At 41.5% G+C, this 71,845-nt stretch overlaps 2 protein-coding genes across 5 annotated transcripts in view; one reads left to right on the top strand and one right to left on the bottom strand.

Moving 5' to 3' along the window:
• The window catches only part of MAP3K19 (mitogen-activated protein kinase kinase kinase 19), a 16,544-nt gene extending 7,357 nt beyond the window's left edge, over positions 1–9,187 (bottom strand). The window contains exons 1-4 of the mRNA XM_075070253.1: positions 8,875–9,187; positions 5,023–5,266; positions 1,621–1,679; positions 1–191 (exon numbers count right to left, since the gene is read on the bottom strand). The exon at positions 1–191 is cut by the window's left edge and continues 2,293 nt beyond it. The gene's annotated coding sequence lies outside the window, so the exon portion shown is untranslated. The remainder of the gene's footprint in view (positions 192–1,620; positions 1,680–5,022; positions 5,267–8,874) is intronic.
• Positions 9,188–11,415: 2,228 nt separating this feature from the next.
• On the top strand, positions 11,416–64,129 carry RAB3GAP1 (RAB3 GTPase activating protein catalytic subunit 1). Of its 4 annotated transcripts, XM_032782470.2 has the most exons (25): positions 11,419–11,665; positions 11,751–11,806; positions 14,132–14,207; positions 16,288–16,420; positions 24,202–24,280; positions 26,146–26,265; positions 27,922–28,087; positions 29,443–29,542; positions 39,699–39,780; positions 41,520–41,588; positions 42,550–42,623; positions 43,427–43,519; positions 46,464–46,633; positions 47,133–47,228; positions 47,791–47,963; positions 48,962–49,016; positions 49,418–49,801; positions 52,120–52,257; positions 53,368–53,595; positions 56,390–56,486; positions 56,566–56,669; positions 56,808–56,923; positions 58,298–58,400; positions 61,138–61,158; positions 62,222–64,129. In XM_032782470.2, the coding sequence occupies exons 1-25, from the start codon at positions 11,618–11,620 to the stop codon at positions 62,462–62,464; spliced, it is 3,024 nt and encodes a 1,007-aa protein (XP_032638361.1). In that variant the 5' UTR covers positions 11,419–11,617; the 3' UTR covers positions 62,465–64,129. The 4 variants fall into 4 exon arrangements, 3 of the variants coding, with proteins under 3 accessions (XP_032638367.1, XP_032638361.1, XP_032638375.1); XR_004373974.2 differs by lacking the exon at positions 61,138–61,158 and having other exon boundaries at positions 11,416–11,665; positions 56,390–56,473; XM_032782476.2 differs by lacking the exon at positions 61,138–61,158 and having other exon boundaries at positions 11,418–11,665.
• The last annotated feature ends 7,716 nt before the right edge of the window (positions 64,130–71,845 follow it).

Here is a 71,845-nt window from a genome sequence, read left to right as displayed (position 1 = left end):
TTAGCCTGCCTTTGCTACGGTTTGGCTTATTGAGGCTGGTAAAGTTTCATACATGGTTTTGTAGGTATAGGTACAGAATTTGTAATACTCAAAATATTGTTGCTATCAGTGTTTGCATTGACTTCATTGTCCTGTAAAGGAGTAAGTTGAACTGTTCTTATAGGTTGAAATGTCACTGATGCCAGGCGAAACTGTAAGTTCCAGAACAAACTATTAGTAATATGCTTTGTATTTGGGAGATCAAATACAAAATTTTGAGGCAGTAATCAATAGTTTTAAGCAAGAAAATATGCCCAACTGTATTTTTTGGCAAATTCTCAGTATTTAACTCATTTTCAGGTCCAGTATCAACACATAAAATGCAAAGATGGTTGATAGCTATAATGACCCATTTGATCTGTGTATCTCATCCTCTATTTCTATGCATTTAGCACTAGGGAAAGAGGAATTATTTGATATGAGGCACATGTCACTTTTTTTTTTTTTGAGATATGTAGTAAGCCCTTTTACACAAGCTTATAAAAATCATCATAAGATGTTACCTGTTAACTGTCTTTGATCTATGATTTGTGTGTTTTCTGTAAAAATTCAAATGGTAACCAGTGTTTTGATATCCTAGAACTTATGTCATTTGCTATGCACTTTCTCAATGAGAGAACAAGCCTTACAGTTAAATTTGTCTTTATTCTGGTTCCAAGAATGTATTGTAACTAGTGAATTTTCAAGTAATGCTAATAGTCATGATGCCATGGAATATAAATCTAATTTAAGCAGTAAAAAAAAAAGCTTTCAACCACAAAACTATAAAAGTGTGATATCTTAATTGTAGCTGTTTTATCCATGCAGAAAATTCTTTCCAGATTCAACAGATTTGTTACTATAACCTTAAACAGCTGAAACAGTGCAGCTTATCCAGGTGTTAAGTCTAGCCTCACCAGTTTCCATAAACCATACTATATTGACACATGATTAATTGACACAATGGTAAATATGCCAGAAGCTGCAAGACCTTTGCCTATTCTAGGGCTTCCACCAGTGCAGTACAATGGTGGTAGTACTAGATGGATTTTTTTTTTTTTTTACATGTTCCTTGTGTAGACAGGGCCTGTTTAAACTAAAGCAATTCTTTTTTCTTCTGTTACGAGTTTGGCCTCACTTACAATGAGTGGTCAAACTGTTGTTACGCAGGTTGCTCACACTGTGTGTACAAATAATGTTTGTTTTTTTCCTGTAGGTAGAACTACTTTATATCAATTATTCTGCAGTGCTTAGGGAATTATGTGAGTATATTCCTATTTGGACTATTTACATTAATTCTATGAAGAGGATTTGGCACAGAGTATATTTCAAAGTGTATGTGGGGTAACACATGGGGGGAAATGAGCTCAAAGAACATGCTGTGTGTTGATATGCAAATGTACAAACAAACACAATTCCACAGAAACAATTAGTGGTCACTTGCATGCACTATGTGCTCATTTGTATACGATAATTTCAAAATAGTGCTTCTGTCTGTCCCATTGGAGCAAACCAAGCTTTGAGTGTGCTGGTGTGGGGAACAAGTTCTATACCTTAAAATTCAGAATTTTGGCAGGCTCTTTCTTCTTTTAGTCTGCACACCTTTTATCTGGATTGTTTGATTTTATCCCAACTCTTGTGCCTCTAGAGGTCAGTATAACCTAAGGGATGAAATAAAATTAAAAGTTAAACCACACTGAGTCTGAACAAATTATCTCCTTAAATATCTTCCCTAATTTGAATTGCCCCTTTTCAAAGCACTTTTTATTTTTATTCTTTTATGCCTTGTGAAATTATTCAGTATAAAACTTGTTTCCAGGTTCCTTACTGTTTCCCAGCATCAATTTATAAACAGTCTTGGTATGTTGAGCACTATGAAAAGAGGTCTGTATGAAGAGAGACTGAAAAACCTGGAACTGCTTAATTTACAGAGCAGAAGAATAATAGAAGAGATAGTATACGTATACAAAATAATGAGTTGTAAGTAATGCTATTCCTTACCTTTTCTCATCATAAACCAAAATAAGCAGAGTGTGAAGGAAATTGAAAGACAAGTTCAAAATGATAAACAGAAATACTTTTAACACAATGCATAGTTAACTGTGGAACTCATTGCCACTAAATATAATTTAAGGCCAAGACCTTTGCAGGCTTCAAAAAGGATTGGATATTTACAAGAAAAATGGAGAACAGCCACAGTGATATTCAATAGGGCTAAAATAATATTTAGAAAGGATATAAATCTTTAAATTTCAAGGCATTAAAACCATCACTAATTGACAAGGGTTAGGAAGAAACTTTTCCCTATGGAGAGCTTATTCCATAATTCCCCATTATAAGATCTCTTGCAGCTTCCTCTGAAATATCTGTTATTGGAGTAGATGGAGCACAGGTCTGAGTCAGTATGACAATTCCTATGTGGTGACTGCTATTAATGCATACACATAAACAGGAAATTCTCGTTTTCTTGGATACAGTGTACTTTATTTGCCTAAGGCATTTGAAGCTGCATGGAACGTCAATGATATGATTCCTATTTAATAAGTAAAGTGTGGCTATGATTAGAAAAGTAAGTAAAAAAAAAAAAAAATTTATACTAGTCCCTGTTCACAATTTATCATGAATTTCCACATTAAATCCACATAATAGTTGGCAAGACTCTTTTTCTACTTGCTAGCACTACACGCTCAACCAGTTATCTGAAAATCAACATGTATTCTTCATGGTTTGCTTGCTTTCAATTTTAAAATGCTATAAAAACTAGAAAAAGTGCTGATTCTAGAAAAAACACCAGAAAAATTGGAGGTTTAATATCCAGCGTGCACATACTTGAAATACTTGCGCACACAGCTTTTTAAAGGTTCCACACCTTTCTATGTCCCCCACCCCCACCCCAAAATAAAAAATCTGACATGATTTATCTGGCAATTTTGTTTCTGCATAAATCATTGTGTAATATAGCTGGCAATTCTTATCATACTGGGAAAGCTGAGTAGAGAGCAGGTATACAGTTTTTCCACCAATAGTTACACTTTACAGTTTTGTTACTGTGCTGTACCATTCTTAGGTATGAGGTATCATTTCAAATTTAGAAATAATGTGAAATTTGGAAGACAGTATTCAATTTAATATTAAATATCATATAAAATTACATCTCACCTCAGCTTTCTTGTTATGCTTTAGATCAGAGGTATTTAACCCTTAAAATCAAAATAAATTAAATGTTAAAAGAATGTTAGGAACCATTAAGAAAGGGATAGATAATAAGACAGAAAATATCATAATGCTACTATATGTATCCATGGTACAACCACACCTTGAATACTGCATGTAGTTCTGGTTGCCCCCATCTCAAAAAAGATATCTTAGAACTGGAGCCCTGGCCACGCCTGTACCTAGGAGCTGAGGCACACGTTGCTGCTTCTAGGAGCAGTACAGAGCCTGGTAGGAAGCCTGCTGATTGGAGCCACTAGGGTCCCTTTTTGACTGGGCATTCCAGTCGAAAAACAGATACATGGCAACCCTAGTATAGAGAAGGGAAACAAAAAGGATTAGGGGTATAGAACAGCTTCCAAATGAGGAGTGATTAAAAAGCTGGGACTTGTCAGCTTGAAAAGAGATGACTAAGGGGAGAGATGATAGAGGTCTATACAATAGAACCTCAGAGTTAGGAACACCAGAGTTACGAACTGACCAATCAACCACACACCTCATTTGGAACCAGAAGTACACAATCGGGCAGCAGCAGACACCCCCTCTCCCCTCCCCCCCCCCAAAAAGGAAATACAGTCCAGTATTGGTTTTAAATGTAAACTACTACAAAATAAAAGGAAAGTTTAAAAAAAAAAAAAAGATTTGACAAGGTAAGGAAACGGTTTCTGTGCTTGTTTCATTTACACTAAGATGGTTAAAATGAGCATTTTTTCTTCTGCATAGTAAAGTTTCAAAGCTGTATTGCATCATATTAAATCAATGTTCAGTTGTAAACTTTTGAAAGAACAGTCACAACGTTTTGTTCAAAGTTAAGAACATTTCAGAGTTACGAACAACCTCCATTCCCGAGATGTTCATAACTCTGAGGTTTTACTGTAAAATCATGAATGATTTTGAGAAAGTGAATAAGGAAGTGTTATTTACTCTTTCTCATAACACAAGAGCCAGGGATGACCCAATGCAATGAATAGGCAGCAGGTTGAAAACAAGCAAAAGAAAGTATTTCTTCATACAACACACAACCTATAGAACTTGTTGACAGGATGTTGTATGGGCCAAAAATATAACTGAGTTCAAAAAAGAATTAGATAAGCTCATGGAAGATAAGTCCATCAATGGCTATTAGCCAAGATGGTCAGCAATGCAACCCCATGATCCATGTGACCCTAACCTCTGACCGCCAGAAGCTGAGAGTGGATGACAGGAGATGGATCATTTGATGATGGCCTGTTCTGTTCATTCCCTCTCGGGTACCTGGCATTGGCCACTGTCAGAAGACAGGATCCCGGGCTAGATGGATCATTGGTCTGACCCAGTAAAGCCATTGTTATGTTCTTATGTCCTTTGTTGTGGCTAAACTGACCAATTAGAATTGGTAATGCAAGGGGAAATAAAACACAGGTTTGAAGTCCTGACCCCACTGAAGTCAGTGGGAATTCTACTCTCTACTTCAGTGGGGCCAGGATTTCACCCAAAGATTGACCACATTGACTAAACACGAAAAAAGATGAAGAGGGATATAATTCTCCCTTGTTTATTTTTTGTTTTCTGTCATTGCTCCTCTTTGTCTCTTTCATTTACAGATACACACAAAAAGACAGAGGGATGGTGGTCTGACCAAAGTATACTGAACATGAAGAAGGCAGCAAGCAAACCGGAAGAAGACAAAAAATGAATTTGAAAACAAAAGGCTGATTTTGAGGCTTAGCCACTTGACTGTAGCCTGTTTGTGTAGTCTACAGAAAGACATAACTTTACTGTAAAAGTAATAACTTTAAAAATGTAACATACTTTGCTGAATCTGTACTTTAATTTTTTGAAGGGCATCTAATCCTATAAGGGACTTCAAATGTTAGACTCTTGAGCAAGATCCCTGCACCAGAAAGTTGAGGTCAAAATCATGCAGGTGTCTGTTTTCCTCTTTCTCCAAGAAAAAAGGTAATGAAGTATACTGATGCATCTTGAATTCTGTCTTTCATCTGGAAAAGAAGCAGATTGTTCATCTGGCCATAGGCTGGGCACTGATAATACCTGCCTAAAAGGCAAAACCAAAGTAACTGTTTAGATTGAAAACTTCCTACAACAGGGCCTTTGCCTTCATGTCTTAGCACGGTCTTGGTACTATAGTAAGAACTTCACACACAACCTCTTCTTCCTCAATTTCCCCAATGGAGTCTTTTTGTATGTCTATGGAGAGATGCAGTAAGTATATTGTCTGGCCACTCATTTTCTTTTTCATCCAGGCATTCAGATTCATTGGGGTAAGCTCACAAATTTAATTTCCATCAACATGTATCCCACTGCACACATTCCTTTTCTCCTGTCATCTGATATCAAACAAGTCATTTCCAAATCCACTGCTGTTAGTTGTATAATAGGGCAAGGTTTTTTTTCTTGCCGATTTATTTAAGTCAGTAGGACTGCTCCCATACTTGAAGTTAAGCATACGTGCTTAAATATTTTTCTGGATCAGGGCCAGCGTGTTCAGCATCTTGCAGGAGTGAACTCTAAGGTAAGAATTTGGGTTTAGCTACTCCCTACACAGTAGGAGGAAATATGGATAGAAATCCTGGCTCCAGTCAAGTCAATGGGATTTTTGCCCTGTATAAATACACGTAAATTTTTGAGTGAATTATTCTGCACATTTTAAATGCCACATCCATTGTCCCTATATTGGGAGTTTCTTTATGCAGAAAATATTAACTTTTCAATCAGAAATCAAAAGCTGAAAAATTTCATCCAAACACTGAAATATCAGCCAAAACTTTTGGTTTAAACTGAAAATTTTGATTTAGAAATGCTGCCCCTGTACCTCATGGGGGTTGCAGTTTGGTGCCTCATGCCTATGTTATTTATGGGCTGGCTAAACTCACCTCCCATGATGCATGACACCATAGCTCCCAGGGGGACAAAATAGTCTTAACTAAGTGGAGAATCAGAGCCTGTTTTTCCAGGAAGAGTTATTTTAACTAGGCTCATTCACAGGAAGAAAAGTACAATGAAACCTGTACTTAACTACCCAGTAAGTGCTGAAGGAGGTGTAGGTCACCTTGTCATGTTGATTACAATAAATGCATCAGAGGAATATGGACTGTTTACAGTTGACAGACATTTCTCATGCACATGATGTTTCACCACAGGGACAGTTGTCTCACTGCTATCATTAAAAAGAATATCTGCTCCCTTTTGTAAGGGAAATCCAACCATCTATAATGCCATAATAGGGATATGATTATACAAAGAGTCACAAAAGAAGTTAGAGTTACAAACTGTTAGAAGTGGTGTGAGGATTAATTAAAGCCCAATGAAGATGTAAAACCTTACACAAGTGTCTGATTATTAAAATAAAAATAATCTTAATCAAAATGGCGTTAGAGGGATTTGATGGCAACAGGCCTGATGGATTCTCTCCCTTTTAGTCTCTGAATAATAAATAATGAATGGTATTTCTGTTTACTTTTTCCAAACCTGAAGAATATGGAATTAAATTAAAACATTACAAGTTAAAATAAATAAAAGAAGATGATATTGTTAGTATTAGTAAATATTATGGGAGTACATCCAAAGGTCCCAATTTTAGCATTGTATTAGCCCATGGAGATCATTGCAGCAAGATATTGAGTCAAATGTACTTGTAAGTTTCCAACAAGTATTAGCTGTGGAAAATAAAAATAGATTCTTTATTTTATTTTATTTTTTAGCACCAACAGTGAACTAGGTGCAGTAAAGACTAAAATGAAAAGTAATATCTTACCGGAAGATTTTATAATCTACATAGACAATGTACAAAGGAAGGAAGAGATAAAATGCAATAAAGAACAGACTGGCTGAACAATTAATCTGAACACATAGTTTGTTCAATTTTTTTTGGCAAGGTTTCTTTGTTTAAACAAATGCTATGGTTTAGAGCAGTGTTTCCCAAACTTGGGATGCCGCTTGTGTAGGGAAAGCCCCTGCCCCACCCGCAGGCCCGGCCAATCGCGGCTCCCACTGGCTGTGGTTTGCTGCTCCAGGCCAATGGGAGCTGCTGAAAGTGGAGGCCAGTACTTCCCTGGGATAGGGGGGATTTATTTTATTATTGTGAGCACTGACAGTATGCTCCATGCTATACACAACACAAAGACAGCCTTTGCCATGAGGCGCTTGCTGTCTAAAAGACAGACAGAGATAATACAAGACACTCTGGGAGACCTATAAAGAGGTGATAACTTTGGTATGTTTGTTTTTTTATTGATTTATTTTGATCTCTCTCCTTTTATATAACATTGGGGAATAGAAGGCATCTAACAGACCAGAGAAAAAGGGACCTGAATAGGTCGCTTGATTAAGTCAATATACATTTGCAGTATTGGATAGTAAATACTTAACTTTAAGATTCTCTTCAGTTACTGTGATCAGAACTGTACTTCCAGCTTTAGGGTGCTGAAAATCTAGGTTTCTGAGAAATTTTTAAACTTTAGATATATTGCTGATGATGAGCTCCACATTAATCTCTGAAGTTACCTCAAGGAAACCTTGGAATAATTTGTTCTTTTTTGTTTGTTTTAAGATTAAATTATTCCACTTGTGGCGGAGATTCTTAAGTGCCTGGACTGTTGGTGTTATTAAATTATAACAATAATATTCATAGTGTTATTCATAAGTTTTTATCTCACTAACTAGCCCGAATAATAACCTTAAATACAATACATTTGTATAGTATGTTTAAATTTTTCAGCCTAACTATAAACAGACAGGCAGGGACTAACCACTAATTAACTGTAACATTGTTTTGTTTTGTTTTATATTATGGATTCCATCATACAAGGTAACAAATACCTTTAGGTTAATAAATGTCAAAGTGGCAAAGTAAGAATTCATTTTCTGCTTTATGCAACTAAGATCTTTTATACATCTAATTATTTTATCTCCCTTTATTTTCTTTTCAGCTGAGATCACAGCACAACTGATGGGAATGGAAAAACTGCCTGATGTCACAACATTAAATACAATAAAATAAACACTGAGAAAATGTAGGTCCCAATCCAGCTCCCATTGAACGCAATAAAAATTTTCCTACTGTATACTGTTAAATATGAGCAGGCACAGGCCCTTATTTCTTATTATATTAACTAACAGGAAAGCATAATTCCTAGTACAAGTGCCGCAGCACTCTCTACAGATTCATTGATAGTTATTCCCATGGATTTATCTTAGATGAAGTTCAAGTTTTTATAACAAATTGCACTTTTATATGGCACCTTTCATCCAAGGATCTCATAAAGTTTAAAACACAATAATATTAAGCCTCACAACAACCCTATGGGATAGGCAGGTATTATCCCCATTTTAAACATGGTTAAACATATACAGAGAAGCTGAGTGACTAGCCCAAGGTCCCACAGTTAATGAGTGCAAAGACTGGGATAGAAGTCAAGACTCTTGATTCCCAATCCTGTATGCTAATCACTGGACAACACTTTCTCTTGGTGTATATTAGCACATGCATTCTATTAAACTGGTTTTCTTAGATTATAATTAGATGGTGATTTCAAGATTTTGTCTTTTTACTTTCTTGTAAATTACCATGCATAACTGTGGAGCTTCATAAATAATAATTGAAAATAATAGGTTCTGTACAATATGCTGAAACACTGTGCTTACCTAGAGCTTGTATCAAAGAGCAAGTATTGAAACAGAGACACCAATCCGAAGAGCAGCTAAATATAATTTTTAGATCATAGCTGTCCCTCTTCACTGGATAGCAGCTAATTCACACTGTGATTCTGTGTACTTTGATTTTATTTTCTGGGTGAGCTTCAGATTGCATAGCCAACTGTGTTCCCATATTAAAGCAAATTCTTCTAGCATAAAATCCTTCAGGCAGCCACTGCTACAACCAGACAGTTTAGTTTACAGGCTGTTGCCAAGGCAACTGTCCACTGGGCATTTTGTTTGGAGAATTGTAAGTTGGCGTCTCAGCCATCTATGAAACAAAACAGGGTTAAACTACATGGTACGATTTTAGGCCTTAATTACAAAAGAGCTGTTCTAGCATGCGAAGCAGCCTATGTCCCTCTCCCTTGTCTGTCTAGCTATACTTTTGGTGCATGACCTATTTTTATGGCACTTTTCTCTGGATGTCAATTCCTACCACTTTCCTAAAAAATCATTACTTCCCTCCCAGTAAAGTTCCCTGAACTCCTTGCTTCTTTTAAAAAACACCTCACACTAATACATAAAGTATATCCTTCAAAATATATTGTTTTTATTCTTATATTTCTATTTAATTTCAAATCTTTTCAAACTCTTTTAGAATAGGCAGTTCATCCAGTGGGGTGTCCTAATTAACCAGATTCTACTATACAGTATTTTCTTTCCTTTCCCCTTCTTAGAGAACTCAATAAATAATCAAAATATTCTTATTGAATATACTGGAACAAACCCTATCTATGACTTCATAGTTGTCACTAAACTGCATACTGTAATGCACCTGCAGGCTCATTCATGGTGTTGGGCTCTTTTAAACCCCAGTACAACAGGCAGCCAATAGAGGACTCCATAATCCCTCCAGCACAGGCAAAGGTACACTGTACACTCTTAATAAATCCAATCATAAATCACTACTTATAAATAGAATAACCTTGTGACACTGACATGCCAGGTACAAGCCCATGCCAGAGTCTCAGGACAATTCACTTGTATGCGAATATCAAAGAAGTGTTAAGTGTTAGTATGCTTTCAAATTCATTCACTCTTGTGCTAATAGAGATCAAATTAGAGGTTGATTGTATTGTTTTCATCTGTCTACATCCTATAGTTTTATCTTATATTACTTCTACATTATATACACCCTGTAATTAAAAAGTCTTGGGCCAAAGGTGTGTTAATGAAGAATGTATTTAGGTGTTAGAACTTCATGCAAACAAATGGAATGAAGATCTGGCAAGGGAAAGAAGAACCTAAATACTGCCCCCAAACAAGCCTGGGTGTGAAGTTCTCTCTTTCTGGATTGTGTGTGTGGTGTCTCATGAGATATGTAAGGAAGAGTGGGGGAAATGTGTGTTGGATAATATATATAGGAGCAGGGTATGTATGGAGGTAGGGTCATGTATGTATAGAAGTGTGCATTTCTGAGTGGGTGAGAGAGGACATGTCTCTCTATGTGTATGTAGTAGGCTGTCTCTGTGTGGAGCAGCCTGGGTGGATGGGGTGATCCCCATTGGTCTCTGAGTGTATTAGGTTGGGGTGTCTCTCCCTGTGGTAGGGTGTCTGTGGGGACGGAGATGTATCTGTATAGGGATGAAGGGGCAGGGCTGTCTGTATGTAGAGGGGTGTATGTGTGGGGATGATAGGGCTGTCTCTCTGAGAAGTGATAAGGTGGGTGAGGTAATATCTTTTATTGGACCAACTTCTATTGGTGACAAGTATCAGAGGGATAGCCGTGTTAGTCTGGATCTGTAATTTTTCTATTTTTCTGGATCTGGATTTTTCTATTGCTGAGATTTTTGAGCCACACATAGCTCTTCTTCCTCAAAATCTTGTCTCTCTCACCAACAGCGATTGGTCCAATAGAAGATATTACCTCACCCACCTTGTCTCTCTAATATCTTGGGACTGACATAGCTATACTGCATAAAATCTCTGAGGAGACTGAAGATGGAAGGGATGTGCTGCCTTTGTATGCGGATGGGTGTGTGTGGAGATGAACAGGCAGGGCTGTGGGGGTAGGGTTGTCTCTCAAGAGGGGTGTGTGTGAAGGGGTCTAGGGGCAAGGCTGTCTCTGAGGAGGGCTGTGTGTGTGGGGTCTAGGGGAAGGGCTGTCTGAGGAGAGCTGTGTGTGGAGGGGTCGAGTGTAGGGGCATGGCTGTCTCTAAGGAGGGGTGGATTCGGGGGGGGGGACCGGTCTGTCTCTCAGAGTGTGTGTGGGGTGTAGGGACAGGGCTGTCTCTGAGGAGGGCTGTGTGTGTGTGGGGTGTAGGGACAGGGCTGTCTCTGGGGTAGGCTGTGTGTGGGGGGTGTAGGGGCAGGGCTGTATCTGAAGAACGGTGTTTGGGGAGGGGCAGGGCTGTCTCTCAGAAGGTGTATGGGTGGAGGGGTGTGTCGGAAGGTGTGTAGGGGCAGGGCTGTCTCTCAGGAAGGGTGTGTCTGGAGGAGTGCAGGGTTACGGCTGTCTCAGGAGGGGTGTGTCTGGCCGGCTGTGTAGGGTTAGGGCTGTCGCTCAGGAGGGGTGTGGAGGAGTGTAGGGACAGGGCTGTCTCGACGAGGGGAATGGAGCTATCGGACTGGACCGAGAGCAGTGGGCGGCTTCTTGTGCGAGCCCCAAAGCTGGGGAGATTTCCAGTGACTCTCTCCCCGTCCTTCCCCACCCTCATGTTCCCTTCCCCCTCCAATCTCCCATGATCCTATGCGTGCTACTGCCCAGTGGTTGCACAAGATGGCGGCGGACAGCGAGGTGAGTCTCCCGCCCCCTGCCCGGCCCCCCACCGGTTCCCCTCAGCTCGCCCGCACTCATCGTCTCTCCCGCTCTCTCCCCGCAGCCCGAGTCCGAAGTGTTTGAGATCACGGACTTCACCACCGCCTCCGAGTGGGAAAGGTACGAGACCGCCTCCCCGGGCTCCGTATCCTGCCCCAGCCGCCGCCTTTCCCTGCGGGTAGCGTCCCGGCTCCTGGCTTTGCAAGTTTAGGGGAAGGGGCCCTCAGAGAGGCACTCGGTGTAATCCCAGATGGGATGGCTGCACAGCGCGCGGTGTTCTCCTCGGCAAACTCTTGCCTGCGCTCAGGACTCCCTGGGAAAGGCACCATGGCCTCCCGAGTCCCGCTCCTTCCCCTGAGGCCCAGCGTCGTGGCTCCTCTGGTGTGGCCCCACACGCCCTAGCGTTTTTGGGACAAGTTTCCCACTCCTGTTGTTAACCCCGGAGTGTATCTTCTAGTGAGTGTGCTGGCGTAGGAAGCTGGCAGCACTTTCACCGTCCTGTTGCGTAGGCCTGTTCCGTTTCGGTCTAAATGATCCCTTGGTAAAACAACCGGTGACTTCCTGGAGCCTTGTCCCTCTGTGCTTCTCTCACTGCTGTTACCACTGAAGGAGAACCAATAGTAGGATGTCTTTTAGAAAAGCTAAGGTAGAGACGGTTCTTCAGAGCAGGGACTGCATTTTGGTTACATTACTCCACTCCGAGCGCAGTGTCACTGCTTAAAGTGCGATATGGTATTTCCTGTATTCAGTTCGGTGCAGATATGTGCTTGTGTGGTTAAATACTGTACCATTATCAGGTTTGCTTGGCTAAATATTGACAGGGAACAATTGATCTTGTTTTGGAGTGTCGGAAATTGTCATCTTTTTTTGTTTGTTTATTTAAAATAATGTAGACAGTGCACAGACTGGATTTCTGTGTATGACACAAACTCAGAAGGTGATTGAAGTGCTAGTTTGTCTGAATGCAGATGGAATGAGCACAGAAGAAAATTGACTTCTTCTAATTAAGGTTGATTGAATAGACAGATGGTGCTATCCCAACCATAAGAATAATTCTGATTTGGAATATTGAAATACCAATAAAACATACATGAGGCCTAATCTCACTCCCAATTAAGTCAATAAAAGTAGGATCAGACCCATCATCCTGTGTGTGTGCTTCCTTAAAGTGAACATATTAATGTAAAGTATCAGAAAATAGATTGTAGAGAACAATCTTAAATTACCTACATGATTTTATATGCCTTTTCCATCTCTAATTTTTGATGATAGAAGCATAGTCCTCTTTCAAAGTTTTATAGTCTGCTTGTGTGTTAAAATATAAATTTGGGTTGCCATTTGAATAATCCATGGTATGGAATTTTTGTTTAAAGTGAATATTTATAATTGAGTCATAATATTCAGAGGGCTTCTGGTGATTACACTAAAGTTTCAGAGAATGAAGTCTGTCAGGGAGAAAAGTACATACTAGAATCTGTTTTCCCATTATTTTTAATAACTAGTTTTAAGTATGCGTTTTCAGCTGTTGGGGACAGAACATTACTGTTTGCAGCTAGTGTTCATTTATTGACTTTTACAATGGTTGGCTTGGTCATTTCCCTACAGAAGGGATGTGGACAGATTGGAGACAGTCCAGTGAAGGGCAGTGAAAATTATGAGGGGTTGGGGCACATGACTTACAAGAAGAGGCTGAGGGAACTGGGGTTATTTGGTCTGCAGAAGAGAATAATGAGGAGGGATTTGTTAGCAGCCTTCAACTGTCTGAAGGGGGGTTCCAAAGAGTATGGAGCTTGGCTGTTCTCAGTGGTGTCAGATGACAGAACAAGCAGCAATGGTCTCATTGAGTTGAGTGGGGAAGGTTTAGGTTGGGTATTAGGAAACACTTTCATTAGGAAGGTGGTGAAGCACTGGAATGGGTTACCTAGGGAGGTGGTGGAATCTCCATCCTTAGAGGTTTTTAAGGCCTGGCTTGACAAAGCCCTGGATGGGATGATTTAGTTGGTATTGGTCCTGCTTTTAGTGTTTACAATACTATTTGGGTAAGTGTAGGTATACCTCCCCCTCTTTGCTCGATGGAATGTTTGTGCCTACATCCTGTAGATTAGATTGTGAGCCCCTTATTTTACACTGGTGATCAGTGAAATGAAAATCTGAATGAAATGTAATTTCCCCTGAAATAGAACTACTGAGTGGAACTACTCATGTGAGTAACAGCTCACCAGTGTAAATAAGAGGCTCACAATCAGGCACTCTGTGAGAGTAAGGCTTAGTATAAATGAAATAGAAAAAAAAGTAGTATAAAAACTTATTTTAGGATAACAATTTTTTCCCTTCTAATGAGTTGTACAGTGCTAATTTTTCAGGAATTTCACTGTATTGTATAGTCATTTTTAGTGAGATAAGTTCTAATGTTTAGGAAATACTGACAGTTTTTCTCCCCACTAGATTTATTTCAAAAGTTGAAGAAGTTTTGAACGACTGGAAACTTATTGGGGTTTCTTCAGGCAAGCCCCTGGAAAAGGTCAGTTTAATTGCTTATGAAATTCTGTGTTATAATTGGAGATGGCATGGTATAATATATCGTGTGCATTCATATTTACACTTTAGATTCCTTGTATTTGACAGAATAAAGTTTGAGGTTACTTACAGCAAGAACAGTTCTCAGTGGGAATTTTACTTGCACAAATGAATCTGTGTGGTCAAAATTAATTATAAAGTTATGATTGGGAGAAATTTTCTCCCAAGGATGTGTTATATTGGTAATGAGTTGACCTTTATGTGTGCTCCAGTGTTCTTGTTCCTGGGTTCAGGCACAAGGTGTTGTCCAGGTTCCCATGTCAGTTCTCAAGCATCTCTGTTTTTTCTCCACTCCATGGTTCTTAACCTTTTGTTATGCATGGAGAAAGGTGTCACATGACTCCTCGGAGCTAGTCAGTATTTGTCAATATTTCATTACAGAGGATGCAGTTGTGGCTGAGGCACTCCATAACCTCAAAATCCAAAAAATACTTAGGATATGTCTACAAAAACAGCGGCGCAGCCGAGATCTCTTCCGTTTGCATAATAAAACAACCTCAGTGAATGTCAAAAGCTGTGTCAGTAAGGGAAGGTCTTCCGTCGACATACCAGTGTGCACACGAGTGCTTATATTGGTGTAACTTGTTTCATTCAGGCGGGTGGTTTATTCACACCCCTGAGCGACATAAGTTATGCCGACATAGACTTTAGTGTAGAGTCTTCGTGGCCTTCCTTCTCTGAGCCCAGTACACCAGACAGGAAGCTACCCAGTTATCCTACATATCAATGCAGAGAAATTCTTCTGTACTGGGTGAGCCTACAGCTACGTATTCAAAGGGAGTTTTATGAAACTAAATATGGTGGTCAGGACACAGTTTTCAGAGTTAAAACTTGGTTATCTAATCAAATACTTTCAATCTTAACTATTAATATATTGCTACACATTAAGGTTGAGCTTGTCTCTTGAGTTGTGTAGTCCACTAGTCTAGTGATAGAAGCCCTGTAACAAGAAAGAGGATGGTGCAAATCAAGGAATTCTCTAAATAATTTTGTTTAAGCATTACTATATAGAAAAGTAGAATTGTTGTTAATCATACATATGCAGTGTTACATGTTGATATTTACAGTCAGCATTATGCAGATACAGTAGTTAGACTGTTGTTTAAAATATGTTTCTTCATCTGAAACTTGATTGATGTTTGTTTTTCATACACAGAACTATTTACTGTTCTCTGAAGGATAGAATTGTGTAATTACTTAAAGTGAGGTCAGATTCAATATGAATATTAGAAAAGTATTTCACACCAAATATTGGAACCAAGCAGTATACAGTAGATGTAATCTCCTAAAGGAGCTGTTTTGTCTTTCAGCACAGAGCTGGTGAACTCTCTGAAATCTGTGATTTTGTAGGAGAGAGATACAAATGCCTTTGAATTGCCAGATAATTCTGTACGTTATTTAGAATAACCAGACCTCTGAAATGAACATACTTAATCATAGCAAGATTTGCTTTAGTATTTTATTAACTTTGTAAAGCATTTTGGGACTCCTTTTTTATTAATCTATACAAAATAAGATACTATATAAAATACATATTTATTGTCCACACCAGAAAGATTAATTCTGTAGGTAATACTTGCAATATACTTTATTGCTGATCTAAGTTCCCTCTGAGCTGTGTGGCCACACATCAGGCAATCAAGGGCTGCACAGGCCAGGGAGAGGTCCCTTTCCCTCAGTCCCAGAGTAGCTGTGGCTGGGGAGAGGGCTTGGGGGGGGAGTCCTCTCTCCCTCCTGTAGTCCCGGGGCAGCCTTCACCCCAAACCCCTCATTCCTGGCCTCACCCCAGAGCCAGCACCACTGGCCAGAGCCCTTACCCCCTCACACGCCAACCCTCTGCCTCAGCCTTGGGCCTCTTCCCACGTGCCGAACCCCTCGGCCCCACCCTGCCACACATCACCTCCATATTGGTGCACATAACAAAATTCATTCCACGCATGGATGTAAAAAATGGGAACGTTGTTGATGAAGGTTAGCCAAAATCGCCATGACCAAATAATATCTTAGCCCTTTTCAATATGCAGGGTGTGTACACCACTGGAATATGGGAGGAGAAATCAGATGAAATTTCATTTGCTGACTTCAGGTTTTCCATTACTCATCATTATCTTGTGCAAGAAGCCAGTGGCAAGGATGGGAAAGAGGAGTTGGTAGAAGGTAACTGATGGTTCTTTTATATGGTAAATATGTGTAGGGTAGATGGCATTCAGAAATTATTGTTCACTGTATCATGATAATGTAGTGTGAAATTTTGCAGCACATTAATTTGACTTGCCTAGAAACGTCAAAGGTCTGCAGATTATGCTCTCAAACCACAAGGTGCATGTCTGTTTAAATATTTTGGAAACTGTAGTTTCCATGTAGTATTGTTAGTTGGTTCTTCCCAAAGAATTTGAGTTATTGTTAGGTTATAAATGTAAAGGTCCGTAAAATTCAGCTGTCTGGCTGTTATCTTGGTATAAAAGATATGCACTTTTTTTTTTTAATATTGAATACAAAAAAATGGTAGTTTAAGATCTTTAAATAACATTTGGTAATCTATAGATACTCATTCTTGTGTGTCTGGTTATATCATAGCTAAACAAAACAGATAAATTTTAAATGGACATTGTCAGGCTTGACAAGGTTCTTTTTTGTTGTACCCTAACTCACTTTTCTCTTCAAATTTCCTCCTTATTCTGGGAAAAAAAACCTTGAAATTATGCACAGAATAAAAAGTGAGATGCGAAAAATCAAATACCTTTTTGGAACAACTCCTTACATCCAATAAATTGATGTCTCTGTATTTGTTACATTTGTTTCCAGACAGATGAACACTGCATCTTTTCACAACTCTGCCTTCGTGTCATTGTCATGCAAACTATAAGACTAACAGGATTCTTATTAAGATAATACCTTGATTTAAAAAAAAAAAAGAGATGACATCTCTTTTCTGACTTAGCATGTATGCATATGTGCATGAACTAAAAAGAATCTGGAAAAGCATTAACTTTAACTCTAGATACTGGGCATGACACTATATAAATAGTTTTATTCATAATGACAGCATCTCTTTATAACAATACTTTGGACACTTATTCCTTTTATCAGAGCCCATGATGCAGGTATTACCCCATATTACAAAAGGATAAACTTTGGCACAGGACCTGAGTTCCCACTGACTTCAGCTGAAACTGGGATTGTTTAGTACCTGTGAAAATCAGTCCCTAAACTACTTTCAGAAGGTTGCATAGTGTGGGAGTTGGGGGCTAGAATTTGGAAAACCTACCTTCCCAATCCTCTGTTCAAACCTCTTGTTAACATGAGTCAAAAATCATATTTTGTTGTCTTCAGTTTCAGTATATTCCATATGTTGAAATCTGCTTTAAAGAATAGTTTTAATAAAACTTGTGGATGTTTGGAACAGTGATGATCACTCTGTTACTAATATCTCTGGGAAGAAACCTGATCCTTATGTTGAGTTGGCTCTTTTTAAATCTAATGTAAATACTGAATGTTAGCATTTTGTGTTAGTGAAACATTATGGTAGTGATGAAAGAACATATTATAGCCTAACAAACATACCAAAGCTTTATAATGGTATGTTTTGTTCACTATAACATTTACTCTCTTTAGCATGTTAACAAATGCTGCAACAGAATTAAAGGTGACAAACCTACGTTGTTTGTTTTATTTTATTTTGAAAAGGACGTGAATGTTTGTAATTACAGTGTTTCCAACAACATCGTCCTCTAAACTTTGATCTTGGCTTCAAGGAGCCGAGTGTTTCTCATCCCCATGTAAACCTTAAAATCAGAGTACAATAAATTTAACTCCTCACCATTTACCCATAAACTCTAAACACATGCCTCAGAATTTGAAACGATCAAGAACAAGTAAATTTTCCGTCTCGTTATATTAAGTAACATCTCAAAGCCCCTGAAGACTTTTCTTCTTTTTCAGATGATAGCCAGTTCATGCTTGCATTGTTTGATTGGTAATGTCCTTCCATGGATGGTCCCTGTCCCAGCTCTTTTCTGATATATCTTGAATAATGATTAGGAATCACCATAGCAGGAGCGTCTACTATTATTGTACACTTTTACAGATTAAGGCAGGAAATATTTTTTCCCAAAATATTTGGTAGCTATGCCTTCTCAGTAGAAGAAAGTCCCTTTTTAATTTAAAGTTACATTAGTGCTAGTGAATGTGCTAGACTGACAGCTGTGAAGGTTGAGCTGAGGTATGATGTTGAGCTGTCGAGTGATGCCATTATAATAGAAACAGGGATAAACAATGACACCATCAACACGTTAAAATGATCACTTTGAAATATTTACATTAGTTTCTGTTAGTTTAATGACCCTCTCTTACTATTTCAAGACATAAAGTTGGATTTCTGTGTGACCTTAAAGCATCACAATGACAGTCTAAAAGGTGGTAATCTAATAATTTGTACAGGTATTGAAACGTGGTAGCACTGGTGACATTTCTAGTCAACATTATCACCATCTCTCATGAGGGTGCATGGGTTACCAAATTCTTAGTTGTCTTGGCATGTACATAGTTCTGTGCAGGGAAGATTGTTTTGACTGCAGACATAGTCGATTGTGCAGTGACCTCTACTGGTGCAGGCACAAATAAGGTCTTGTAGAAGCTCAGATGCTTTTGGGTCCTTGAAGAATACAGGAAGTAGTTCATCACCTTCATTTTTCCATCCGTGTTGCAATGGTAATCCAATATCTGGTTTACCTGTGTATGAAGACATCTAAATCTTTGTTTGCCAAAATGCTCTTCAAAACTATCCTCACATGGTGGAAGTTTGGCCAGTGACTTGTGATAGCTAGATCGAAGTGCAAGCAATTCAGGTCTCTGTGGATCTCCTTTTCTTTCTCAGTGTGGTCATACAGCTGTGCTAACATGTTTTTCGCTGCAGAAATTTTGGCTTGGCCCTGGGAAGTTTGAAACTCCCTTTCCCTTTGCTTGTAGATGTGGCAGGGAAAGCAGCCAGACAGCAAGGGTTTTTAAAAATGCCACGAAAGACACAAGGAAGTAAAGGGGCTGCTGGGACATGAAGCAGTGCAGCACGGCGCACTGAGCAGGGACCCAGAAAACCTTGCGCTCACTCCCTCCACCCTTCCCACAAGACCTATTGAGAGAGCTGCACTGTGGGATAGCTGCCCTACAGTGCTACTCTCATTGGCGATGGAAGTGCTGCTAGTGTAAACACTCTCTGACGCCTGAGGAATTAAGTGAGTACATAAACCAGCACTTTTCTTTCACTGGTTTCCTATCACCGGTGAAACTTACAGTGCAAAATCTCTGTAAGTGTAGACATATCCTTTGTTACATGCTCTTAGGTCATGAATTCTTTCGGCTAGAGCTTCCAGATAGTGCCCTAATTCAGCATTGTCTGTTCTTCTCATTGTTCCATCAGTATGGAAGAGGGACATAGGCCCAGGTCCTGTTCGGGAAGAACCTCATCTCTGCATCTTGTTAAGGACAGGGCTCCGTGGGAGACAGTTTCTGGACTGATAACTGTTGTGATTGTCCATTGCTTGCCAGATATTTGTTCGTTTTGGCCATGTCGGCAAATGTTTTGATGACAGATTTTTTGATGGGGCTGAAGAAGCTACTTGTCCTATTAGAATCAAGTACACCTCTCACAAATCTCTTAATTTGTTTTTCATCAACATCTGCTATTTCAGTGGAGACTGATATATCTGATGTTACATGCAGTCCAGTGGGTATGTTGATTAGCACCCATGGATATGTTTCAGGGTCAAATGGGATTGTCTTAGTGCTGATGACATGGTTGTCAAGAGCAGTAACTGCACTGAAAAGGGACAAAGAGCATGAGGCAAAGACTTGTTTGTGGATGTTGTCTTCACCACTTCTTGTTAGGCCACTGCTTTCTCTCACAGCATTTGCATATTCACAATATGAAGCTGTGTATTGTCACCTCTGACACTAATACTGACCTATGTATAAATTCTGAATTGAAAAACTACTTTCTAGAGTATTTCAGAGGCTGGTACTGCGTGCATAGACAACTATACATGAAAACATTCTACCAGAGAGGTAAAGTGGATGAATTAATATATTTCTTGGACCAACTTCTGTTGGTGAAAGCGACAAGATTTTTTGCTCCCTAGAGCCCTTATTCTGGTCTGTGAAAGGTAAACAGAGTGTCAGATCTGTTGTAAATACAACAGATTGTTTAGCATAAAGAGTTAACACCTGTTACAAGAAACCAGTCAAAACGAACTTGGCAATTAACACCTCTGCAGTCATAGGACAGGGAAGAATAAGACCTTCTTTACACTACAACCTTTTGTTGGCAAAAGCTGCCATTTGCTGACAAAATGAGAGATGTACACACTACAAAGCTACTTTTGAAGGTGAAACTCTGCTGTGTCTCTGACAAAACAAAACCACTTCAACAAGAAGCATAAAGCTTTTTGCAGCAAAGTTAAAGCGACAAAGCGTCAGTGTAGACACTGCTGTTCATTTTGTCAACATAACTGGCTTCCACCAGTATCCCACAGTGCGTGCAGTGACTGCTCTACTCACTGTTCTGATTTCTGCATCCATGAAGGCATACACTTCCCAGACCTTTGAAAGGGGAAGGGTATGTGACAGCTGAGCATGCTGCGCCCTTTGGGGAGCAAAGAGCAAATAATTAACATGGAATGCTCTTGTTCTCTCCTGCACTCGGAACACAGTGTCACTGCTGCTGCTGGTGGGGGTTGGGTGTGGGTCTATGACTGCTGTGCTGCTTTGACATTCCTCAGCACAGAGAATTCACAGAGCTGCGCAGGAAGCTGCTCCCAGCAGCTGAGGTGGTTGTGGGAGAACTGGGAGGGAATCACAGAACCATAGGCAGGCAGGCAGAGCGAGCTGCTTCAGGAGAGACTGCTGTGCTGAGCATAGCCAGGGGCTGACGTAGGTGGGAGGGTGTCTCCCTGTCTCAGGATAGGTTGGTCAGCCTGCTGTCTCCCCACCGCAAACACACCACTTTCCTCTCCCCCCCACCACGTCAGTTGAAAAAGCAGCTGATGATCTACTAGGATGCCCCTGGAATGATGGGATTGAGAAACCTGCATCATGATACTTTACCTTCCCCATGAGGCATTGCAAACCCTTCCCAAAGCACCCTGCAGCCAGTTGCACAGTGGGATAGCTACCACAGTGCACTGCTCTCTGTGTCAATGCAAGAGGAGTTAGTGTGGATGCACTCTGCTGACACAAGGATCTAGTGTGTACATGCAATAGCGGTTTTAATTAAAGTGGCATAACTTTTCCGACAAAACTTTGTAGTGTAGACTTGTTGTAACCGGTTGTTGTAACGAGACATAAAAGCATTGTCTCTGTTGAGCATGATCTTTGGTGTCTAGCAAAATTATGAATTTAAGCTCCTATGCTCGTCTTTTGAAAGTGTTGTATAGATTTCCTTTGAGGATAAGGACTGAGAGAGGACTTGACATGGAAGTGATCATTTGTGAAAAGTGTTCATCCACAGGTGATAGGGTTTTTTGGTCTTATGGTTTTCCGTGAGAGTTCATTAGAAAGTGTAGTGATTGTCTAGTTTCATCCACCTCGTTGTTGGGGCATTTGATGCACTGGATGAGATGCACCACATATTTTGATAGGGGTGTGTAGGGCCCATGGATCATGAAAAGTATGCTGCGGGGGGTACTTATTGTTGTAACAGTGGAGATATGGCTGCAAGTTTTGCATATGTTGCTCTGGCAAGATCTGGTGCCATTTTGAGTTGGTTTGTCCTGGTCTTTGGGGAGCTTGCTTCTGGTGGTGAAGTTGGGGGTTTATTTGAAGGTCAGAAGAGAGGGTTTCGGAAAGATTTCTTTTGTTGCATTTTTCGGAGATTCTTCCTCAAGGTGATGCATGAAGAGGTTGCATAAAAGGGAGCCATCCTAGTACCCATGGCTGTTCCATGTTTTGGAAAAGTGTGTGTTGAATGTAAGTTGGTTATGGGTATGTGAGGATGAGTTTGTGTTTGGATTGGATATCTGACTGTTTTCCATTGTTTTCTACATATTTGAGGTAGGCAGGTGATGCCTTTGTGATGATGGCTGTTGGTGTATAGCAGTGGTTCTCAAACTTTTGTACTGGTGACCTCTTTCACATAGCTACCCTCTGAGTGTGACTCTCCCCCAAATTACATGAAATACTAAAATACATGAACTGGAGGAGATGGTTCCTCATTTTTTTTTCTGAAGTCCTTTTGCAGAATATTGTCTCGTTACAACAGTCTGTAACATACTAATTCTTCTTTGTCCCATGACTGCAGAGATGTTAATTGCCCACTTTGTTTTGAAGTTCAGCATTTTTATGTTAACTCCTCATGCTTAACAATTTGTTCCACCTTTTCTTTAGATGTGACACTCTGATTACCTTTCTCAGACCTGAAGATGAATTCTGTGGATCTCAAAAGCTTATTTCTTTCATCAACAGGAATTGGTCCAATTAAAGATATTATCTGACTTAACATTGTCTTTCTTGTATCCTGGGACCAACATAGCTCCAACAACATTGCTTACAATCTTCTACCAGGCAGACTAGATGCTACATTGTATGTACAAAAGCTTACAAATGGAGAAGCCTTACTTTTAGGAATTCACCTACATTTATATCTAGTCACAATGCAGCACAAACTATGGGCACGCCATCTGATGGTACACAAACTTCAGTGTGAGACTGATCTGGTCAGCAAATTTCAATTGAAAATACAGAAAAATATTATCACTTCTGAGATACTTTGGCAATTAAAAATATGTAATATGAAAATATTTCATGTCAGTATATTACAAAATGTTAATATTTGCGATATACTAAACAACTTCACCATTTCTGGAAAAAATACTTGTCCATGCAAATCTAATACAGATCTTTTAATACACTGTTGTTTGGTAGCATTGACCAATAAACACCACATTAAAGTGTTGAAATTAACAAACAGTAAATACTGTTGTCATAGTCATGCTGCAGTGTTATTGGAACTGTGAAAAAAATGACACTTTACCACTCTTGGTACTATTGTTTCACCTTGCCTACAGGTCTTATGGCACCACTTGACAGCTGCACATTATACGTCATCTAAATATACATAAAATAAGCTTTCAAATGATTATATGCTGTGTGTGTGTGTGTGTGTGTGTGTGTGTGTGTAAAGGGTGGGTACATTAAACTCCAAAACTATGGCCCTTTTTGGTCAACTGCCTCACAGCTACAAGGAACACATACCATTGAGTAGTAACAGTGCAGAGTTGAACGCAGTAAGTTGAATATTTTTTTTTTTTTTAGTTGAGCATTATTTTTAATGGTCATTGTCGGGGTAACAACACCTAGATTCTGTGGTGATTAGTGCTGGTCTATTTAAAATAGATTGATTAATGAAGCCCAAAGTATTGCCTACTTTCAGAAACTTAAGGTTCCACTGTTCTGTCGTCTTATGTCTTTCCTTTTATTTTTAAAGGAACAAATTGTATTAAACCTTAAAAACTAACATTCCTCTGGCCTTGGACACCCAAAAGGCAATAAATAGACTTTGTGCAAATCTCTCTTTTTACCTGATGGTATCATGTAGCATGGACAGCTACCTGCAGGAGGTCCTTTGGCTGTGAATGATGGATCCCAGAAATATGGTGGTTACAGTATAGGGCCTCAAGGAGAGAGGAAAAATATGAAAGCAGTAAAAACAGGAAGGCAAGCTGTAGGGCCTTAATAGGGATATAAAGTTTTTATTACTATGCTAGGAATTAAATCTGCTGTGTGAAAAAACATCAAGGTAAAATTGATTTTACTGGAGAAAAGTTTTCTGTTCCAAAGGTTCTGTTCTAATGTAATGAACCTCAGAAACGTCTTTAGAGAACATTTTCTCTTTACCTTTCACACACACCAGATATACTGACACTTAGCTTTATCAAATTGTTTCACAGATGCTCTTCCGTTATCTATGCAAGACTTGCTGTGCATGAACAATGATTTTCCCCCTAGAGCCCATTGTCTAGTGAGATGGTATGTATACATTCTTTATTCTGTTTTCTTCTATATTACAGGTAACATTTTAACATATAATTGAGGCCCTACCAAATTCACGGTCCATTTTGGTTAATTTCATGGTCATAAGATTTTTAAAATTGTAAATTTCATGATTTCAGCTATTAAAAACCTGAAATTTCATGGCATTTTAGTTTTAGGGGTTCTAACCCATAAAGGAGGTGTGTGTGTGTGTGTGTGTGTGTGTGTGTTGGGGGGGTTTGCAAGGTTATTGTATGGAGGGTTGCCGTACTGCTACCCTTACTTTTGTGCTGCTGCTGGCGCTGCCTTCAGAGCTGGGCAGCTGGAGAGCGGCAGCTGCTGGTCTGGAGCCCAGTTCTGAAGGTAGAGCTGCTGCCAGCCGCTGCGCAGAAGTAAGGATGACATGGTATGGTATTGCCATCCTTACTTCTGCGCTGCTGCTAACAGGGCGCCGACTTCTGAGCTGGGTGCCTGGCTAACAGCTGCAGCTCTTCAGCTGCCCAGATCTGAAGGCAGTGCAGAAGTAAGGGTGGCAATACTGTGATACCCCTCCCCACCCAAAATAACCATGCGATCCCCCTGCAACTCCCTTTTGGGTCAGGCCCCTCAATTTGAGAAACACCGGTTTCCTGCGTGAAGTCTGTATAGTATTAGGGTGAAAAAGAACACACAAGACCAGATTTCATGGTCTGAGACGTGTTTTTCATGGCTGTGAATTTGATAGGGCCCTAATCATAATATGATGATTTTCAGTGATCAGATTGGATATTCGTTCAGCATTCATTGTGTCAAGATTTTAGCCTTACAAAAATAACCATCACTCAGAATTTGGAACATTTTAGCTAATTTTAAAGTAGCTAATGGTTTAAAGTAATACGAAAGTGAAAAGTTTTCAGTGTTTTAAAATCTTCAAATGACACTTAGTGGAATGTGTGCTTAAATTCAAGATGTTTAAATACATTTCAGACTGAAGTCTTTCAACTATTAGTTTCTTTCATATCAGAGCAAGACTTATATTGAATAAAATTTTAAGATGTATTTTTGTCATTCATAATTTTTTATGATGTTTGTACTACAGTTTAATAGGCACTGTGTTCCTTTTGGTTTCTTACTCCTTTCTGCAGTGAAGCAGAACTAGTGCTATTACAAGTTTCTTTGTGGCCAGAGTATGATGTTACAAACTCAGGATTGTGTCTTGGCTGCAGACTTGAGTAGAAGGAGAATGGCTTAATTTAATTCCAGATCACTTAAAGAATAGGAATGGAAAGCAGAAAGTTATTGTCAAATAAATTGCTCTTTGCACAAATGTTGGGTTTATTTACCTTCTTCTATTTTTCCTCCATAAGAATTATGGTTAAGAAACTAACAAAGTAATATAGCCTCATGCAAGCTTTTACGTTCACACTAGGAATAAATGAAAAGCACAGTGATCTCTGCCTATCTACCATTGTGGGCTGCATCCAGTACTACCTGTGTGGCCCTGAGGATGTCACATGGGCTGAAGCTCTGTGCTTATTGGGCAGCAGGTTGAGAACTCCTGATTTAGAATATAAGTAATAATATATAATATGCTCTGGTACACTAATTGTAGAAGTGGTTATATAAAGAAGAAGTTTTAATGAGTAACTTCTAAAATATTTGAAAAATGAATTGAAAATCCAGAATGCACTTTAATAGTTTGGCTTTTTTTCAGGCCTCTTAATTAGCATGGACTTATATATTTAATTGCCATTATATTACTACCGCAATACACACTAGTTAAGTAAATTGGTGACATCTGTACTCTAGCCTACCTAGGACTGACTCAAGAATATGCAATTATTTGTCACATGTAACTTACTACAAATGTTACCTTTTTTTAGGTATGGCTTACGGGAATTTGTGGTTATTGCTCCAGCAGCAAATAATGATGCAGTTCTTAGTGAATCCAAATGTAACCTTCTTCTGAGTTCAGTTTCGATTGCATTGGGGAACACTGGTTGGTAAGTGAAGTGCTAAATGATTACATGTCCAGATATCACTTTGAATATAATTTGGAAGATGCTTCATAGTAAGGAAAAATATTAAATTAATAGTAACAACATATAGTGTAGTCTGTCTGATATTGCCACAGAAAGAAACACAAAAAATTGTCTTTCAGTGGAAATGTGGCCTAACCTTAATAGCAAAGGATTCTTTCAAAGATTATTAACATTTGAATGCACTGAACCATATATATGACTTCTGTTCCATAGACTTTTTTTTGTTTTAAAATATAAAAAACCATAAGAGTAATTAATTGGTCTACAAGACATGATTTTCATAGAAATGTAGGGCTGGGAGGGACCTTGAAAGGTCATGTAGTCCAGCTGTGTATGCTGAGGCAGGACCAGGTATACCTACACCATTCCTGACAGGCATTTGTCCAACCTGTTCTTAAAAACTTCCAGTGATAGGGATTCCAGAACCTCCCTGGGTAATCTATTCTAGTATGTAACTATCCTTATCCTTAGAAGGCTTTTTCCTAATATCTAACCTAAATATCCCTTGCTATACATTAAGCTCTTGTCCTTTGTTCAGTGTACACAGACAACAATTGATCACTGTCCTCTTTTTAATAGCCATCAACATATTTGAAGACTGTTGTCAGGTTTTCCTTGTGTCGCCTTTTTCCCATAACTAAATATGCCAATTTTTTTTATAACCTTTCCTCGCAGGTCAGGTTTTCTAAACCTCTTATTTTTCTGGCTGTCCTCCAAATTCTCTCCAGTTTATCCCCATCTTTTTTAATATCTGACACCCAAAACAAGACACTATATTTCAACTGTGGCCTCACCAGTGCAGAATACAGTGGGACAGTTACGTCCCACATCCCCGATATGGCACTCCTGTTAATACATCCTAGATTGATATTAGCCTTCTTGTAACATATCATATTGTTTGCTCTTTGTTTATGATTCACTATAACCCCCAGATCCTCTTCTGCAGTACTACTGCCTAGGCAGTTATTCCCCTTTTCGTATTTGTGTATTTGATTTTTCCTTCCTAAGCATAGTACTTTATTTAATTTAATCTCGTTGATGTCAGACCAATTCTCCAATGTGTCAGTCATTTTGAATTCTAATCTTGTCTTCCAAATTACTTACAACCAATCTCAGATTTGTGTCATCTTCAGATTACATAAGTATACTCTCCACTTGATTATCCAAGTAATTAATGAAACTGAATTTTCTCAGGATTTGATATAAATTTAATAAAAAATTAGTTTATAAAATTATAAATTAGTTTGTTCACAAATCTGATGGCATAAATCTTCTAAAGCTCCTGGAAAATATTCTTACCCTTTATTAAATCTCCCCAAATCAGAACTTAAGACAAAATGTTTGGTAAAATGTTACTTATGACATTGAAGATTTGATGACATTACTACAGTTTGTTGTACATTCCACTGAACTTTGTTAGTGAAAGTTGTATTTTATGACCTCTATTTTTTAACTTAACCGTTTTTAATTTAAACCCAAGTACCAGTACGTGGTGGTGGTTTTCTTTATATCTCTGTGTAGAATTTTCTGAAATTGCTTTGAAATAATACTATTAAATACTTCTGAGGATGTTAGAACAGTGAACATTTTTTAATCTACTGCTTCAATATTTTGCAGTCAGGTAACATTGTTTGTGCAAATACATCATAAATGGCGAAGAATGTATGTTGGAGAATGTCAGGGCCCTGGAGTTCGAACTGACTTTGAAATGGTTCATCTTCGTAAAGTGCCAAATCAGTATACTCATTTATCAGGTCTATTGGACATCTTCAAATCCAAGATAGTAAGTATGTGTGTACTAGAAATCATGCCGTTTAACCAAGTGAAATGTAGGCTATTTCTTTTTAAATCAGCAATTTTTAAACAACTTAAATCATTAAAGGGGAAGAAAAAGGGCCTATGCTTTAATTGGCATTGTCTGCCTGTTTTCCTTTTAGTTTAGTTAAAAGCTCTACTGACCTTTTAAAAATAAAGAACAGTCATACTAAATTGCTAATGTGTGAGTACTGTTTTGAATAATTTTTTTCATTAATTCTTTACTTTCTAATACTATGCCAATTCTGTAGCCTCCTGAATGACACACAACCCTAAGAAGAAAAGAGTGCTGAAAATTTACTAAATACTTCACAAATATGTGGTCCCTGCCTTCAAGAAATTATGCTCTAAATTTGACACTCCATTTGTGAGGGAGAGCTTGTGGGGGAGGAGAGATGAAGGGCACCATGACAGAATAAGGTCACATGCTTACTATAGTAAGGTAGACACACATCTTGATGGGATTTTTTTAGTACCTTTCTTTCCCGCATCTCTCCTCATAGTGAGATAATGAGAGTTACTTTCTATTAGAAATTTTCCTTGAAAGTTTGATAGAAATTACTTAATCTTTTTGACTATGGTAAGAATGGGAACATATCTATTCTTCTTTTAACTCGTAAAGAAACTTTTCAGATTTTCTTTGCACTTGGATACACCAGGTCACAAGGATCTGGACTGAGACCAGTTCATTTCACATGGGCCATCAAGCACCAGTCAGTCATTAATGATTTTCGTCATTATCTTTGTGTTGGATTTGATCTAGTGACAACAGTTTAAGAGTAATTTATCCTATTACCAACCTTATTCTAGTTTAGTCCCCATTCTTGTGTGGATTTGAAATCATGTTCTACTTATTTATTGATGTCAGTTTAGCTGTCATAGAACCATATTCTTTTGATGTTATTCAGGCAGTGAGTCTCAGTGAAGTCAGTAGGATTTCTGACCTGAGTACAAGAAACATGATTTGGCCCATGTTTTAAAAGTAATGTAATATGATTCATTTTTATTTATGAATTTATACTGTCTGGCCTGTTTTTATACTGTGCGGTATATTTTTATATATTATAGGGAAAACTTGTAGTTATTTTTTTAAAGCCAAGTGACTGAAGTGGACAGTGATAAATAGCTTGCTTGGGGTTGAAACTTTAGAAGAGATTGTACTGAAACAACAATATCTCACATAATGTTGAAAACCCATTCTTCATTTTTTATTTTTGAACTCAGGACTTTAGTTTCAAATAAGTGAAGTGTAAAGAGTATTATTGTAACTCTAGTTGATTTACTTTAATTCATTTGTAGTGTTTTTTTACATTTATTTTTTAGGGATGTCCTTTAACTCCACTGCCTCCAGTTAGCATAGCTATTCGACTAACGTATGTTCTTCAAGACTGGCAACAATATTTCTGGCCCCAACAACCACCAGGTAGGAGATTCATGTGCATAGTGTCTTCAGGGAAATTTTAAATTAATTTATAGAAAACAATTAATGTAAAGAAAATGTGTGTGTGTGTGTGTGTGTGTATGTATGTATGTGTGTGTGTGTGTGTGTGTATGTATATATAGCTAAAGGAATAAATACTTGTATGTGACTTAGCAGAATATTGCAAAAGTGTAGTAGCTGTTCACTAAGAGAAGCATATGAATTTCTGTGGGTTTAAGAACAATTTTATGACCATGTTTAAATCTGATCAGTGCAGTGTCTTTTGCTCTTTTGGCTGGAAAACCACTTGGCTTCATTTTTCTCTTTGCACTTTTCCTTGCACTGCAGACTGCTGACAAAATAAGCCAACAAATAAATCCATACATATACATAAAAAATAATCAGAGGAAAACAGAGTTGCCAAATCAGACATTGTTATTGGTAGGAAGGGATGATATATTGGTGAGATAAAAATTTACTAGTAAATTTTTAGCACTAAGTTGGATTCCTTTAATCTGGCAGTATTGTAATGCTATAGAAACTTTCCTAGGCTAAGGCAGTTTTTCATATGGTTTTCATTTTGTCTGAAAAGATTTATTTATTTTTGTAGTTTTTTTTGTATTGGGTTGTTTTGGAATAAACATCCCTAAATAAAGATTTTCATTTTTATTAGCATTTTGAATAGCAAACCTAGCTCTAATATGTTGGGGAGCAATGAAACCTTCTATCTTCAAAGTCGTCTCAAATGCACAAAGTAAGCTGAACAAACTGAGAAAAATATTTTTCTCGGACTTCTTTGTTTTGGTAATCCCAAGTGTTACAGAAACCATAGGTAAAAGTTTAAGACAGAAGTTGTGACTTTAAGATGATGTGTCTGTTAATTAATATATAAACACAAATGGTACTGTGATGGCTATCATTTTTAAATTATTAGGAGATGAGAGAGCAAAACATGTTAAGGTGCTTATTTCTCACCCCCATCAGTTAGCTGTTGATTTATGCCCATGACTATTTACATCCCTTAGCATAATGGTTTTTATTATTATATCTAATGTAATGTTAGATGTTCTACTACATATTGGGGAAGCCGTGTTGCCCAGTGGATGGAGCACTAGACTGAGGCTCTTGGAAAAGACGGTTACTCACCTTTGTAACTGTTGTTCTTCGAGATGTGTTGCTCATATCCATTCCAAGTAGGTGTGCGCGCGCCGCGTGCACGTTCGTCGGAAGAATTTTCCCCTAGCAACACCCGGCGGGTCGGCGCTGGGCGCCCCTGGCGTGCAAAACCGCTACGGCACGGATATATACCCCTGCCGACCCCCGCCCGCTCCTCAGTTCCTTCTTGCCGGCTACTCCGACAGTGGGGAAGGAGGGCGGGTGTGGAATGGATATGAGCAACACATCTCGAAGAACAACAGTTACAAAGGTGAGTAACCGTCTTTTCTTCTTCGAGTGCTTGCTCATATCCATTCCAAGTAGGTGAATCCCAAGCCTTACCTAGGCGGTGGGGTCGGAGTTGGACACTGCCGAGTGCAAGACTGCCAAGCCAAGGGCTGCATCGTCTCTGGATTGCTGTACCAAGGCGTAATGGGAAGTAAAAGTGTGTACTGAAGACTACGTAGCTGCTCGGCATATCTCCTGGATAGGCACTCGAGCTAAAAATGCAGTCGACGAGGCCTGAGCCCTGGTGGAATGTGTAGTAACACGGCCTGGAGAGGCGCGAGCTAGATCATAGCAAGCCCGAATGCATGCGGTGACCCAGGAAGAAATTTTCTGGGAAGAGACGGGTTGACCTTTCATCCTGTCTGCCACGGCGACAAAGAGTTGGGGGGTCTTACGGAAAGCTCTGGTGCGGTCAATGTAGAATGCGAGCACCCTACGGACGTCCAGCAAGTGCAACTGCTGCTCTCTACGCGATGCATGGGGTTTGGGAAAGAAGACCGGGAGGAATATGTCCTGGTTGAGGTGAAAGGATGAAACCACCTTGGGAAGGAACGCCGGATGTGGGCGCAACTGCACCTTGTCCTTGTGGAAATATCGTGTAAGGCGGGTCCACCATGAGAGCCCAAAGCTCCGAAACTCTCCTAGCTGATGTAATGGCTACAAGGAACGCCGCCTTCCACAATAAATACAGAAGAGAGCAGGTTGCCAAGGGTTCGAACAGAGGGGCCATAAGTTTTGACAGAACCAAATTGAGGTCCCAGGAAGGGGCGGGGCGTCGCACCTGCGGAAAAAGACGCTCCAGCCCTTTGAGGAACCTCGAGACCATAGGGTGGGAGAAAACGGAGTAAGCTCCTTCTCCAGGATGAAAGGTCGAAATGGCAGCTAGGTGTACCCGCAAAGAGGAGAGTGCGAGACCCTGCTGCTTGAGATGCCAGAGGTATTCCAATATTATGGGAATAGGCACCTGTGCAGGTGTCGCCTGCTGCGCTTGACACCAGCAAGAGAACCGCTTCCACTTGGACAAATACGTAGCTCTAGTGGAGGGTTTTCTGCTGCCCAGGAGTACTCGTTGCACTGGGGTGGAGCAGCGTAGTTCCGAGTGACTCAACCACATAGGAGCCACGCCGTGAGGTGGAGGGATTGTAAGTCGGGATGGAGAAGCCAGCCGTGGTCCTGGGTTATTAGATCCTGATGGAGAGGCAGAGGAACCGGGTTGGCTATCAAGTGGTCCAGCAGTGTGGTGTACCAATGCTGGCAAGGCCACGCTGGAGCGATCAGAATCACTCGAGCCCTGTCCCTGCGAAGCTTTACAAGGACCTTGTGCACCAACGGAAAGGGTGGGAAGGCGTACAGCAGGGGGGTCGACCAAGACATGAGAATGGCGTCTGATATCGAGCCCGGGGCAAGACCCTGAAATGAGCAGAACCTGTGACACTTCCGGTTGCTGCGGGAGGCGAAGAGGTCTATGTGGGGAAAGCCCCACTTCTGGAAGAGCGAATGAGCTATGTCCGGTCGAAGTGACCACTCGTGGGGGAGAAATGACCTGCTGAGGTGGTCCGCTAAGGTGTTCTGGACCCCTGGGAGGAAGGATGCCACCAGGTCTATAGAGTGGGCTATACAGAATTCCCACAGTCGGATCGCCTCCTGACAAAGGGGGAGAGAGCGGGTTCCTCCCTGCTTGTTTATGTAGTGCATCGCGGTGGTGTTGTCCGTGAACACTAGAACACAACGGCCCTGCAGGTGGTGAAGAAAGGTCTGACAGGTGAGGCGGACTGCCCGTAGCTCCCGGATGTTTATGTGTAATGACAACTCCTAGGTGGACCAGAGGCCTTGCGTGCGACGACCCGCCAAGTGAGCCCCCCAGCCCAGAGATGACGCGTCCGTCGTTAGGGACGTAGACGGTTGTCTGGGGTGGAACGGCATGCCTGCACACATCAGGGAAGGGTTTTGCCACCAACGGAGGGAGCGTAAGATGCTCTGAGGAACTGTGACGATGACGTCTATGGTGTCCCTGTGCGGGCGGTAAACGGAGGCCAGCCAGATTTGAAGGGGGCGAAGGCGGAGTTTGACGTGCTTGGTGACGAAAGTACAGGCAGTCATATGGCCGAGGAGGGTGAGGCAGGCCCGGGCTGAGGTCGTCGGGAAGGCCTGCAGGCTCTCTATGGCAGTGACTATTGCCTGAAACCGGCTCAGCGGGAGGTAGGCCGCTGCGAGCGTGGAGTCCAGGACAGCTCCGATGAATTCTATTCTTTGAGTGGGCTTGAGGGTGGATTTGCCCATATTGACCATCAGGCCCAAACGCTCGAAAAGTTCCATGATGACGGCTACGTGAGCGGCGACCTGGGTCTCGGAGGTCCCGCGAATAAGCCAGATTCTCTAGGTAAGGGAAGACACACATGCGCCGACGACGGAGGAAGGCGGCCACCACTGTCATGCACTTTGTGAAGACACGTGGGGCAGTGGAAAGGCCGAAAGGAGGGACCATGAATTGGAAGTGACGATTTCGCACCATAAAACATAGGTACCATCTGTGTGGGGGATAAATAGAGATATGAAAGTACCCGTGCTTCATGTCGAGAGCAGCGAACCAGTCCCCCGGATCCAGGGATGGGATAATAGTCCCCAAGGAAACCATCCGGAACTTCAAATTCTTTAAGAAGACGTTGAGCCTGCGGAGGTCTAGGATGGGTCAAAGACCTCCTTTCAACTTGGGAATTAAGAAGTAACGGGAGTAAAACCCCCTGCCCCTGAACTCCTGTGGTACCTCCTCTATGGCTCCGATTTCGAGAAGCGTACGGATCTCCTGCCAGAGGAGATGCTCGTGAGAGGGGTCCCTGAAGAGGGAACGGGGAGGGTGGGTGGGGAGTGGGGGTGAAATAAACTGCAGATGGTAACCAACTCCACTGTACGTAGGACCAACGATCTGAGGTTAGTTGGGTCCACGCCGGAGGAAGGAGGAGAGACGGTTGGAGAACTGGATAGGATTCCGGGAAAGGACTGTGCTCTGCTCTTCGGTCGCACCTTCAAAAGTTTTGCTTTGGTCCCGAACAGTGGCTTGGCGGAACCATTATTCTGGCCCCCCTGAGAACCGGACTGTCGTCTGCGGTTCACACGACCAGCCTTCTAGTAAAAGTCCTGTCAAGGGCCGTGGTTGAGGGGTAGGGACGTTGAGGCTGGGCTCTGAAGGACCTGCGTTGGGTTGCGGAGTATGCATCCCAAGGGAACGCATTATGACACGGTTGTCCTTGAGGCTCTGAGCCTAGGGTCCGTTTTTCTCCGAGAAAAGGCCCTGGCCTTCAAATGGAAGGTCCTGAATTGTGTGTTGCAGTTCGGGGGGTAGGCCGGAAACCTGCAACCATGAAATTCTCCGCATTGCAACTCCCGACGCCACGGTCCTGGCCGCCGAATCCGCAGCGTCGAGAGAGGGCTGCAGGGAAGTCCGGGATATCTTCTTCCCTTCCTCGAGGAGGCTCTGGAACTCTGGACGGGAGTCCAGGGGGACCAGCTCTGTGAACTTGTCCATGGACTGCCAGGTGTTAAAATTGTACCTACTGAGAAGGGCCTGCTGGTTAGCTACACGCAACTATAGGCTCCCTGCGGAGTATACTTTGCATTCGGGTAGGTCCATGCGTTTAGCCCCCCGCGATTTTTGGGGTGGGGGCTTGCTGGCCATGGCGCTCCCTCTCGTTCACAGACTGGACGACCAGAGAACATGAAGGAGGATGGGTATAAAGATATTCGTACCCTTTAGATGGTACCATATATTTCCTCTCCACGCCTCTGGCCGTAGGAGTGATAGACGCCAGGGATTGCCAGATCGAGTCCGCTTTAGCCTGGATGGAGCAGATAAATGGCAGGGCTACACGAGTTGGGGCATCCGAAGAGAGTATGTCCACGACCGGGTCCTCCACCTCCGGGACTTCCTCCACCTGAAGGTTGATGCTCAACGCAACATGGCGGAAAAGGTCCTGGTGGGCTCGCAGGTCAATGGGGGGCGGGGCTGAGGTTGATGTCCCCGCTACTGCCTCGTCCGGTGAGGAGGAGGACGAGAGACCCGGGACCAGCGGTTCGAGCTGTGAGTCCTGGTCCAGAGGAGGGTCGGTTTCTGCGGTGGCCTGAGGGTCCTGTGTCGCGGCTGAAGCGTCCGTATCAGCCGGAGGACGACGACTAATGGTGGCCTCTGGTGCGCGACGGACCGACTCGGCGGACCGCGATGTCACTGTAGGATCGCCCTGGGCTCGGTGGTACGCCCAAGGCGTCCAGAAGGACCACTGTGGTGCTTGCTCCAAGCCCTGGGACTCCGGGATGGCACGGGCCTGGAGGTCCACATCTCCATAGAGAGCACTATCTGCTTGGGACAAACCAGATGGGTGTCTCGATGGCCAGGGCGGAGCAGATATTCCGTGAGATGGGTACCGGACGTCATGCCCCACCGGGGAGCGGTACCGGGAATCATACTGGTGCCGAGACGTGGACCGGGACCTGCGACCAGCGTGGTGCCGGGAGGTCGACCGGGACCGAAAGGAGCGGCGGTGTGATCGATTCCGCCGGAAACGGTGCCGGGAGCTAGATCATCGTGCTGAATACCGGTCCGGAGAATGTGATCTGGACCGGTACCGCAAGTACGACCGGTGCCGAGAGGGGGATCGGTACCGGGACTGCGAGCGGCGCCTGGATCTTGACCGGCGATAAGAGCGGGAGTGGTGCCGGGATCTCGATCGCGAGCGGTGCCTGCCTGCTGCCTCGATAGATGGTGGTCTGACCATGGCAGGCTTTCCCGCTGATGAGAGGACCCGCACCGGCGGTGCCGGAGGTTGAGGCAGGGTGGGCTCCGTAAGAGCAATCAGTTCCCTCGCTGTTGCGAAGGTCTCCGGCGTGGTGGGAACGACGAGCTCAACCGAGGCGCGTGCCGGGGAGCTGTCATGCACCGGACTCGACGGCTCTTGCCTGGCCGGAATCGGCGGTGCGGAGACTACCAGTGCTGCGGCAGTTGTTGGTGCCAGACGGCTCGGTTTGGCGTGCTCAGACTGCGGTGCCAAGGTTGGAGCCGGAGGAGTCTTAGGCTTTTTGGCCCTCGGGGAGAGGGAACGGTGCCGGGCCTGCTTCGGTGCCAGAGATGGTTGGTGGTGGGGTGTTCCGATGGTCTCCGGTGCCGATGAAGCACTTCTCCCCGGTGCGGACTGCGCGGCACTCGGTGCCGGAGCTGGAGGGGTGAGGGCCGCCTCCATCAGGAGCTGCTTCAAGCGAGAGTTCCACTCCTTTTTAGTCCACAGTTTGAAGGACTTACAGATACGGCACTTGTCCGTCAGGTGGAATTCTCCCAGGCACTTCAGGCAGCGATCATGGGGGTCTCCTGTTGGCATCAACCGGTGACAGGCCGAGCACTGTTTGAAACCGGGTGAGCCAGGCATGAGCCCGGGCCCCGGGAGGGGTGAGGAGGGGTAAACCCCAGCCCTCTAACTATATACACTAACTATACTAACAACTATCACTATTTAATAACAACTATAACTCGAACTAGAACTATAATACAAGAAGTAGAAGAACGGGTGAAAAGCTAGGGAAGTGGAGGTCAGCTAAGCCGCGCTCCACTGTTCCAACGACCGACATGGGTGGTAAGAAGGAACTGAGGAGCGGATGGGTTGGCAGGGGTATATATCCGGTGCCGTAGCGGCGCCACGTCAGGGGGCGCAAGCCGACCCGCCGGGTGTTGCTAGGGGAAAATTCTTCCGATGAACGTGCACGCGGCGCGCGCACACCTACTTGGAATGGATATGAGCAAGCACTCGAAGAAGAAACTTGAGTTCTTAGGATTCTCCTGGTATGTCTACACTGCAATTAAAAACCTGCAGCTGGCTCATGTCAGTTGACTTGCGCTCAGGCTACGGGGCTGTTTAATTGTGGTGTAGACCTCTCATTGTGTCTTGGAGCCTGTACTCTAATCCACACCCGAATGTCTGCACCACAATTAAACAACCCCTTAGCCTGAGTCAGCTGACGCAGGCCAGCCATGGTTTTTAATTGCAGTGTAGACCCTCCCAGCCCAAACCTTGGCTAACAGGTAAGAATCGGTAAACTCCAGCCCTCAAGTTCCTCACAGATCTCTCTGCACAGCCCCTATTACTGTACTTTCATAGAAGATATTAAGTGTGCTGCTCCTTTAAAGAGACAAAAACAGCATCTTGTTATCTTGACTGGAGTTAACAGTCATTTAAATTCGATCAAAGCACGGATTGGTTTAGATAAAAAGTAAAACTAGTTTAATTAAAGTATAATTAAAGTATCAAGTATAAAGGATAAAAGTAGAAGGGGTTACACAAAAGTAAAAATATGCTAATGGCTAAGACCTAACTTAACAAGCTGCAGTCTTTGGTGAGGAAACAAATCTTAAACAATGTTTCAACAGTAGCTGATTAGCTCTTAGTCAGAATCCCCACAGAGTCCAAGGTGCTGGTTTTCCTTGTTTCCTTATGTGAAGGATCACTTCGGGGTTCTCTGCCCCTGTCTTTATAGTCCAGGCTACCTTTGAAAAGTACATCTCTCCAAGTTCATTGACCAGTGTAGGCTATGTGGCCGTTCCTCCCTGTCCGTCTGTAAGGGAGGCCATGCCTCCTCACTGTTGTATACCTGTAAAGTTGAGCTCAAAGGGGAGAATTAGCTAAACCTAGTGCTCTGGTCCTCTGGCCAGGCAGAACAGTAAGGCAGTCTGAGTCTCAGGGCGGGGCCAGCAGACAGTTAGGTTCTGGCCTGCAATCAGGGCAGAGCAGCTGAACAGAATATGAGCCTCAGGCTCAGTCAAGGCAGAGCAGCAGTCTGATTGACAATGGGTAGGCTCTGGCCTGCAACCGGGCAGAGCAGTTAAGTAGTTTAGAAGCCTTAGGTAAGAGTGAGCACCAGTACAGTCTAGAGGCTCAGTCAGGATGCCTGAGGAGTGAAGGTTTCTGGCCTAAGGAGCGGGAGTATTGCCACCTCAGGAGCCTGCCCAAATCCACTGCATCACAACCCAGGACCCTAACAGTGGTGCAGTGGTCTGCCACTGGGTCAGCAGAGGTCCGGCCGCAACATGCTGACCTTGTATCAGGCTAGCTGCCAATCAGACTGTTGCCTGGTTTCCCAGAGCTGCTTCCTGCTCTCCCCCTTGGGTGTACCTGCATCTTTTGTCTCGGGGAGCTTGGTTGGCCAGTGGTCCTGGGAGCTCAGGTAGGAACCCCGACAGCTCCTCTGCAGGCTCCAGCAGCAGGCAGGATGCGTCCGTCTCCTGTGATGGCTCCAGCCCAACTGAGCTGCAGGGCCCACCTTTTGTACTTCCCCTTTCTGTCCTGCCCTGCTGCTTCCGGAGGGGCAGATGTGGTTCTCCTCGTTCAGCCCACCAGAGGGCATGTTGTGGTCCCTCCCTGTCACTCTCTGAGGGAGGCCATGCCTGCTCGCTACACCAGCTGAAGTGATCATTTTTTCCTCACTTGCTCTCCTGATGGGTTTGTTTGCCTGGCATGCAAATATGCTTGTCACTGTCTTTGGTTAAACCTTGCTCAATTTACTCGGGAGACACATTCAAGCAGGTGGAACTGCATTCCTTACTCTGGAAAAAATCTTTATCAACTATCAACTCACACTGACACGCCTAATTTAAATACATTTTAGTCACAATTCCAGCACAACTGTATAATCCTTTATAGGTTGATCGTACATACATCATGCAAGAATATTAATGGTCAGTGAGTTTAGTTTTCCAAGGACATTTTACACGACACCTTTTAGATACAGATTATTACAATAGTGAGTTGGCGTACACTGACGTGGTCGGGCCAGCTGAAGCTCACTGCTAGTTACTTGGGAAACCCCTTGCCTCCTGGCATAGGGATGCTGTTAGGATCACAATTGCCTATTTGACATTGTCAGATATTAAAGTAAGAATGCCAAGATGTTGGTGATGGCCTACCTTTTTGATTAAATCATGGTTCCATTCTTCTATTTTTTTAGAACTTAATTTCATTGTTCCACATTTTTGAGTTAAAATATCTCATTTAAGTAAGTTGTTTTTTATAATTAGGCATAAGTATCTATCTAAGGCTAAGCCTGTTGGGGACCATGAAGTCTTGCTTTTTCTTTGTACCTTTTGTTACTGTTATTGTTACTATTGCTTTAAAATATTTGACCATTCTTGATCATATTTGACCAGTCAGTTGACCAGTTATTTTTGGACCGGTCAAATGCCCAACACTACTTCCTGGTTACTTCAGGAGATCTTTTTAGTTCAGTAGAGATCATATATCTGACATGTTTTGCATTTGTAATGTGTGTAGAAGGGAAAGGTATGAGTGACCTAAGATGTCTAAGAAATGCATAATTAATACAACATATTTGCTGCTAACGTTTATCTTTTAGTTTGGTTTACATCTGTACTTAAATAGAGAAATCATGTAAGCACATTGTTATTCTAATAAAGAAGAAATCACTTAAAAATATAAATAATAAAAGTAACTTTTCCTCTTCAATTGCCTTAAAAATATACTCCACATGCTAAAAGTTATATTTGCTGAAGCATTGTGTCAGTTGTTAGTAACATATATTTTATGATATTATCTAAATTTTAACCACTTGTTCCAACAGAAAGATCATGTGCCATGTAAGTTTTATGTTTAGTAGTGTGCTATTTATTACTCTAGCAAACTATTACCGTATTTATATTATGGAAAATGTGTTGATCTGTCTTCAGATATAGATGCGCTAATTGGAGGAGAAGTTGGAGGCCTGGAATTTGGGAAATTACCATTTGGTGCTTGTGAAGATCCTGTTAGGTGAGATTAAGAGTGCAGAAAATTATGCATATTCTAAAATAGTGTAAGTGCTTCTGAGAAAAAAAATCAGAACTGTACATCTAATTATATATAGACGTTTGTTTTCCAGTGATATATCTGTGTGCTGCCATGTACTGCTAACAGAAGTCCTCAGAGTTTTAAATATTGCTTAGGAGTTAAGAGTAGTGTGTGTTGAGACTGTTTTTTATGAAGTTTATAAACAATACTAGAATATATAGAATAATGCAAAAAAGCTATATTTTAGTTTCCAAGTTTCAGGAGAGAGATTTTTTTAATACGTGGATACTTGATGTACTTGATGCAACATAATAGATTATAAACTTTTTCAGCTTTGTATTTATCACTCAAATCATAATGCTAAAATGTACCATAGCTACAGATGCTGTGCCCATATGCAAAGTGTCAGATTTAGAACTCTTAATGTTTTTTAAAAAAAAAAGTTGAGCAAACCATCTGCAAAACCGACTTTGTTATCAAAAGGACAAAGGCATTTGTAGAAGATGAGTTTTCTTGATCCATAAACAAGTGATATAAATGGCTGGGTATGTATAGTTTATATTAAATGCCTGTAGGATTTTTTTTTTTTTAAGATCCAAATTTTTGTGTGTTTTTTTTTTTTTTTTTTTTAAATTCACCCAGTCTAAACAGAATTTCTTTTAGCATGTTTAATGTTCTAGGTATGCCAAAGCAATTTGCAAATCATAATACGAAAGGGTGCAGCAACTGTGCAGACTATTAGGGTAGCTGTTGTATGTTCTGTAAGAACCAGGATTAGTTCTAACAGTGCAGCCAAACCTGTATCCATAGTGGTCCTGGATCATGAGTCCCCCAATTTGCCAGGGACTAGTTGAAATTATGCTTAATTTCCAGTGCTAGAGTTTGGATTACGAGTCTGTTGACTGGGAGTTCTCTGGTGCTAATCTGAGTTCTCTTGGGGGATCTCCATGTCTCTTCCTTAACGGTGACCCTTCTTAGCACATGTTGTAGGCTTGTGTTGAAGAGGAAACGTCCATCCACTGTGTTCGTAATTTCCTCCACGAACATATGCACCCGTTCTCAACCTGTTCCCTATTGCCCCTCCCTGCGAAGCTGCACACTTAACAAACATACGTAAAATTAAAAAAAAAAAAAAAAAATGGAAAAACTCCCCCTGCTTCCCCATTCCCTGTGGGGAGAGGAATTGGGGAAAGAACCCTATATGATGGATGTTAGTCACATTGTTTAGTGCACTACTAGAAGGCATTCAGATACTGGATGATGGGCACAGTAGACAAATCAATAGAATAGAAATAAAAAAGGTATAGTCAGTGGAAACATATCAGCTTGGCTGAGTTAAAACTATTTTTTTTGCTCCTTTGAGAAATCAACTAATTATCAATTTTACATCATCATCCCTTGTGTTAAAACATAAAAAATAAAAAATTAAGTAAAAAAAAAAACTTGAAATCAAATTTAACAAAAATGCAGTAATAATTCTGACATCAGAATACAGTATATTTAACATAATAGTAATCTCATGGATCTTATTCACTGGTTTATTGTGCTAGGCACAAAGGGGGAGATTTTGGAAGTCATAAATGGCAGTTAGCTCCCTAACTTCTATTGAATTTCAGTGGGAGCTAGGGGAGATTAACGGTCATGTATGACTTTTGAAAATCTCTTTCTGAGCTTTTAGAAATCAGTCTAGCATAATTTATACAAAGTTTTTGCTGTTTCAGTGAGCTCCATTTGGCAGCTACATGGCCTCATCTAACAGAAGGTATCATTGTGGACAACGATGTTTATTCGTAAGTATGTGTATTTGTAAATATATGAATTAATAAATGTTTAGATTTTTTTCATCCATTAACAGCTTGTATCTTTCTAGTGTCATCTAGAGTTTAAAGGTCTAACATTTTAAATTTTAATGCCTTGATGAATGTATAACTCATCTGTTATGATGTTTGTATTTCAGAACCAATCGTTTTCTTAACAGGTTTAACCTGTGAGTGCATTGGGAAAGGGCCATTACATACTGATCTCCGTATAGATAGTACATGTGCTCCTATCTGTGCGTTAATTCTTCCTTGTTTCCATTTGACTCTCTTTTATTTAAGTGGGGTGCTGGTCTAGCCTTGAGATGAAGGAATATGCCTCATAGTGAACTTGGGAAGCAAAAGGAGTTCCTTAAACCTACAGCAGTCTTTGCTGAAGAATGGGATGTCACCTCTGCTTTCTAGTCCATCTAGCAAGCATGGTCAGCAATGTGCACTGACCTGTCTTAGAAAAGAATACTAACTCTTTAAGTAATTGTTTTAACACATTTGTGGTATTTGGTTCTAAGTTTTGAAAACTTGAAGAGGAAAATATACATGGACAATTAAATCTTCTTTAAAGACAAATGTTAAACACCAAGATATATTCTGTTTAGCTTCAAATAGTACTATTTTTTTGTATTTCTCTTCCCTGACGTTTTTAGACACATGCATGAAAACAAGATCCTTGTTTTTCAGACTTCCATCTGTTGTTAATTTTTCTCAGTTAACTCATGTTGTTCTGTTTGATGTCTTGTTCTTCCCTGTAGCAATAATTATGATGTGAAAATGCAACCTATATGATGACTTCCATAACCTAGCTTGGCTGATTTCTTTGTTTATACTTTAGATCTTACTGTGCAATTCCTAAGAACATTTGATTACTTGTGGTGCAAGTAATTGCCCCCTAATACTGGTGTTGACAAAATGAAGCACTTTTTTTGTGTTTTTTTAGTGACTTGGATCCCATTCAAGCCCCACAGTGGTCTGTGAGAGTCAGAAAAGCAGATAATCTGCAGTGTTTATTAGGTAAGACATCTTTAACTTTTTTTTCTAGACGTCAAGAAGATGAAGTTTAGGGCTGAATAATGATCAGTCTCCTAATCCCCTGTGATTTTGCATTTTCTTTATAATTTTCCTTAATTCTGAGCACAACCTCTCTTGATTTTTCTTAGGGTCTGAATGGATTTCAAATTAGGCTGTCTTTCAAGCCCTTAATTCTTGGAAAACCAAAATTTCTGACGTGTGGTTTTATTAGATCTGTGCTCCCCAGACTTGACTAGTTTCTGTCTAATGTTCATGTGCTGATTTTGTTCTGTAAAGTAATATATTGTGTGTAATCTTTATCTAAGAGATGGCTTCTTCCTATGTCCATCCCTAAATATGAGATCAGGTGAGCTCACTAGGTGACAGACCCATGATTTGTAAATCTTGGAGGCATGACATTTTCATTATGGGGCTCTTAACTCTGGAACTCATTTTCCCTGTTGAGCCAACAGCCCCAGAGTTTATTGAACTTGCATGCTACAAAGCGTGAGGAGGTGGATTAACTGGATATTGGATTTCTTCTTGAAATGGTGGTTGTTAGCTTTCTAGTTGGCCTTGATTAACTCTTGTTTAAGCTTTAATTTGTAGTTTTGATCCACAAATGTGTAAAACATGGCCTAGAGATAGTAGTAGATACATTTCTCAAATTAAATGTCAAAATAATTACCACTTCTTTCCCTCCTCCAAGGACTCCTGCTATGGTAGAAAAGGACTTAGGCTATGGTTAATTTATTGTTAACAGGATCTTCACTGACTAAATATTCAGAAAATTATTTTCTTTGTAGGTGACTTTCTTACTGAATTCTTCAAACTTTGTCGTCGGAAGGAATCGACTGATGAGATTCTTGGAAGAGCTACGTTTGAAGAAGATGGAAAAGGTAGAAATCTTTCTTAATTTTTCAATGTCATAATTTGGAAGTATTGCTTTTTTTTAATTGGATCACTTTCCCATCTCTACTATCTTGTGTGTTCATCACATCAGCTAGATACATTATTTTACAGAACCTTTAGATTCTCTTGTCAGGGAGTATTACAGGCAAATGTAACGCTTTTTCCCACACCCTAGACTTTGCTTGTCTCTTAGAATATGTCTACTCTGTAGCATAAGCCTAGGTTTAGTAGAACATGAATTAACAGACACTGGGTTTGTTAAGCTAGAGTGGGGTGGCCAAACTTTTTGGCCTGAAGGCCACATCTGCATATGGAAATTGTATGGCGGGGCATGAATGCTCACAAAAAGGGGGTTGGGGTGTACGAGGGGGTGAGGGTTCTGGCTGGGGTGCAGGCTCTGTGGTGGGGCTGGATATGAGGAGTTTAGGGTGCCAGGAGGATGCTCCAGGCTGGGAGGAGAGGGTGAAGGATGCAGGCTCTGGGTGGCACTTACCTCAAGCAACTCCCAGAAGCAGTGTCATGTCCCCCCCTCTGGCTCCTGTGTGGATGCATAGCTACGCCAGGCTCTGTGCACTGGCCCGTCTGCAGGTCCCACCCTGCAGCTCCCATTGGCCACAGTTCCCAGCCAATGGGAGCTGCGGAGGTGGCAGTTGGGGTGGGCAGGATCAGCGCGTAGACCCCCTGACTGTCCCTATGCGTAGACATGCCACTGCTTCCGGGAGCCATGGCATGTATGCGCGGAGCAGTCCCCGACCCCGCTCCCTGGCTGGAGCATGGGAATGGGGCAAGCCCCAGACCCTACTCCCCCAGTGGCACCTTGAGGGCTGGATTAAATTGGCTGGCAGGCTGGCTGTGGCCTGTGGGCCGTAGTTTGCCAACCCCTGAGCTAGGATTTTAGTATCTAAACTTATTTGTAACCCCAGGTTAGAAATTGTGTCTACACTTCATTTTGCAGGCCCGAGTCCAGGCACCCACAGCCCAGACTTCCTAGCACCCTCCCAAAATGTGGTCACTCTAGTGTTTTGTTTTTGATGCGGTGTGGGAAAAGTTGAGTGTGCATCAGACTTGACTGTCCAGAAGACAAAGAAAGTCGGCCTATGGGATTGTGGCAGTGGCAAGCTGGAGCTGGTTCGCGGGAACTGGTTGTTAAAATTTAGAAGCCCTTTCAGAACCGGTTGTCCCGTGCGAGACAACCAGTTCTGAAAGGGGTTCTAAATTTAACAACCGGTAAGTTGAAGTGACCCAGGAGCGTAGCTGCGGGGGGGGGGGGGAGCGGGGAGCAGCCGCTCCCCTAGCACATTAATCCAAAAGTGACGCTTAGGCGCAACCCATGGGTGCTTCAGCTCCCGCCCCGTCCCAGTTTACCTCCGCTTCGCCTCCCTGGGCCCGAGCGCGAAGCCGCTGCTTGCTTCTCAGTCTCCAGGTTCCCACGCGAATAGCTGATTCGCGGAGGGAGTGGGGCGTGAGCTAGCCTGACCTGGTGCTTCAGGGCTGCGCCGGTGTCGCGCGGCTGTAGCGCCCCCAGCCACCGTGCAGGCAGCGTGGTAAGGGGCAGGGAGGGAGGGGAAGGGGGTTGGTTGGCTAGGCAGGGAGTTCGGGGGGATGGTCGGGTGGGGTGCGATAGGGTTGGAGTGGTCAGAGGGAGGGGAACAGGGGGGTTAAATGGGGGCAAGGGTTCCGGGGGAGCAGTAAGGAAGGAGGAGAGATTAGATGGAGTGGTGGGAGGCAGTCAGGGGCAGGGGTTCCAGGGGCGGTCAGGGGACAAGGAGAAGGGGTGGTTGGATGGGGCAGGGGTCCCGGGGGTCCGTCAGGAATGAAAGGGGTTGGATGGGGCTGCAAGGGGGCAGTCGGGACAGAGAAAGGGGGTGGATGGGGCAGGGGTCCTGGGGGGGGGCATCAAGGAATGTGGGGATTGGATGGGGCAGAGATCCTTGGGGGGGCAGGCCACAACCCCCTTGTGGGGTGAGGAGGGAACTGGTTGTTAAGATTTTGGCAGCTCATCACTGAATTGTGGGATTCTTCTAGTGGGACTTCTGGAGCACAAGTTCAATGGGGCTGTGTCTATGCTGCAAAGGAATGGGGCTTGAACTGTGTATTGTGGCTTGACTCAGGCTTGGACCAAGCCCTGGGTTAGCATGATTTGTGTGCAGATGGAAGGAGAGTTAGGCTTGAGCCTGAGTTGGAACCCTGGGCTTACATAGCAGTGTAGACATATACTTACAGGATATGGGAACCAAAGTCCTTTCTTGTATTTTGTTTTTCATCAAGGAAGTGGTGATTTCTTTAGTCCCTCTTTACTTTTTCTTTGTCCATCAGTCAAATGTGCCACTTGATCTTGGATAATCAGTGGGTTTTCACCTACATCAGTGATCTGCAACCTTTTCGTCTGGCGGGCGCGGCAGCATTTCGGCGGCGACACCTCTCTATGATGTTGCTTGTCATGGCTGGCCAGGATGCGGTCGGATTTAGATGGCCCCATGGCACCCGCGGGTACCGCATTGGGGATCGCTGACCTACATCATCTTCCTGGGCTCTTTTTAAATCTATTTTTCACTTCCTTTGTTCTCATCCAAATATCTCACTTCTATTTTAATATCTTATTTTGAGGGTAGGACAGTCTGTCTAATTTCTCTGTTGACTTGGGCACTGTAATCATTGTTCTGAATTAGGCAATCGGTGATAGCCATTAGGACTGGATTGACTGTGCTGCTATCTTCAATCTCTTAAAGAGGGAAGGGATCTGGTGGCTGCTTCGTAATCAGACTCTGCCCTATAGCTGTGTGGCTAAAAACAGTTAATTTCAAAAGTGGGACATAGATTCTGAATTATAGAGCATAGGTTAACAGGTTGGTTAGAATTGTAAATCCTAAATAAATTGAAATGATGGAATAGAACTCTGAACTTATTTTATAACAATTTCTTATTTTGTAGAGGTTGCTGATATAACCCATGCTTTGTCAAAGCTCACAGAGCCAGCACCAGTCCCAATCCATAAATTGTCTGTCACAAATATGGTTCACAGTGCAAAGAAAAAAATTCGCAAACACAGAGGTGTAGATGACTCACCATTAAATAATGAAGTCCTCAGTACTATTATGTTGGTAAGCAAACTGTCCATGCATCATATTGTGTGCATGTGTACGTTGTATGTAGGTTTTTTGTTTCATGTTTGTGGCTTATAAAATTTTAAAAATGTATGAGTTTACTGTGAGAATGATTAGTTATGACATAATGGCATTAGGTGGGAAGAGTGTCCTATCCATAACTAGAGTAATCAAACAGTGATCCCACTATCAAGTAGAGTTGCTTTTTCTGCAGACTACCTTTTTTTATTGACCGACAGCTATAACTATTTGTCTGAGATTTGACAAGCCACAAGAACTCTAGTGGAATATTCTCGTCCATTTCAAGAAAATATCCATTTCAAGTGTATCAAGGGAGAATAAATAACCTTCACTATTTGAATAACAGTGTTCCAACTCAAGAAGTTGATCACAGCATATTAGCATAACTATACCAAGAAAAAATAAGTGTGCAATGAAAAAGTGGGGAAAGTGTTAAAAACTGATGTGGTCTGTTTCCCCCCCCCCCCTCCCAAAGTTTTTATTCCCTGATGCTGCTGACAGACTAACAGATGGATCTGAAGCCAGGCCTAGTACTTCAAGAAACAATCCTCCTCCGGAGAGTGAAGAATATGTAAGTTTAATCGAAACTCATAAGAGAAATATCTCAAATCTGAGTGATTTATTAATATCTGGAAAAAGTTTGTCACAGGATGCTTGCAGAATGTTAGTTTATCTATATGCAGCGGTAAATTCAGGGAGCTTGACTACAGTATATAGCTATTCTTTTCTGTTGCGTATTTCTTTAAAAAAATGCTTCCCAGATGGAACACCTTTTGTCCATGTTAGTTTGTTTTAAATATGTTCTTTAAAATAGAGAACCTTAAAACCAGCTACATTCTTGTTTGACCAGCAGGTGTTGCTACTCATCCTTTCTTTTCTCTTGGTCTACTGCAACTCTGTCCTATTACCACTAGAGAATGACTGGAAGAATAGTTTTTAGTGGAGGTCCTACAGAAACTGTCTTCCTTCGCCTATGTCCCTTATCATTGATGGCTAATACTTTTGCAGACTTGAGTTTTGCTCTCATGTTGACACACCCAGATAATGATTGTGTTTTAGTGAAATCCAAAGTTTTGAAAAACAGTCATTTTCTGGATTTTTTTTATTTTTATTTTTTTATTTTTCTCATGTAGAATCTTTTCAGTCAATTCAAATCAGCTCCTTCAGATAGTCTGACCTACAAACTGGCTTTATGTCTTTGTATGATCAACTTCTACCATGGAGGGGTAAAAGGAGTGGCACACCTCTGGCAAGAATTTGTAGTGGAAATGCGTCGCAGATGGGAGAAAAATTACCTAATTCCAGAGTAAGCGTTCCATTGGAATTTGACTGAAAATGTCCATAGGTTGTGACAGATAGGATAACTAGTTATGACTTTAAAATATACTTTGCTTTTCAGACTTGCAAAAATGATTTTAGATGTATATTATTTGAATTAGTACTCCCTGCTTCTCACCCATTTTTGATTGGGGAGAGATTCAGGAGAATTTAGAAAGGAATATTTGCGCCAACGTTTCTTGGCCCCCACCCCCAATCTCTACATTAAAACCAATGCATCTGGGAAAGTAAGGGTAAAACCCTCCCTTCCTTTTCTCTCATCAGAAAAATGACAGAATGGGGGGCAGCTGCTCCAGGTTCCTGGTTGTTAGCAGAGGTGTTCATGCCCATCTCCCCTTTTGGGCACCTAGTTACTTTTTTGCTGAAGCCCCTGCCCTGTTTCTATCTTAGCAGGACTTTGGCCTGCAAACAGAAAGAGGTGATCAGTATGCAGCACCTACACATTAACAAATAACAAAAATGAAATAAATTTTCAAAAGACCTGGCTTAGTTGTTTGTTCGACTAGTAATCCTCTTTTGTGAAAGGTGGCATCAGTGAGTAAAATGGGACTTTTTAGTTACCCTTCCATTATAATTTTGCCTTTTAAAATATTAAAGTCTGTCTCCTTCTTGTAAAAGATGCTGGATTGGTAGCCCTGAAACTGATATCCTTTTAATCCCAGGATGGGTACAGCATGGGCAGAGACAGTCCAAGCATTCCTGGGACAGCCTCCTAATTTTCCTCATCCCTGACCTGAAGGAACAACCTGTAGAGGTGAAAGGAGTAGTTCAGTTTCTATGCCCTGTTCAGTCCTTGGCCTGTCTGCTGAAACCATAGCCTAACAGGGTAGCTACAGTGGTAGTTTTTATGATGTGGATGTTTGTCTTTTGGGAACTGTACCCAGAGCACCAACTCTATATACAATATGTACTAGTGGCATAAGTGCAAGTGGTCTGTGGTAAAACTGTAAATTTAACATTTTGCAGGTTAGCTAATGGGTCTCCAGATCTGAGATGCTGTCTACTGCATCAGAAACTTCAGGTAAATATCACAAATTAAGAATAATCTGTTTCTTAATTTTTCTTTCCTCATAGGAATAATCAAGAACAATAAAACATTTAGTCGATATGTTCTAGAGTCACTATGTGGATAATGTTAACTGTGATAATCATTAACATGTGATTTTTTTCCAAACACTGTTAGTTTTCCAATTTCAGTGCAGCTTGTGGTAATTGTAACCTCTCCTAACAGCTGATAAAATCTCTGCATCAGTGCAAATTCTTACATATTATACTGCTGTCTTTTAGAACTGAGAGCCTGTTTGTGCTGTTTTTAATAAGTTTCACTGTATGGTATAATGGCATTGCTGCCATTATGTAAGTATATTAGTGAACAGTTATTTATGCATTAGAAATTAATTGTTAATGTTTTTATCTTTGTAGATGTTAAACTGTTGCATCGAAAGAAAGAAAGCAAGGGATGAGGGGAAAAAACCATATACATCTGATCGTTCCCCTAGTGGTTCTTCTGGTGATACTGGGAAAGCAGTAGACCGTTCAGGTGGAGATTATCAAAAGGAGACTGAAAAGGAAAGAGGAGAGGTTGGGAAATCTTGGGAATCATGGAGTGACAGCGAAGAAGAATTTTTTGAATGCCTTAGTGACACAGAAGAACTGAAAGGAAATGGACAAGAAAATGGAAAGAAAGGAGGAACAAAAGAAGGAAATAAAGAATCTGCAAACTTAAAACCAGAAGGTCGTTTACATCCGCATGGAAAACTGACTTTGCTGCATCCCGGAGAGCCTCTCTACATTCCAGTAACACAGGTTAGAAAGTAGTAGCTTAGCGGTGTTTATAGTATGATGTTTAGCAATTTGCTTTTATAACCACTTATAGGTAGGTTTGCTAGCCCTTCCCATTATAAGACCCTGTTTTCTGTTGCTTAAAACTTTTGCCAACTTTAACCATTAGAGGTAAAATTTTACATGCCGGATTTCTGCTCCATGCTGAATTTATTGGAAAACTTCAGCCAAGATGGTTCAGCTGTTTCTAAGAATGAAGCTAGGAAAATACATTATTTTGGCCATGTTAAAAAAATTCTGGCAACGTTTCTCTTTGAACAGTCTAGCAACGCCATGCTCTGAAGCAGAGACTTGAAATTTGGCAGGGGGTAGACTCTGTGTCAGGAATGTACCTCTTGCTGTCCCAAAGACAATCTGACCAAATTTGGCCAATTTACAAGCCTTTGAAAGAATCACAATTTGCACATGCTCAGTAGAGACGTATAGATTTTAGCAGCTAAATTCCCTAAAGACTCTGTCCACACTGGCCATATTCTAGCCTGGGACTGAGCAGGAGTTTCCTTGCAATTGCAGCTCTGAGCTGTGGAATGTGTTAGGTCCGAGTCCAAGTATCTGAACTGAGAGGAGGGGGCTTGTCTTCCCTTTGGTCTCAATGTTGTTCTGCTCCAGGCAATGTGGAGAAGTAAACGGACTGATTTCAGTGCAGAAGGGACAAGAGGCGGACCTGTGGGGGAAGTAGATTGGGACAAGGAGGTGGGAGAGTTACTTAGTGTGGAGCCTGGCAGGGGTAAGGAGAGGGAAACTGGGACTGTGAAATGGGATAGATACGGGACTGGGACTGGGAGCTAGTAGGTGGGTGGGGAGACTTAGGCTATATCTATACTTGCAAGTTTTTTCACCAAATGTTATACCACTTTTATTAAAGCGCTTTAATTAAAACTGCTGTTGTATGTCCACACTAGCAGCTCTTGCAATGACACGGAGAACAGTGCACTGTGGTAGCTATCTCACTGTGCAACTGGCCACAGGGTGCTTTAGGAAGGGTTTGCAGTGTCTCATGAGGCAGCTACAGTACCTTATGATGTAGGTTTCTCAATCCCCTTTTTCCATAGGCATCTTCTAAATCAGTGGTTTTCAAACTTCTTTTCTCTGGACCCAGTATAAGAAAATTGTTGATTCCTGCAGTCCAGCGGGAGCTGGGGATTAGGGGTTTGGGTTGTGGGAGGGGCTCAGGGCTGGGGCAGAGGATTGGGGTGCAGGAGGGGGTCAGGGCTCTGGGCTGGAGGTGCAGGCTCTGGGGTGGGGCCAGGGATGAGGGGTTTGGGGTGCAGGATCCGGCTCCTAGGTGGAGGTGCACGACTCTCACCCGCAGTCACTGCCCCCCCAGCCCCAGTTCCCATTGGCCGAGAGTGTGGAGCTGGTGCTTGGAGTGTGGGCAGCACTGTGCCCCATGGTCCCCCTGCCTGGAAACTGGACCAGCTGCTGGCCGCTTCCGGGGCACAGTGCAATGTTGAAACAGGTAAGCGCTAGCCTGCCTTAGCTGGGCAGCACCGCCAACGGGACTTCTTACGTCCTGGTCGGCGGTGCTGACCAGAGCAACCCAGTTCCTGACATTCCGTGACCCAGTTCTGGGTTGTGACCTGAAGTTTGAAAAATGCTGTTCTAGATTGCCAGCTGCTTTTCAACTGAAGTGTGTGGGGAACTATACCCAGAGCACCAACTCACAATATGTACTAATGTCAGAAGCGCAAATGTTCTGTGGTAAAAGTGTAAATTTAACATTGTGCTTTGGAGTTTCTCCTGAGACACAGCAGTGCAGCAGGAACTGAGGGGGTGGTTCATCCACACAGCCTGATATAGCCGTGGTACGGGGTTCAAGGATACCACTGGCACCTGTGCAGGCCAAATGGACACTTAATTAAAATCTCTGATCAAGTGTGCCTGGGGTGCATGCACATTAAGAGTGGAGCACTCATAGGGACACACATCTCGAGGAACAGTTATTGCATAGGATAAGTAACCATTTCGTGAATCTGCTGGTATACTGATGGCATACCTGCATCTCTCAGGAGTATGAAAAATCGACACCCCTGAGAGATGTAGTGAAGCCGATCTAATCTCTGGTGTACACTTTGCTTAGGTCTATGGAAGAACACTTCCGGTGAACTAGCTACTTGCCATCAGGGAGGTGAATTACCTCAGTGACAGGAGAACCCCTCCCATCACTGTAATAAGTTTCTGCACTGAAGCGTTCCAGTTGTACAGCTGCAGCAGCACTGTAATTGTAGACACAGCCTAAGTCTTTTTGTGAATCTAGCCCTTTGTCTTTTTCAACATTACAGGAACCAGCACCCATGACGGAAGATCTGCTGGAGGAACAGTCTGAGGTATTGGCTAAACTGGGAACGTCAGCAGAAGGAGCTCACCTTCGGGCACGCATGCAGAGTGCTTGCTTACTCTCAGATATGGAGTCTTTTAAGGTATATGCTGCTTGCAGAGTTCTCTGGGACTATTTTGAGATGAGCAAGCTCAGATCGTTGGTCAAGATGACTAATCTGAAAAATCTCCTGAGAGCTGTTTTCTTCCTTGCTGTCTCTTTTAAACTTTGCTATTCTTTTCCTAAATTAAAATTTCAGGGTACATGTAAAAATTCACAGTTTATAATTCTTCTAAAACTTATAATTAAAATCTGTTAATAAAAACTACCTAAAAGTAGGTATGTGTACCACACTGCTTAGAGATGCAACATTTCATAGTAATTTTTCTAGCACAAGCTGTTTTGAAAACCTATAGTAGCAATGTAAAATATGACTTAAAGGAAGGTGGGGGCATATTGAATATGGCAAGATTTACTGTGTGGACAACCAGGCCTTCTGGTGACAATATAGGAGCAGAAACGGGTTGTGCCATTGTTAAATGAGGCTTTATAACTTATTGGGAGCGTTGGATTTGCAAAATAAAAGTTAATAGGCTGCTCTCATTTAATGATTTGGTACAAAAAATGAAGTTGGTTGGCAAGTAGGCATTGGCACTTTTATTGGCATTAAAACAAGTGTTTGCCACCTGTTTCAGTAACCAGTACAAACCTTAGTTTAGAAAGTATTTTAATGCAGCCTATGACATTTTCATGCACTGAGTGATGACAGTGTAATTTTTATATTCCATCTCCAGTTTTCTTAGCAAGTCACAAGAATTTGTTGTAAATCTCCTTTTCTCATGCTAATTGGAACCGCATGTGTTAAACCTCTTTTGCAGCATTAACAAGGCAAACGCCTAATTTTGAGCTTGCTTGAAATAACTGGTAAACCTGTACTGATTTGTATAAGTAAGAGGATGGATTTTTTCATTGTGTTGTCTTTCCATTGCTGTGTACCATTTAGTAATGTGAATGTTTAGTGCTTTTCTAGTGTCCCTTTTCTAGTGCTGACGCAGCGAGTTGGTGGTTTGTGATTAGAACTCAGGAATTCCTGGCGCCTAGCCCTCAGTTCAGTCCATGAAACCACATTGCCCGGTTAACTAGATTGTATATAGAGAAATTCTATTAAAAATGTAATAAATATATTTTATCTTATTTTTTTCTTCCATTCTAGGCCGCTAACCCTGGTTGTTGCCTGGAGGATTTTGTGAGGTGGTACTCTCCTCGAGATTACATTGAAGAGGAAGTGGTTGATGAAGAGGGGAATAGAGTACTTAAGGGTGAACTGAGTGCCCGAATGAAGATTCCTAGCAACATGTGGGTAGAAGCGTGGGAAACAGCAAAGCCAGTTCCAGCCCGGAGGCAGAGGCGACTGTTTGATGATACCAGAGAGGCCGAGAAGGTAAAAAGCTCTATGTTGTGATAGTCTGTTGTGTGATTCCTAGTAAACATGTAATTGTCTATTATGAAAGATTTAACCAGTAACTTGTAATTGCACTATATTTTGTTCTAATTATTAAACTGTTACTTGAATGCCCTAGCATTACTCAGAATGCTAACTTGAATACAAGTATCAGAGGGGTAGCCGTGTTAGTCTGGATCTGTAAAAGCAGCAGAGAATCCTGTGGCACCTTATAGACTAACAGACGTTTTGGAGCGTGAGCTTTCGGGGGAATACCCACTTCTCAGACGCAGGTAGTGGAAATTTCCCGGGACAGGTAATATATGCTAGCAAGAACTAGAGATAACAGGTTAGGTCAATCAGGAGGTGAGGCCCTGTCTTAGCAGTAGAGGTGTGAAAACCAAGGGAGGAGAAACTGGTTCTGTAATTGCAAAGCCATTCAACAGTCTTTGTTAGTCCAGAGCTGATGGTGTCAAATTTGCAGATGAACGAAGCTCAAGCAGTGTCTCTCATGAAGTCTTGTCTGAAGTTTTTTTTGCTGGAGAGACTAGAGACACATTAAGGTCTGCTATATGTGTGGCAGGCGAGGTTGAAGTGCTCTCCTACAGGTTTTGTATATGGCCATTCCTGATATCTGATTTGTGTCCATTTATCCTTTTCCCGTATGACTGTCCATTTGGCCGAGTACATAAGCAACGGGGCAATTGCTGCATATGATGGCGTATATACATTGGTGGACGTGCAGGTGGAATGAACCAGTGATGTATGGCTTGAGCTGGTTAGGTCCTGTGATGGTGTCACTGGTGGAAATGTGGGCAGAGTTGGCAATCGAGGTTTGTTGCATGGATTGTTCCTGAGCTAGAGTTACTATGGTAAGGTGTGCAGTTGCTGGTTGGAAACGTTTCAGGTTGGCAGGCCTGTCTGTGGGCAAAGATCGCCGGCACCCAAGACCCTGAAAGGGTGGATCATTGTCCAGGATGGGTTTGTAGATCTGATGATGCGTTGGAGGGCGTTTAGCTGGGGCTGGTATTGAATAGGCCCAGTGAGTCCCTGGTGGTTTCTTTCTTTGGGTTGTCTTGCGCAGGAGGAGGCTTCTGGGTACAGCGTCTGGCTCTGTTGATCTGTTTTCCCTAAATTTCCTCGGGTGGGTATTGTAGTTTTGAAAATGCTGTGAGATTTTGTAGGTTGGGTCTCTGTCTGAGGGTTAGAGCAAATGCGGTTGTCTCAGTGCTTGGCTGTAGACAAGGGATCATGGTGATGTGCCCGGGAGGAAGCATGGAGGCAAATGAAGGTAGGCATACACCTACAAACTCCACAAGATTCAAAACTACAATAACCGCACGAGGAAATTAGGAACAGATCAACAGAGCCAGACGTGTACCCAGGCTATACTGCAGCACAAGCCCAAGAAAGAAACCAACCAGGACTCCACTGGCACATCACATAACAGCCCCAGCCAAAACCCCTCCAACGCATCCATCAGGATTACAAACCCATCCTGGACAATGATCCACCTTTTCACAGGTCTGGGTGGCAGCCGATCCTTGCCCACAGACAGCCTGCCACTCTGAAACCGTATTTCACCAGCAACTGCACACCGGTTACATGTAACATCTAGCTCAGAGAACCAATCCATGCCAACAAAACCTCGATGCCAAACTCTGCCACATATCTACACCAAGTGACACCATCACAGGACCTAACCAGATCCGCCAACATCACATGGTTCATTCACCTGGCAGTCCACCAATGCTAATATACGCCACATATGCAAGCAATGCCCCTCTGCTATGTAAATCGGCCAAACTGGACAGTCACTACGGAATAAGGATAAATGGAACACAAATCAGATATCAGGAATGGCAATATACAAAAACCTGTAGGAGAGCACTTCAACCTCCTGGCCCACACTATAGCAGACTATAAGGTGCCAGCCGCACAAAAAACTGTCAGGAACAGACTTCATAGAGAAACTGCTGAGCTTCAGTTCAATCTCAAATTTGAACACCATCAGCTCTGGACTAGAACCAAAAGAACTGTGAAGGGCTTGCCAATTACAGAACAGTTTCTCCTCCCTTGGTTTCACACTCTACTGCTAGAACAGGGCCTCACCCTCCCTGATTGAACAACTCTTAATCTCTAGCTTGCTTGCTAGCATATATATACCTGCCCCTGGAAATTTCCACTACCTGCGTCTGAAGAAGTGGGTATTCACCCACGAAAGCTCACGCTCCAAAACGTCTGTTAGTCTATAAGGTGCCACAGGATTCTCTGCAACTTGAATACAATGGACTGCTTTTTTGCCAGTATAACTGTTCTTAGAATGACTTTCTGAAATTTGAATAAATGCAGTTGCCTTTTGAAAACATGTCCAACTGTAACTTGGTAAGTTGTATTGCTTAGAGACGTATTTGCATTTCTAATAAATGAATCAAAGATTTTGATTAAAAAAATTAAAGCACTGAATTTAAACTTTCATTATTTGCAGTTGCTTTGCTTACTGTTGTAGTGGAGTTAGAATCGCAAATTACAAATGAGAAAGACTTAAATCCCATCTCCCTGCAGACTATTTTCTGGAGCTTTGTTACAGAGCTTTTATCATGAGGACTAACATCACAGCATACTTTTGAGACTTATGATTCTTGTATCTATTTCGTTAATGTTGTAGTGGGTGAAGTGCAGCTTAATGTTCCGTTTTTGAAATTAAAGTATTGGTGCTCATCAGTCATAGTTAATCTTATTTTTATCTAAATGAATTTTGTCATTAATGTATTAATTTTTTGACATGCCATAGGTGCTGCACTATCTTGCAGTTCAGAAACCAGCTGACCTTGCAAGGCATCTTTTGCCTTGTGTCATCCATGCAGCTGTACTAAAGGTAAAGGAAGAAGGTAAATAACATATAATAAATAATTAAAATGTTTTTAAGAGCAGTGATGATACTATGACTAAAATTGTGTTGTTTTTTAGAAACGCTGGAAGATATTGCTTCAGTTAAGAAGATTATTAAACAGATAATATCTCATTCCAGTAAAGTTCTAAGATTTCCAAACCCAGAGGACAAAAAATTGGAAGTAAGTCCATCATGTTAGCCAGGGGTAAAAACTTTGCAGATCTCAGTACTGTCTATAGTGTGCTTAAAATGCTGTTGTTTTTTTCCTCCTCCTCCTCTCTCTCCCCCACCCCTTTCAAAACCCCCCACCCTTATACAGGAAATCATTGCTCAGATTATGAGTGCAGAAGCTATCATTGCCAGGGCAAGGTCACTGAAAGCAAAATTTGGGATAGAGAAATGTGATCACGAGGAGGAAAAAGAAGATCTGGAAAGGTGACTGATACTTTTAGTTTACTCTCTTTGGTGCTTCTCCACATATTTTTTTAGGTTCCACAGCTTAGACAATTGCTGATGGGGAGTAGTAATGATAATGCAGATCGCCCAGAAACCACAACACATGAGAGAGAGACTTCAAAGAAAGATGTTTATAACTCTTTGTAGGCGGAAACATTTCTAGAGGGTTCCTGTCCTACGCATTGGGGATGCCAAATGCAATGTAATGTAATCTATCCATCTCTTTGAAAATAGTGTGCAATGTGGACTTATTTTAATACAGTTGACTTTTTATGTAAATGTGATAAGAGTATCTAGTGTTCCTCTTGCCTGTCTTGTGGACTTTCACATGCACAAGTTGAACTCCTTGTGTTGTTTGAGACCTACTGATGAGAAATGTTATATAAGAACCAGGCATTTTATTTATTTATTACTGTCCTGTGCATGATGTAGAATGAAATATCCAAAAGAACCATTTCTCCCATTATTTTCCATACTAATATGAAGTGCTATATTGAGACATTATAAGAAAACTAGTGAATAGGAACCAGGTATCCCATGATTTTTTTTTCTGTTCACCATCACACAGAAACAGTGTGACTGTTTGTTCCTTAGTCTGGCTAAACATGTGAATGTTAAAAAGTTGAATATTGGAATAGGCTAAATTCTTAGGGCTAAGGTGGTTGCTGTGCTAGGATGAGAGGGGTTTCCTCACTCTTGGTGTTGGGACTCTTTGGAGGAACCATTCCTGACTAGGACCAACCCTCCCTGCTAGAAATTCTCCTAATTTCTGTCCTGTGTTCTTAATGTGCTCACTTCCCCCAACTGCAGATTCTTGATTCCTCCCTGAAATTGGGAGCCAGCAGGAGGAAGATTGGACACATTGGCCAAGGGGTGGTTAAGAGCCAATAAACACTAATATGAGGCAGCTAGAAGCTGAGTCAGCAGCATGGGAGATGAGTAAGCATAGGAGGGGTTGCCTTTTCCAGCCCTGTGGGAGGGATTAGGAATGGAGATAAGAGTTGCAGTCCCTGCTGGGATGGAGTGAAAGAAGTAGAGGGACAGATGTATATACCACAGATGAGGGATCCAAGAGTTAAGACTTGGAAAAAAAATCCTGTTAATGTAATGTCATGTGTAATACTGGAAAAATAGTAAGTTTCTAAACTGGAAGTTCAGATTTAATTTTGAATGCATGTTTTCCTAATAGTGCTCCTCGTGCTGGAACTATTTTTATACTCAAGCTAGATGGGGAGCTTTAGTAGTTCTTACAGGAAAGAGTGTTGAAGATGTTGTGAAAACAATTAAGAACTGATACAGTTAAGAGCTTGGATGCTCACCTTTTCCTTCCTTTTCATTATTTTGTACTTCCAGGTTTGTAAATTGTCTTCTGGAGCAGCCAGAGGTATCAGTCATTGGTGCAGGAAGAGGACCTGCTGGTAGTATCATCCACAAGTTATTTCTGAATGCCCAGCGGGTAAGCTGGAATTTTCAGTTGATTCGCTGATACCTTTAATTTAGACAGTATGAGGCAACAATTCTCCATGTGATGCTGATTTCTTCTGTTTATAAATTGGCATGCATTTTTTATAAATATGCATGCCTGTTTTTTTTCCTTGTGAAAACGGTTTTGGCAATAGTAGAACTTTAACTACATGAAGAAAGGAGAACAAAAGCCATGGGATATTATAAGACTGGATGTGGCTAGGCAGACAGCCATCTAAGTGATTTTAAAGTGAAGCTCACTTTGAAATATGACTAACAATACCATTGTGCGATTCTACATTTGTATCTAGCTTTCCAAATCAAATGTGCTCAGTTTATAAATAAAGATTTTTTACATCCAGCCCTGCAAACTCTTCTGGGTTCTGAGTTAAAATGGGTTTTTTATTTTATCACTGGTGGTAAAGGTTTTGCAGGCCAAAATCTGCTCTTTGTGACTTTTTTCTGCAGTTTTGTTGCCTCAGTGGATTGGCACAAGTATTTCTGATTGAGACTTTGCGTAGTAAACAATTATGTTGATGATGCACAAGAATGAAGAGCCCCACTCTCTCTCCTGTAGCTGTGTTGGCTTTGCAAGGCTTAACAGAAAAAAAGCGGTACAAATGTATTTTAGTCAATAGAAGAAGTGGATATGACTCAGTACGTGCAGGGAGATCTGATCGGAAAGTTTCTGTGATGTTTTAGTAGTAACTTTCAGAGTAGACTTGCACTTTGATCCTGCAATAATATGCTCTGCAATATGTGGGCACAAAAAACAAAAGTTCAAAAAATCTCTAGCCCAGTATCTTTGACTGTTTGATCTTGCCCTTGAGATTTATAAGAAGATAAAATACTAAGTAGTTTGTCCCATTCCCTGTTCTACCTCTGCAGTCTCTCTCTTTTTGTTCGGAGGGGTGTGTGGGGCGGGGGGGACCATTGAGTTCTAACTCATTCTAGTTGCTCCCCTTCTTTTGCTAACAGGGTAATGGTTTTTAAAATAGGGTGACCAGAATACTGAATAAGATCAAGTTTCGAAGACAGTTGTGGCTGTTGCATTGTTACAGCTGTGCCATAGCAATAGTGAGTTCTCTTGGCAGAACACTTTCACAAAATTCAAGAGCATATAGAATTTTGCCATATCATTAATGTGGAATCGTGCATCATTGCAATCAAGGGTGTCACTTCTTTTTAAACTATAAAACAGCATTAAATATTTGTAATGAGACTAATGAACCTGCTTCTGATCCTTGACCAATTATATTTGCAGTGTGCTGAAAGGTGCAGTTGCATGTTGATAATCATAGCCTGTTCCTACTTTATATTTTTTTCATTGTCATTGTTTTTACTAACTCAGACAAGTGGTGAAACTTCAGTGTTTACCCCCTGGATAGGGCTACTGGCCTCTTTGTATCAAACTTTTTCCAGTGTGTGCCAGTTGTTTTCTTGCTGGGCATAAACTAATTTCACCTCAAACAGAAACTAAACTTCCTACTAATCTTCTGACACTGAAGTGCCTTCTAAACTTCTCCCAATCTTTTTAAATGCAGTGGTACACATTAGAAAATAGTATTCATATTCAGTAGGAGTAACTCCAGTTAGAAGCAGATTGTATTCACAGGTGCAATCCTGGAATTCTCAAATGTAAAGCTGTCTCTTCCTGTTAATCAGTGTTCTTAAAAATAAGGGTTTGTTTTGATTCTTTAGCAATACTACCAAGCATTCAGCAACTCTTGTGTTGCCAGCCACATACTGATCTTGTAAGCTGTGGCAATTTTAACTTTTTCCCGCAAGTCAGAGTGGTGTAACAGATGTTCTGTTTTTGTTCTCAAATACGTTATTGTAATAATTAAAAGATTTCTTATCAAGTGAACTGGGATTATAGAAATGGGCTCTTACTAATTTAAAGTAGAGATTTATTTTTATCAGTTAAAATGATGAGATTTGCTAAAAGGACTTTAACTTTGTTGTATCTAATTTTCCCTATGCAACTGAATTTTGCTGCGGATATAACAAATGTAACACTACTCCATCCTGTGGTTTTTTTGTTTTTTTTTTCACTTTTATCAAAGGCTTATTTCTTCTATTTACAATTTTTTTCTTTGAGAAAGGCCCACCTATGTATAATGTTGCAAAATGCAATAAGGCTACAAAGCATACATATATGCTGTAATATTGTATGCTTTGCCCTTTCCCTTGCTGGTAGACTTCTGCTGAAGTTTTGGAACTACTAAATGCTGCACTTAATCAGAAATTTCTAATGTTTGTTAAAGTTTTAATGCTGAAGATATACGTAAATTAAAGGCTTTGACTTCTTTCAGGCAGAAATAGTCCAAGCTATCTTCCAGTTCTAGCTCTCTGTGGGGGGCATTACTGGGTGAAACGTTGTTGTTGTTGATGGGACAAAAATTTAGCTTGCTATTAAATGGCAAGTTTCATTTCCAAAAATTGTTTCAGCAGCTATTTGTTGGGTAAATAGAACCTGATTGACAGACTTCTTATTTACTAAGTTCTGACCCTGGCCTCCTGTGTATAAATTGTGTAACAATGTGTGTTACATCTGTTGTGTTCTTAAAGTATATGTTTGTCACAATAGCTCTCCTGACAGAAATTCTCTTGAATTCAGTATATGGTGTCTTTAAAACACTCTTAAAATCTCTGTCTAACCTTTAAGTTATCTGACTTGCGTTTGTTTCTATCTTTCATCATCGGTTCTCTTCTCATCCCTTCTCAAGATGACTGAATCTTCTGATGAGGTAATTAGCTTTTGTCCCTTGTTTCCTGCTCATCTTCCTAGCTTCATGTAAGGGCAGAGAGAATGGCTTTTGAGTAGATATAGTATAACAGCTTCATATGATTTGTTGATATCACATATATTAAGCATAAAAATTATTCTCTCTCTCCACTTTCAAACTGACTTCTCATCCACAGATTTTTGAAACTTAACAAAATGTGAAAAAACAGAATTTGTAAAAACACTAAACATCTCATCTAATTAAGTTTAAATATGAGAAAATTCTTTATGAAGCAGAGGCTTTTCACAGTGCATCCTGTTTTCATCTGTTCGAAATATTGTGGATATTGCCATTGTACTAAACATAAACATTACTTTTTGTTCACTGGTTGGGATCAGCAACATAAAATAGTGCTAGGTGTACTATAGCTCATTTGCCGTGCCACGGTAGACTACAGTAACCCCACTTCTTGGACAGTAAAAATATGATACATTGCAGAGTTTTCTCATTGGGTATGTCTACACAGTAAAAAACCCTGCTCCCCAGCAGGGTCCCAGAGCTTGGGCTCCAGCCTGAGACCAGAAGTCTAGATAGCAATGAAAAACTCTGAGCACAAGGTGGCTGGCATGGCCAGCTGCAGTTTTTTTTTTTTTGCTGTGGAGACATACCTATTGAGTCTGGAAATGCAGAACAGGGCAATGACTTTAGTGCACTCTTGGACATGGCCTGTGTAGTGGCACTAATACTTCGAGAGGATACTGTCTTTAGACTTTTGTAGCCCCACTTGGACATGTCTGGATAATAAGGGAAGTACTGTGAACCCTAACTGAAAAATTAAGTATTTTTCCTATTCGTATTTCTTGTCTCCCATGGTGTCAAGAGTTAAAGTGAAAGATGGACTAGCTTTATCAGCTGCATGTATAAGGTTCTTACATCTGAGTGTGTGCAGTGCTGTTCCTTAGTGTTTTACATGTAGCCTTTTGGTATGTAATTTGCCACATTTTGTTTTTCTCTTTCAAAATAATTTCTGATGTTGGTGTTAAGAATAACCTGCTGTTAAACTAAGCTTCTGATTCTGTTTAAGGTTGCCACAATGACTTCGCTTGATGAAGAACTGAAGAGGTCAGGTTCATCAGATGAACGGAGACTGAACTTAGGAGCAGTTACAGATTTTCCACCACCTGCAGGCCGGGAGCTCATTTTACGCATAACTGTACCTCGACCTGCACCTTACTCTAAACCACTGCCTCAGCGTATGTACAGTGTAATCACAAAAGAGGATTTTCGACTTGCTGGTGCTTTTTCAGCTGATACAACATTCTTCTGATGTCGCTAGCTTTTAGTTATCCTGTATGTCTTCACAAGTGGAACACTATTTCTCTGTCTCCATGGAAATAAACACTGTGGACAAGGAGAGAGAGAGGTAATACTGTTGTAATTAGTGATCAAGAATAACTTTTTTCCTTAAGGAGTCAAACCAGCATCTCAGAGCGATGCCTGCATCAACCTTTATTTCTGATGTTTGGGACAGCTATATAAGTTATTAGACATTTCTCCAACTGTCTAAAAATCTCCCCTCTGTCCAAAGATTTGGACATTTTTGCATTAGCTAGTTTCCCAATGGACTCTTCACTGGGCTTCGTACAAATACTTCATGTTGAAATTATAGTGCAGTATGTGCTGCGTTTCAGTTTCTAATCTAGTCCTGCTAAAGTTGTGTTAGGCAGTCTATTTGAAGTGTAAACATTAAATAGTTGTATTTATCATCATATGTAATCTTAAATTCTGGATATTTTTGGTGACTTTTTTCCACTGCATTCCAATGGCTGATTTTAAAATGCTGTTACATTTTGCTCAAACTATCTAGAGAAAATTCAATCTTGTGCTAAACTCTTAACATGCAGTATTTGCCTGAAAAAAGCCCTGGATTACATGGATCAGGTATCTTTCTGTGAACTGCTGAAATGGATATTTTTGGCTATAACAGGGTATTAAGCCTAAAAATCAAATAGCCTTAAATTTATCATTTACAATTTTTGAGCTTTTATGTCCTCCTGCCTTGGAAGGAAGCATGCTTCCAACTGCAGTATGGACATGCATTAGCTCTGCTTTAGCTAGTGTGCTAAAAATAGCAGTAGGGCCATGGTGCCTCAGGCTAGCTGCCAAAATACAATCAGTCGTGTCTTCCTGGGTACGTATTTGGCCAGCTAACTTGAGCCATTGTGGCCACACTGCTTTTTTAAGTGCACTAGCTCAAGCAACGCTAATATGTCTTGTCTACTCATGCTGGGAAGCATACTCATAGCTACAGTAAAGAAATACCTTAAATGTGAGACAGCTGGGCCAAAACTATATGTAAATCATGATTACTTAAGCAACTTATTGATGCTTACCGCTAGATCTTCATGACACACAATGTACAGCATGCATCTGTGTTCCTGTTGATTTGGTAATAAAAGTATGCTGTAAACTGATTTCTGTCAAATATGCAAACAGTATGATTTTAATGTGTGTGGTGATGTAATAAGGAAAGGATTATTTTAAAGCAGCAACTTGTTTTGCTCTGAATCAGCAAAGGATCATAGCTGCCTTGTAAACACATGTCAAAATGGCTGTGAAACACATTATAGTTTTGTTGCTTGCACGTATTTGTCTTTGGACACCATACAATAAATCTTAAAATATAATTGGTTATTGAAATTGTTCAGTTAAGTGGCAGTACCTCAGACAATACATGTTCTATGTATTTAATGTACAGATTGACTCAGGAACAAAATCACTTGCAGTACAGCTTAATATGTTGACAAATGGGGAGGATGCCCATCTCTTACCTTCGTGACAATGTGTGAACATCCAGAGGTTTGGGATTTTGACTGCTTTTGCAACTTGTGGTGCAATGTTCAAAAGTGCCTAAGGGCCAGATCCTCAGAGGTATTTAGGTGCCTAACTCCTATTCATTTTGTTGTGAATAAATACAATTTGAGCATCTGTACCTAAGTGACTTAGCTTGTGTGTCACTTCAGCACACTTTAACATTTTACTGTATGCCTATTAGTACATTTTATGGCATGGAAAATTAGATCATGACATTCCTTTTTTCTGAGTATTATTGTAAAACTTAGGTTGTTGTATTAGGAACAGGTGTCCCACTGGGCTTAGACTTGTCATAGTAGAAGTGGTGTCTAATAGAACTATACTCTCGAGTAGACCAAATAAACAACATGTTCCAAGGAATGATGGATGGTCAGAAGCCCTTATGGATTATTTCAGAGCTCACGTGGGACCAGATTCATATTTGAGAGAGTAACTACCTAAACTCCATGTTTAGAGGTGAGGAAAGTCTTTCACATGCCAATTTTGTGATAGAACTTAAACTGATCTTTCCCTTCCTCTCCCATTTTCCAGGCGCAAGGACCTACTATGTTAAGAAATCTTAGTGTGAACTTTTATACTATGCCTTTCCCATATTTTTAAACCAGTTCACATTGTCATGGTACCTGCAAAGTGTAGCTAACTTTGTTTTAGGGAAAAAAGGCATAGCCCCTCCATGTATAGTAGTCTCTGGTATCATGTCCTTTTTAAACTTTATTCCTAGCATAGACACCACTGCATTCTGTTCTCCTGAAGGATTTTGTATAATGCTAGTGTTGAGCAACTAACTGATATTTTTTTTTTTTTTTTGGTCCATTGGCAATTCTGAAACATAAAGGGTGGGGGAGGAATTTCTCTTCGACCCAAAATGAATTAAAAAAAAAAAAAATTGGAAATTTTTTGATGAATTTCAGGTCGACCAGATCGATCCAGAATTGAGGAGTGGTGATGGCCTTTAACTTTTAGCCTAGTGGTTACAGCACTTACGTGGGGTACATTTTCCCCTCTACCTGCTATTTTTCAGTAATAGTACACTATTACTGAAAAAGTGCTTACTTTCTCATTTTACCATATAATTATAAAATAAATTGGAATATAACTACTGTACTTATATTTCAGTGTATAGTATATAGAGGAGTATAAATAAGTCATTGTCTACATGATACTTTAGTTTATACTGAATTTGTTAGTGCTTTTATGTAGCCTGTTATAAAACTAGGCAAATATCTAAATGAGTTGATGTATCCCCTGGCAGACCTCTGCATACCCCTGCCTTAATCAACAGACTAGAGTCATTCTCACGCTTTCCTTGGTCCAGAACTATTCACTGTGATAATAGAGTGGCAATTCATAGTCATTCATAACTTATACATGGTGGAACAGCTTCAAAAGAAGAACTTGAGAGAGATCCACACCAGAATTTCCCCAGAGGCCTGCAATGAAGGCACTATTTTGGGGGAAGGGGAGAGACCCAAGCGTGACAGGTCCCTCCGAGGGTGCCACCTGGAATTGGGGTACCAGTGAGCCCCCTGACCCACCAGCCTGGGATCCCTCTCACACTGCACTGCTGTGACAAACTGCAAAGCGCTCCACCCCGCACTTTCACTAGGATTCGTACAGGTAGGGACACACTCAGCTGCAGTCACACACAGACTCTCTAACCACTAGCTTCCCAGCCTGGTACCCAAGTACTGTCCTGCCATTGTCAAACCTGGCTATTATACTGGTTAATACCTGGTCTGCCTCTCATCAATGGGAATAGAACAGTGCACACTTGCGGTGACCAAGCAGAGATTTTCCCCAAGCACTCCAGTCAAAGCTCACTGGTTTAGATTAAAATATAAAATAAGTTTAACTACAGCAGGATGGATTTTAAGTGATGTTATAAGTGATAGCAAATGGATCAAAGCAGATTACCTAGTAGATAAACAAAACTGCAAACTGAGTTTAACATAGTTCTTGCCCTGAAGTATGAAGGGCAGGCTGGCAGATTCTTAAGGCACAAGCTCCCTTAGCACTGCAGGTTGGGGTTTCTGGGTTTTCATATACAGGTTAGAAATCCCTCTACCCTGGGACCATCACTTTCCACTCTAAGTTCAACTTCCTTCTCCACAGCAAGCAGAGGGGTGAAAATCTGGCTCTTTGCTTTAGAACACCTCGCTTCCTGTCCCAGTAGGCTGATTTAATTTTAGTAGCTTTTTGGTGCACATTTTCAGCTGCAGGAGCATCTGCACTCCTGATAAGCTCTTTGAAATAGTCCAATACCAGCTATTAAGCTTAAACCTGTAGGACCTATTACCTCTCTGACACGTCCCCTCTTTCATCCTCCACACTCACCTTCCTTCCCTGAAATGGCAGCTTCACTTTAAATATAGTGTGAGTATGTTGCAGGGAATTCTCATTTGGTATGTCTACACAGCACAGAAAAACCCATGGCTGGCCCATGCTTTTCATTGCTGGGTAGACTTCTGGGGTCAAGCTGGAACCAAGGATTGTACTGAAGTAAATCTATAATATAGGCTAGGTTGGCATCCTTACTTGGCATAGCCTCTTCTGCATTAATGTTCTGTTCATCTTTTTACAGGCACCTTCTGCATATCATGTTTTAATCTACTCTAGCAGCTCCCACCACTACTATGCTTTCTGAATTAGCTCTATCTTCTTCCGGCATAGAAGCAAAAGCCTTTTTAAAAAATCAGATTGCAATATACAGTATGTGCATTACTTTTCTTGTGCTAATTTGCCAAGTTCATGTAATTTTTGTAAGCTGTATAAATGAGTGCTCCATGATTGTTTTGAAATGCCCCTTGCCCAGTCACGCATGATTATCCTACCTTAAACTAGTTTATAGCCAAAAATGATCTCTGAATTGGTCAGTTTTATTAAATAAAAATCTTACAGCATCCACAGAAGTTTTCTTTCAGTTGTTGAGGCAGCAGGCAAAACAAACGGAAAAATTAGCTTCTGTGATGGAAGGGGACAGAGTTCACCTTTTGTAGAGTGATTCTGGAGAATATAAAATGATTTTGTCTTCAGGGAAGATGCAGAAAGGTTCATGCTTTCTCAGAAAGCATATTTCAGAGCTTTCTAGCCAGAGTAATTGTGACCAGGAACATCTTTCATGGAAAGAAAACTGTTAAACTAAGGAAACTTAGTACCATTGAGTAAGCCACTAGAGAAATAGTTCTCAACCTTTCCAGAATAGTCTACCCCTTTTAGGGGTCTGATTTGCCTTGCATGCCCCAATTTTCACCTCACTTAAAAACGTGGACTTTGCCTTCAGCCCTGTGCAGTGAGGCTAGGGCTTTGGCTTTCTACCCTGGGCCCTAGAGAGTCTAAAGCTGGCCCTGGCACCTCCATTAAAATGAAATCGTGGTTTGAGAACTGTTGAGCTAGTATATAGAAGAGTATAAACAAGTCATTGTCTTTATGAAATTTACGGCTATGTCTACACTAGCACTTATGTTGGCAAAACTTTTGTCTCTCAGGGGTGTGAAAAATAATCATCCTGAGCAACATAAGTTTTGTTGGCATAAGCACTCATGTGCACAGCACTATGTCGGGGGGAGATGCACTACTGCCACTCGTTGAGCTGGTTTTATTACGTTGATGGGAGAGAGCCCTCCCATCGGCATAATGTGACTAGACGAGCGCTGTTACAGCTGTGCTGCTGTAAGCTTGCAAGTGTAGACATTAGCCTTAGTTTGTAATGACTTCTCTAGTGCTTTTTAGGGAGCCTGTTGTAAAACTAAGCAAATATCTGGGTGAGTTGATGTACCCCCGGATGACCACTGCATACCCCCAGCGGTATAGGTACCCCTGGTTGAGAACTGCTGCACCAGAGATATGGATGAGCCTGCATATGTGACATTGTTTAATGCTGCAACATGAGAGGCAAGCAATATGAAAGAAATGCTAATAAGCTGGAAAAGCACTTAGCTGGGATTTATTTTTCTATCTTGACAGCAGCAGTAGATCTCTGTCCATTCTCTAGTGTAGGCTGAAAGGTCGATGTAGAGAGAGTTTTAGACTATAGAGGAGTATTCCATCTTATCAAGGACCTGCCACTAAGATAGAGCAGAGATCTCTGTGTCAGCTTCACTCAGTCACAGCTCCATGGCTGCTTTCCTTTTTATCACTTGAATCACTCTTCCTACTAGAGGACTGGCGAAAGCACAGAGAAGGCAATTTGGTCAGGCAAAGCATCTGATTCCAGTGATATGAGGTCCAAGTCTGTGAAGAAACCCATCTTTGTTTTGACAGCGTAAGAAGGAGTCCAGCTGAGGTGACTTAGTTGTTTGGTTATCACATGAGATATGTCTTGGTTCAAAGGGTGTTCTGAATTGCCACTATGCTGCTTGTGTGTTCTCTCCCCTTTATGCAGATCAGCATGCTTCAGCTTAGGTAAGCTGCTGCTGAGGAGAGCATCTATACCACTTCAGTGTTTAGACCTGAGCTCCTTCTGCTCCCTTTATGATTTTGTATGCCAAAGTCATTGTGCTGATAGGACTAGAATGTGGTCTTTTCTCAAGTCATCCTGGTAGCATAAGACAGCCAACCGGATTGCTCATTTCAAGGAGGCTGATACATAGGACTCTTTCTTTCAACATGACCACATACCCTTTGCATTATGGTGTTTCTCCTTCGTGACAGGCTGGCATCTATGGCTAGGATTTTGCAGTCCAGACTGTACCATTATGGATGGTTTCCACCAGCAGATCACTGTTGATGGTATCCTCACTTATGTCTGCAAAAGGATGCCAAGGCTTTCAGAATCCCTGATGCTCATTTATGTACAGTTGTGCCAGTGGGGTAATCTCTTTCTGCATAAGGACCAAAAAACCTACCAGCCATAAGTAAAAATGGATTGGTGACTCTTGGCTTTGTGGCGTTTTAGAGGGGCATGGATTTTTGTCAAACCTTTCCTGCTGTGGTCCTTCCTATGAGTCTATTTCTATGTGGAGGAGCCTCAGAGAGGGGATCAGGGAGCACTTCTTTATTAACTCATATCTGAAATATAGAGTGTTCCCTTATATTGCTGCCTCCTGAGGTTCCTGGGTTTGATGCTCTGATAAGTGTCATCTAAGAAAGGGCTTGAGTTACTGGGTTCCTCACCTTGGCTGTTGTCATTACCAATACCTTGGCGGCAGACCAAAAGATAATGTTTCGTAATGGTAGCATCAAGGTGAATAAGGGAAGTTGCTAAAGACAGGGCCTGATGGGTATATGCAGATACGTTTTGATCAGGTCCACTGGCATAGAAGGGTCCCTTGGGTCGACTGCAGAGTTTCCATCCTGAATTTCATCATCTTGGTTCATTCTGTTTTTTTTATCTTATGGATGAAGAAGAGGGAGGTAGAACCTCGAGCACCATTTCTTCTTGGGGGACAGATAGATGTGAGATCTGTTTCAGAATGGTTTGATTCAAGGTTGGAGAGGAAATGAAAAAGGGATGTGCAGGAACCTGTAGCAACATTCCTGAGGAACCAGGGGTCCAAGAATGGGATATCCTATCCCTATTTCTGGACTGAGGCAGGTCTGCTTGGACTGGAAGGAAGAATTGGGCCCATTCATTGATCTGGACTTACCTCTGGTGTATCGCGGTCCTAGCTCCTGGAATAAGGGGAGTCCTTCTCTGGTACTTTTTTGTTTGAAATAGAAATGAAAGAAGTTCCTGCCCTTATATAAAGACTTTTATATAGTCTTTGAAGTTTGCTGGATCAAATGCTTCAGTTTAACCACCTTATTTGGGTACAACCTTACGAAGCCTTTGCTCAAACAGGATTCCATCCTAGAATTTTGAGGCACAGAGAATTTACTATGCATAGTAAGGCACCTCTTGGCATTCTGCCTGCTCTGTTTGGTTGCCTCCACCGTGCTTGCAGAAGGAAGTTCATGTGTAAAGGAAGGAGCTTGGCAGGTGACTTTTTGGGGATCATTCACCGAAGAGGATCATCTCCTAGGTTGGGGGAGGGGGATAAAGAATATTACTCCCTGCTGTTGCCCCCCATATTTGGCTTTAAAAAGCTCAAGAGATCGCAAACAGCTGTGGTGCTGAACTGATGTGCTAGTAGTTGAATGCTCAGAACTAAGCTGGAATGAAGACAAAATCCCAAAATTTGATACACAAGGCAGTTTCTACACCAGCCAAACATTTGTCTTCTGTACCATGCTTTCTGAATTAGATTAATCTTATTACACAGCAGCAACAGCTTTTGTAAGACTCAAATTTCAATAGTGTATTAACCGATTCTTTCTCTCTACTGGTAATTTACAGAGGCCATGTAATTCTTGTCTATGCTGTGTAAAATGACAGCAAGTTAGCAGCCCACTATCACCAAACTTGTGTGTGAACAATAAAAGAAAACATTTCAGTTTGAAGTTTTCAAGAGACTTATTTTTATTGTATTTTAACAAGGAGTATCCATCCCTGTGTCCCTTTTAAGCATTTCTGGCTGTATTACCAGACAACCTCTTGTGAAGGCTCTGCCATACCGGAACCTAATTTTCAGTCAGGTACTTGGTGTTACTCATGGTCTCTCCCTCTCTCTAATAGCAGGATTTACTGTTGGCATTTAAACTTCACTTGGGTCTGGGCTGGGCGTTTGATTTTTTTTATACTATAACTAGTTCTGTTTGACAGTAGTCATTTCCCCATGTATCAGTCTTCCGTTACTTTATTGCTTCAGATTTTTCCCACTGTATTGTTTATTGGCTATGCTAAGCAGTTTCTGTTATACTCTCACGTACTTGCAGAAAGAGAGGTGCAGCCCACATGTCTCACATAGGGACAGAGGTCATGATCCAGATGTTCTTCTCTCAGTTGGAAACTGAGACTGGTTTTATGGCAAAGTAGAAGTTTTACCTGTGCACAAATAAACTTATTGTGGCAAACTAATCTTAAAAAGAGAGGCTACAGTATTCTGTTCTCTGCTGACTGACTACTGTTTCTAAGGTAGATGGCTCAGTGCTGGAACTTGTCCCTGCTTCATCCTCTTCTCATATACCACAGTATGTAAGTGCCCTGCTGTTACTGAGAAAAGGACAAAATATAGCATTTCATAAAGCTCATGAGTAGTTTTCATGGTGGCCAATTACCCAGCTTTTGCTGCTTGTGCTGCACCATCAGACTCATCTCTTCTCCCTCTCATCTTCTTCCCTTGCTCCTGACCATGGAAGCTGCGGTAATTTTCCACCAATGTGAAAGAACCTTAGACAGCAGCCAATCTGAAACAGGAACCTCTTCGGCCTGTGGTCATGCTGCCATACTATAAGTCTCCGAGGCGGCTGCATGCCTTTCTAAGGGCTTCAAGTGCAGTGAGGACATTCATAAAACCACCAGGAACATGTTGCAATGATGCACTGTGACTATGACACCAGGTGCTTCTAGCAGAGGCGGTGTAGGCAGAGTGATATCCAAAAGGCTGAATGAAGAGAGATGTTTTTAACCCTTACCACAGACAGATAGGGACCAGCAGCCCCCTCTCCCTCAAATAAAATAGAACTCTTCACAGTTGGTCCAGCAGACTGACAACCTTACTCTCACCTGCTCTACTATATTCCTGCACAGGGAAAGGAAGGAGTACTGTTGTTTCAGTAATACACAATGAAGCAGGAGAGGTAAGAAAGGCAGCAGACTGGCTTTCTCAGAGTACAATTTGAAACTCTCTGTTATTCCAAAATTCAATAAAACGTGAAGTGAGGTAGTGTTTTATGGCTTCCATATCCATTATGTGTTAGAACTATGCTTTAAAGTATTCAGAATTTTCAGATACTGTGGCCAGTTTCACTTTAATATGAGAAACCGGTGCCCTTGTTTTCCTATGATTCTGTGCCC

Source organism: Chelonoidis abingdonii, chromosome 10, assembly GCF_003597395.2.
Source record: "Chelonoidis abingdonii isolate Lonesome George chromosome 10, CheloAbing_2.0, whole genome shotgun sequence".
In the NCBI taxonomy this organism is placed as follows: Eukaryota; Metazoa; Chordata; order Testudines; family Testudinidae; genus Chelonoidis; species Chelonoidis abingdonii.
Note: the sequence above shows the minus strand (reverse complement) of the source record. Positions and strands in the feature narration are given on the sequence as shown.

Coding starts and splice junctions, on each gene's coding strand:
- RAB3GAP1 (XM_032782470.2), top strand. CDS start 11,618: ATGCGTGCTACTGCCCAGTGGTTGCACAAGATGGCGGCGGACAGCGAG. Junction 43,520..46,463: donor GTTTGAAGAAGATGGAAAAG/GTAGAAATCTTT, acceptor CTTATTTTGTAG/AGGTTGCTGATATAACCCAT. Junction 47,964..48,961: donor AAAAATTACCTAATTCCAGA/GTAAGCGTTCCA, acceptor AACATTTTGCAG/GTTAGCTAATGGGTCTCCAG.